General features: G+C 32.5%; 2 protein-coding genes and 1 long non-coding RNA gene across 3 annotated transcripts in view; 1 reads left to right on the forward strand and 2 right to left on the reverse strand.

Annotated features, from left to right (window-relative positions):
- Positions 1-16769: 16769 nt before the first annotated feature.
- Positions 16770-18374, forward strand: LOC133182403 (octopamine receptor Oamb-like). The gene has a single exon (XM_061317231.1). The coding sequence runs from the start codon at positions 17076-17078 to the stop codon at positions 18222-18224; it is 1149 nt and encodes a 382-aa protein (XP_061173215.1). The 5' UTR covers positions 16770-17075; the 3' UTR covers positions 18225-18374.
- A 4096-nt stretch (positions 18375-22470) lies between these two features.
- On the reverse strand, positions 22471-35674 carry LOC133182749 (uncharacterized). Its single transcript, XM_061317596.1, has 17 exons — positions 35569-35674; positions 34896-34930; positions 34358-34492; positions 33816-33996; positions 33119-33206; positions 32465-32529; positions 30080-30202; positions 29292-29326; positions 29022-29156; positions 27893-28050; positions 26865-26930; positions 26399-26466; positions 25905-25939; positions 24439-24573; positions 23293-23473; positions 22872-22959; positions 22471-22574 (listed from the first exon to the last, which is right to left on the reverse strand). The coding sequence occupies exons 1-17, from the start codon at positions 35633-35635 to the stop codon at positions 22487-22489; spliced, it is 1683 nt and encodes a 560-aa protein (XP_061173580.1). The 5' UTR covers positions 35636-35674; the 3' UTR covers positions 22471-22486.
- A 24223-nt stretch (positions 35675-59897) lies between these two features.
- Positions 59898-72089, reverse strand: part of LOC133183745 (uncharacterized) — a 14720-nt gene continuing 2528 nt past the window's right edge. Inside the window, exons 2-4 of the long non-coding RNA XR_009720720.1 lie at positions 70780-70884; positions 70469-70566; positions 59898-61293 (exon numbers count right to left, since the gene is read on the reverse strand). This is a non-coding gene — a long non-coding RNA (uncharacterized LOC133183745). The remainder of the gene's footprint in view (positions 61294-70468; positions 70567-70779; positions 70885-72089) is intronic.

Genomic DNA, 72089 nt, shown 5'->3' on the forward strand with positions numbered 1-72089 from the left:
ATAAGGAATCACTGTCTAGTTAGTAGAGTATGCCAGGGACATCAACGATAGTTGGAAACATGGGATAATTTATGCATAACGGGCTTCGTCGATATCATTTCTTCGTCTTCGTCGTAAATTACTTTGGTGTGGTGCCCCCCCCCCCCCCAGGGATATTGCTTCCTTCGGGCCTGACACCACAGAATCTGCTACATCTTTTTTCATAAATGGATGTTTTATAGACGATAATAACCAGCGTACAACTAAACTGTATGACAAACGGGCTGACTTAACTTTTTCCATTGTCATCTTCCCTTATTTACATAATAATATTCCAATGTAATTCTGTCTCCAAACTGATTCGATACGTAGGAGCATGGTCTGAGTATGATCAATTTTTACACTGAGGCAGGCTACTGACAAATATGTAGATGCTACAGGGATTTCAACGACCTTGTTTAAGCATTTTGCAAATCCTGTTTCTGTTTTGTTATATTGTAAATCACTTTTTATTCACGAGAACTTTATTTTCGCGTAATTACATGAGTCTGCCTCCTCGCGAAAATTTTATTCTCATCTAAAAAAAAAGTAGAACTTTTTTAACTTTTAATTATTGAAAGTACATTAATGCACAAAGTTATGTACTCACTGCATGATAAACACGACGATCCACAGAAATATTTGCCAGAAAGATGATCTATCATTCATCACATTAGGAACAATTCTTGGTTGAATCTTCGTCTGGCTCCCTGGAAATGCTCATCGAATCAATTTCTGATTAAGTTCCTTTTGTCTGAAGCTTTTTTTTTTTAAATTCTTGTATAATTTTATTATCATCGTTAAATGGTTAAAGATCAAGTAACAGTCAAAGAATAAAATCACTATTATTGTACCTCTGATGAAATATGACTCATCTTGCTATCAATAATCTCAATATCATTCTTCCAAAGAATATCCCTTAATGTAAAGAATAGAATTATGGTTTTCTCATGGATCATAACAAGATCTTATCAAGAAATGACAAAATCTGAAGTTTTATTGATTACTAATTTTTGCATTTTTGGTGGAAATACAGAAGAAGCTTGTCCTTTTTTTGCTTCAACGGAGTATTTATCGTCTTTGGAAATCTACAAAGAAGCAAAAGGTTAGAATATTAAGTAAATAAACTGGACAACATATTCTCTGCGTGTGTGTAGGTTACATATGATATGAATTCAAGTAAAGAAACAAAATCAGTAACTTATATACCTTAATTATTTAATGTGCAGTTGCACTACCGCCTTTTGAATCTTGTGTATTGGTCATCGCTGCAAAAGAACACAGGGAATAAACTGAGCATGAATTTCTCCAATCTCCAATCCAGTTCTTTCATCATTAATATAAACCAGTTTGTCTGTGTGTTCTATGAAAAAAAAATTCTCACGTTCACACGCAGGACTTTTCTTTGTAGAACTTTGGTTGATTTCTTTTGAAATCTCCTCATTTGCCCATAAATGGAGCAAATCCTTTTTGGCACTATAGTCTGTGATGTTCACAACATTACAATCCTGGCTTTTGACATTTTTTTCTGTGATGTACACAACCATAACAATACAATCCAGTCTTTTTACTCTGTTATCTGTGGTATCCACAACATTACACTTCAGCCTAGGGTCCGTTTTACAAAAGAACTTACGTTTAAGGCCAAAATTTAATTCTGCTTTTAACTTTTTTATTTACATTATATTGAAAATAGTTTTAATCTTTTTAAAAGGAATGTAGTAAGATATTTTTACAATCTTCCTAAGTTTTTGTTCTTAGTAGTAAGTTCTTTTGTAAAACGGACCCAGCTGGTTATTTGACAAAGTTTTCGGCGGTGTCAACAATGTTACAATCCTGACTTTTAAAACTGTTGTCTGTAATGACCACAAAATTCCAATCCTTGCTTTTGGCATTAATTGTTGTTTGTTATACCCCTAAATAACAGTTTCTACCTAACTCTCTACGAAAAATAAGTCAAGCATTTTGACTGTTCCGGCGATTATTGGACTGGAACTGTTGAAAAAAGACTTTTGACCGATGACGTCATATGGCGCTAAAACGGGTTATCATTTACGCCATTTACGGTGAGCTTGAGATACAAGATACCACAGAGTCTGACATATCTGTTTCATATTTGGATATTTTACTTAATAAAGACGTTAATGGTAATCTAACAACCAAGCTTTATGATAAATGTGATGACTCTTACTTTTCAATCGTCAACTTCCCTTACTTATGCAGAAACATACCTTCATTACCTGCATACGGGGTTTATATCTCTCAGAAAGAGCATGCTCTACGTATGTAGAATTTCTAAAACGAGGTAAATTATTGACAAGTTGATGAAACAAGAATATCAGCAGTCTCGTTTAAAGTCATCATTTCGTAAGTTTTATGGACGATACAATGACCTTGTCAGCAAATACAATTTATCACTGAGTCAAATGCTGACTCATGTTTTTCATACTAATTGTTTGGCCATTATTTACACACTGAATTGTCGACAAATTTTTCCGTTGTTTCCCGATCATGACAAGGAGCACACGGCGGATGTGACCGGTCGGCAGGGGATGCTCACTCCTCCATGGCACCTGATCCTACCTCTGATGTTTTGGAGGTCCATGTTTGCTCTGCTCCTATTTTGTAATGTTTAATGGACTTTTGAGTTTGAATACTGTTCGTTATCTCCATATATTTCATTGGTATTAAAAACAAATATATGTAGATGATGTACGCCTCGCAGCTGCATAGGTAGGGGCCACAATATAAGAAAGCAGAAACAACAGAAACGTTACAAATGTGAAAACGGAATAAAAACATTCTCGGTAATTGTTTACTGACCTGTGAAAACATATCCATTTCTTTCTGCGAAAAAAAATCATGCGGCAAGTTGATTAAAATGCGCCGAAAATTCTACTGTGCAGTTCGAGAAAGATATAGGGCCTTTGTAGAAATATATACGTTTAAAAATGAACGGTTTAATAACAGTTCTAATACGATTTTCCTTCGTATAATGGGAAACAAAAACGACTGTCGTGGATCTGATGCTTTTTTGAACTCCAACTATAATCTAAATGATGAAATTTGTCATAATATGGGAAACACCAAATTTGATCATTTTTTAAATTTGCTGTTTGTATATGGATTAATATAGGTGACGTTCTTCTAGGGGATGTTATCTGTGTCTGGGGAGAATGGTCTGGGATTGTTGATGATATCATTAATACATCTGGATCGCTCATGTCGAACACTTTGGAAGCTCTTACAGAGCTCTTGACTTCGATTTGGTTGGAGATGAATGCTTCAACCTGTAAAAAAAGTGAAGGTGATTTACATACTTATTTTCTTAAAATCGAACAGAAAAATACTCACATTGCAAAGAAGTAAAAGGTTTTATGTTTGTGAAAAAAAATATGAAAGCCCTGTCTCTTCTGAAGCAAAGTTAAAATTTTAGACAAGTAGGTAAAACTTCTAGGTCAAGGGCATGATGTTAAAAATGATAGTTCTTTCTGAGTGAAAAAAGGTGAAGATAACGAACAGTGATCGATCTAAAAAAAAAAATTAAACCAATACTAATTTGTGAACAAGGCATAAAACAGGGACTTGATCTGGAAATTCCAAAGGTGGGATCAGGTGCCTAGGAGGAGTAAGCATCCCCTGTCGCACCCGCCTAGAGCCCTATATATTGATCAGGCAGACGGATATTCTGTAGACAAATTTAGTACACAAATAAGGACCAAACAATTGGTATGAACACGTCAGCTAAATTACGACCCAATGATAGGTTATATTAACTAACAAGATCATTTTAACAACAATAGAATTTACTAAATGCTGATTTTCAACTTATCTGTCAGTAGTCTGCCTTGGTTTAAAAATTGATCGTAATCAGAGCATGCTCTTAAGTATCGAATGGATTGGAGAACATAAACACCATATGCAGGTGATAGAGGAATATTACTATATAAACAAAAAAAAGTTGACGATGGAAAAGCTAAAGTCCTCTCGTTTGTCATACAATTTAGTTGTTAGTTGGCCCTTATCGTCTATAGTCAGTAAAACATCCGAATATGAAAAAGATGTCGCAGACTCTGTGTTATCTTTTATTTCGAGTTCACTGGGATATATCGAGTCGACATATGAATGGAAGTAACTATTGTTAATTGACAACGTTTTCCTCTTCTCACAGAAATTTTTGAATAAATTATGCTTCATAGGAATATAAAAATAGGTCGGCTTATAAAGGAACATAATTAGTTCCCATAGAAATCCCAACAGTTTGTTGGAAGATCTGGTCTCCGAAGACTAAATAGATGATGTCAATTAAGAACTCCAGCATCCTTTTAATATCAACTTCGGAGTACTTGTGTGTAGAATCAGAGTGATTTTTAACAAAGTACTTTTGTTGATGACCAATCACAAGGTATGAAAATTTCCGAGTTCATTTTTTTTATTGAAGAAGCAGTTGTCTATGATATCAAAAAAGCCAAGCTTTTAATTCATCGTGAGGAATGGTTGTATAAAGTGTAGAAAAGTCGTACGTTTTGATTTTACTCAATACTGATTTTTGAATAATATTGTGGTTTTAAATTTGCGAAAAATTCTTTGGAGTTGTTGAGAATCCACATCTGATTAACATCACTTCTAGAATACTGTAGATTCCTAAATGTACGTGAGGAATTACGCGAGAAGCACCACTCGCGAAATAAAATTACTCGCTTTTATTTTTTGTGGTGCTGAAATCAATGTAAAATCCCTTGATCAACCGTCCACTCGCGAGTTATTGTTCTCGCGATTTGACATTTATGAGCCATTTAGCGATAATAAGTACTCGCGAAAAATAAGGAATCTACAGTATGTCTCAGCACAGTATTTCTTAAGTTTTGTTCTTTATAACACTTACAGTTAATATATTTGTGAGGAGTAAAGACATAGGCTTGGTAGAACATTTGCTGTATCTTTTTTTTAAGGATTTATATGAAGTTAAAGAATCCAGCATTGGTAGGATAGATCGAACTCACCTTCGTTGCTTGGAATGTTAAAAATATTAAAGACTGAAATGATTTGGAAGAATTTTATCCTTAGAAAGTGAACTACAAGTATATGTTGGATTTGAAGACGTAGAATTAAAATTAGTTCTTTTAAAATACAGTTATGATAATCAGCCTTACAAACATATTGTTTATGTAGTCTTTCTAATTCTTTTATCATCTCCGATTTAGTGAAAACGAAAGAATGGTATTTTTGTCCACAACTGATCTCGCAGATGGTTTAGTCAATCTAAATAAAACTAAATGGAAATTGTAATAACCAAGTGGCAACTGTAGTTGTGCTTTCCACATTTTAAATTTTCCAAATGGCCACAGTTACTTTGGAAACAGACGCTATATGTAAAATTTTCAAGTTCATGATTCTCAGTAGCTGCTTAGCCTATCTTTCTAAAACTTTGAAGGATTTTCTTACATCATTTTAAAGTGGTTTCTGCCAAAAAATTGCTATTATTTTGACAAAGTTTGTTGCTGTTGCCATCATTTTAACAAAAGGAAATTAGGAAATTAGCAAAGTAAATTAATATTTACAATTTAACAAAATACTCAAATAAAGTTTGTTTGTTTGTTTGTATGTTGTTTAACGTCCCTCTCGAGAATTTTTCACTCATATGGAGACGCCACCACTTGCCAGTGGAGAGCTGCAAATTTTGTCCTATACTCGGCACTTACGGCCATTGAGCAGTGAGGGATCTTTTTCGTGCCAGCACCTACTGCGACACGGGACCTCGGTTTATACGGTCTCATCCGAAGGACCGGTCTCCACGTCCCACAGTGGGATTCGAACCCGCGACGTAAGGATATACTCCTTACGCCGCGACTCTAGAGCAGACGCTCTAACCACTGCGCCACGCGAGCGACCCTCAAATAAAGTATTTGAATGAATACTTAATCCAAGCTGGAGTGAATGTATTAAAGAAATGACATCGATATTAAATTTCATAAATTCATTATTACCATTACTTGATTGTAAATGTATACTGACTTTCATGGTAACTGTACACAACTGTACACTTGAATCAAGAATATTCACAGAAACTTGAAGACACAAAGTCGAATCAGATGCACATATTTCCTTGCACTATTTTTTTTTTTTTTTTTTTTTTTTGGAATGGGTTAAACATCCATTCTTCTACCTTGAACTATTCCACTAACAAATTCAACTGATCTTTGGATAAAGTTTTTTTATGTGATTTATTCGTCTACTCCCGCATTGTACTAAGTCATCAGCTGTTGTAGCTCTTTGGGAGGGGTTGGAGTAAAAAAAAATACGGTTTTGTTCAGTCAAAGTATTAAAACAATTTTTCAATTTCAGAATGGAAACATTCAGAGATAACACGTGATATCTTACTTCTCCCAGTTGTTGTTTTTCTCGAGTCAGTGTGTAATGATCTTGATTTTTAATGTACACTGTATACATCTATAATGATTAAGATTTGTACCTTTAAATTAAAGAACATCCGATGTCTCTGAGCCATGACACAGAAAAACTTGATTCTTTTTAAAATGGATGTCCGTGATTCAAACTGTAGAAATTAACCACTAATGATATAAATACACTAATTCTTAGCAGCGTAGACATATTTGCATCCCTTATCAGATACCCGATAATCATATCATAAATAAAGCGCCATGATACATGTACCATATCCATTAATGATACAGGCAAATGTCAATTTGTGGGTGGAGATGTCCACTAATTAACAATCATAGACTCGCCCTGTAATGATATAAATTAAATTGAATGTCATTTGTAAATCCACTTGCATTCATTACATAATGAGAAGGTTTTATTTCTTTACTGCGCACTAATCCGCACACATTTCATAACTTAAGGTGCTGTTAAGTTTTAACGAGAACTCCTTTTCTCTCAAATATCATCAGAGTGACTTTGCAATTCAACAATATTTGTTCTTGCTCGATTGCTGTAAAATGAACTTGATTCAAGTTCTTATCTTCAAGGTTAGAATAATTACAGCCGCTGAGCTTAAACTTTTCACTTTTGATTCAGAATACTTATCTTGCTTTTGTTGTGTGATATAATCTCAATTGAAAGTCTGATATTAATAGCCAGAACATTGTAGTCCTTTACCCAATTTTGTTCGGCTCATATATCTCAAGACATGAAAGGGAATGACACAAAAATTCTTAATGTCGTTCTTGCAGTGAGATATTTGTTTAATCCGTTATCTAAAAGCAACTTTAACTGATTCTTTGACGGACAGTCAGGCTCAAAATTATGATAAATGACTGGTTATTTTCTGACATTTATTTGATGAAAACATTTCCATTTGAAAAAGAATAATAGTTTTGATATTCCTGTACGTCCGTTACAATTGGGAGTACCCATGTCTTATCCGCAGTCCCTCCTATACCAATATCACCGAATAAAATTTAATGATACTTCCACAGAATCTTTATTACATAGTGCAATTAAGCACCTTCTATTTTACGTTTCGATCGGAGAGATATTTGGGGATTCCATTGGCAAAACAGAGATACGGTCATTTTTTTCTATAATATTGAGGGTACCCATCTCTTATCCACAACTCCTCCTCTAACACAGAATAAAAGTTAATAAGACTTTCTCAGAATTCATCACGTAGTGCTACCATGCGCCTCCTATTTTACATTTCGATCGGATAGATTTTTTGGGGTTTCCAATTTTAAAACATTCTTTCTATAATATTGGAGGTACCCATCTCTTATCCACAACTCCTCCTATCTCACAAAATTAAATTTATAAGACTTTCTCAGGATTCATTTCGTAGTGCTACCGTGCGCCTCCTATTCTACATTTCGATCGGATAGATTTTTTAGAAAACAGACTTTGTTATTATACCCATATGGGAGCGGGGGTATCATTTTGTGAGTTCAGTGCTCACAGTACCTCTAGCTGTACCTATCTTTAAATAGCTGGACCTATCTCCGAATAAATTGAAGACAGGTATAACCAAATTAAAGAAGAAAAAGATGAAATGGATAAAGATAACGAACAGTGATCGACAAAAACAAACAATACAAATTTGTGAATAGGGCATAAAGTAAGGACCCCTTGAAATACCAGAGGTGGGATAAGATACCTAGGAGGAGTAAGCATTTCCTGTCCACAGGTCACTCCCGCCGTGAGTCCTATGTATTGATCAGGTATAAAAGCAAAGGCCTAACAATTGGAATGAAATATGTCATTCAAAATACGACCCATTAATAAATTATATTTTTCAACAAGGTCATTATAACGACCATAGAATTTACGAAATGCTGACTTCAAACGAGGTCGTTGAAATCCTTGTAACATCAACTTATCTCTCAGTAGCTTGGCTTGGTTTAAAAATTAATCGCACCCAGAGTATGACTTTGAGTATCGAATAATTTGGGAGACATAAATAGCATATGTAGATGTTAGTGGAATATTACTACATAAATAAGGAAAGTTGACGATAAAAAAGCTTAATTTGGATGAAAGTCCTCTCGTCATCATCTTGTCATACAGATTACTTGTTAATTGGACCTTATCGTCTATAGTCAGTAAAACATCCAAATATGAAACAGATGTGACAGACTCTATGGTGTCTTTTATTTCGAGTTCACTAAGATATATCGAGTTGACATTTGAATGGAAGTAACCATTCCTAATTGATAAAAAGTCGTCGATATATCTGAATGTGAAGGCCGTAGCATGTGTTTTCTTCTAATCATGTAGAAGTTTTTGAATAAATTCTGCTTCATAGGAATATAAAAACATGTTTGTTTTATAAATAAAGGAGCACAATTAGAGCGTGGTCTCTGAAGACTACATAGATGTTGTCAATGAGGAACTCCAGCATCCTTTTAACATCAATTTGAGTACTTGTGTGTGGAATAAGATTGATTTTTAATAATTTTGTTGATGACCAAACAAAAGATAGGAAAATTTCCGAGTTCCATTTTTATTGAAGAAGCAGTTGCCTACGATATCAAAAAAGAAACTTTAAAAAAAAAATATCGTAATGAATGCTTGTATAAAGTGTAGAAAAGTCGTATCTTTCATGTTACTTTTGAAAATGCTTGCGATTAATTTAAATTTTCTAAAAGTTCTTTGGAGTTTTTGAGAATCCACATTTGATTAATATGCTGTAGACAGTACCTCTGAAGCTTCTCCTTTAAAGCAGTTAATATTTTTGTGAGGAATAAAGATAGGGGCTTGGTAGAACACTTGCTGGACCCCGAAATGTAACTTTGTTAGGATTTTTGTGAAGTTTAGGAATCCAGCATAGGTAGGATAGATCGAACTCAGCTTCTTTGATTGGAATGTTAAAAGTATTAAAGACTGAAATGTTATTTTCAAGAATTTCATCCTTAGAAAATGATCTGTGGGTATAAATAGGATTTCCAGACATAGAATTAAAACCAAGTTCTTCTAAAATGCAGTAATAATAATGAGCTAATTAAAACCAAGTTCTTCTAAAATACAGTTATGATAAACAAAGACGATATTCTTCTGGAACTATAACATATTGTTCATGTAGTCTTTCTAATTCTTTTATCACATCTGATTTAGTGAAAACGGAAGGATAGATGGTTCGCATATTACCTTTTAACTTTCTAACACTACAAAATTAAAGATAAGGTCTAAATAATTTCCTTTTTTTAAATGATTTAACCTAGGTTCAAATGAACCACAGCAATTAATCTATAATTGATGCACACCATTCTTTAATTCAATTACTGAAAGGTTCGATTTAATTTTACCTTTCTTTAAATCATTCGAAAATAGGTACTTAATAGGTTATTGAATTAATCTATCGTTAATTCAATTACTGATCGGTTTGATTGATTGTACTTATCTTTAAATCATTTGAAAACAATTGATTTAATATGGGTACAATATTCAATTTAAGTTAGGTACAATTATTTGATTGATAACTTACAGTTGATGGTATTCTGTTTAAATACTGGTCATTCCATTTGCTTCTGACTTCTGGTACAGGTATGAGGCCCTTATCTTAACTCTATTGCTTCGCTGCTATCTGGTTACTGCTGGGTGGTAAGTCCGCCATTGATATCATCAGATGGAATTCATCTGTCGTTGGATGTTTTGACCCTTTAAAATCATAACATACTATAGCTGGTGGGTCCATAGTGGTGATCTCACTTCGTGTCATGCGGCTTTCACTCCGTGGTGTCTTTTAGGTGGAAAATCCAGCACAAAGCTTTCTCCGCCTCATCACCTAAATTTTCTAAATTCCCCACTGATTCAAAAGCCTTTAATAAAATATGGAGACAACGAACAGCACCACTTGGGTTGTTTAGGAAAATGATCACATGATCAATTTTTGACGTAATCTCATAAATATTCATGACGTGCGTCACTTGTGTTTTGACGTAATGAAGAAAGTCCATTTAAACAATACAAATCGAGTGCAGAGCAAACACGGACCTCCAAAAACATCATAGGTTGGATCAGGATCCATGGAGGAGCAAGCATCCCCCGCCTACCGGCCACACCCGCCGCGCGCCCCCTGTCACGATCGGGAAAAACGGAAAAATCCTTAGACAATTCAGTGTGTAAATAATGGCCGAACAATTAGCATGAAAAACGTCAGTAAGCACTTGACCCAACGACAGGCCGCATCCGCCACAAAACCCGCGAAATGACGACCCCAAACGAGACCGACGACATCACCGCCTCATCAACCTGCCTGGCAACAGACTGACTCGCTTTAGAAACCGTCCAAACGCAGAGCACGCTCTCGCGCATCGAATCAACCGGGAGACAAAAACCCCACATGCATGCAGGCAATAAGGGCACCCTCACCCCCCCCCCCCCCCCCCCCCTCACCCCAAGCAAAACATCCAAACATGAAACATGTGTCAGACCCTGTGGTATCTTTTATTTCAAGTTCACTGGGATATATCCAGTCGACACATGAACGGAAGCAACCATTGTCAATTGATCATTGTTCATACTGAGTGCAAAAAATCGAAGACATCCAACTTCTTTGGGAATAGCAGTATCTTCCATCCTATCTGGTCATCTCCACAAAGGATTTGAAGATAGGTACAATCAATTATACTTAGATACACAATTAAAAGATAGTTATTATTGAATGAAACATATCTTAAGTGCATATGAAGACAGGTACAATCGATTTGAAGATACATACAACTATTTGAAGATAGGTGCAAATACCGGTATTTGAATATATGTTACTTTTGTGTTACATAAAAATTAACATTTAATTGAACTCAGATCGAAATGCACTTTCGTAACGCAAATGATAAGACAATTAAACAAATGAGAAGTTTGCCTTTTATTGTTTTCTGAGAAAAAAGTTAAAATTAGAGTAATTCCATGTTCAAGTTTTGAAGAAATGATAAAAATGCACTACATAATGATACGAAAAAGAAAAAAAAAGATCGCGTGATGCTAGCCTCGAACGTCCAATTGTTGAAATAATTATTACACTTAACCAAACAAACCTTTTGCAAATAAATGCCTACTTGAAATAAGAATATGAAAGCAGAATTTTTTTTTAGATAAACAAGATTACTCTAGAATTGTGTAACTATTTAATTTTGTTTCCAGGAAGAGACTTAATAAACTACTTCAAAGTCACCGAAATCGAGAATTTACGCTCCCCATGCCATTTTCATTTGTAAATTATTACTTGGTAGTGGCCAATTTGAAATTTATATATAATTTTACTTGTGATTTTTTTTTTTACAAAGAGAAACAATTGATACAAGTTTGATAGCTATTTTGCTGTCTTCGAAACTGCATCAGTCATAAAGGGGAAAAAAGATTATATAATTGTAGCATGTTCTTTTGTGTAGCAGTATGTACAACAGGTCAAGAGCATTCTTATCAAGATTCGATTATTGAAAAAAAAAATGAATATGTTTGATTTGTTTTATTTCTAAAGTGTTTTATGGCAACAACGACTTCAGATACTTTCATTTAGCTAATAAATAGAAATAAATAGGAACCATAGTCGTTTGAAATGGTGAATGATGCTGGTTTAGACTAGTAATGAGACACATTTGTACTAACATTTCATGTCTTAAAAGAAAATCACATCAAGGATTAACTTTTAACTCTTATTGTAAAGAATAAAATTACACTTAAACTAAAGGAAAAAATAAAATCTAATTTTATAGTTATCGATTTTATCTATTATTCAAAATTGAACCTCAAAGTGCAAGTTAATGATGTAAAAAATTACGAGATACAGGTGAAACAGGAAAAAACCAGAAAAAAATCATAGAATAATGATAATGTGTTATAATTAGGATAAATAACATTCTTGCTTGTTCAAAGATACTAAGAAAATATAGGATCCGATTTAAGCCGTTGATTTTCATTACTTATTCTTATTTGAAAAATTCCTCCTTTATATGTAGGAAGATTATTTTTATTCATAATTTATAATTTTAGCTAACCTGTGCCGAAGGCTCAATGAAATATGAAGATAACGAACAGTATTCAATCTCAAAAGTCCAATGAAACGATACAAATTTGGAGCAGAGCAAACACGGACCTCAAGAATTAGAGGTGGGATCAGGTGCCATGGAGGAGTAAGCATCCCCTGCCGACCGGTCACACCCGCCGTGTGCTCCTTGTCATGATCGGAAAACAAAAACCGGAAAAATCCGTAGACAGTTCAGTGTATAAATAATGGCCTGACAATTAGTATAAAAAACGTCAGTCAGCAATTTTTTGAAAAACTTGCAAAAAGATGACTTCAAACGAGACTGTTGATATCTTTGTTTCGTCAACTTGTTTGTCAATAGCTTGCCTCGTTTTAGAAATTATTCATATGTAGAGCATGCTCTTGCATATCGAATCAACTGAGAGATATAAACCCCATATGCAGGTGATAAGGGTATATTGCTACATAAGTAAGGGAAGTTGACGATTGGAAAGCTGAGGTCATCACGTTTATCATAAAGCTTTGTTGTTAGGTTACCATTAACGTCTTTTTCTAGTAAAATATCTAAATATGAAACAGATGTGTCAGAATCTGTGGTATCTTTTATTTCAAGCTCACTTGGATATATCGAGTCGACATATGAATTAAAGTAACTATTGTTAATTGATAATACGTCGTCGATATATCAAAATGTCGAGTTGAAGGTCACAGCAAGTGTTTTCTTCTTCTCATGTAGAAGTTTTCGAATAAATTCTGCTTCATATGAATACAAAAATAGGTCTGCTAATAAGGGGGCGCAATTGGTACCCATGGAAATTCCAACAGATTGTTGGAAGATCTGATCTCCAAAAACTACATAGATATTGTCAATCAGAAACTCAAGCATTTTTTAATATCAACGTCAGAGTACTTGTGGGTACAATCAGAGTGCTTTTTAACAAAATAATTTGTAAATGGTCAATGCAAGGTAAGTATATTTACGAGTTCCATTTTTATTTAAAAAGCAGCTGTCTATGATGTCAAAAAGCCTGGACTTCAATTTATCGTTGGAAATGGTTGTATAAATGTTGAAAAATCGTACGTTTGGATGCTATTGATTTTAGTAAAATTTTGTGATTTCAAATTTTCCAAAAGTTCTTTGGAATTTTTAAGTATCCACATCTGATTTACACCACTTCTCGAATATACTGTTGAACAGTACTCCTGAAGTTTCTCCTTCGTTACAGTAAATATTTTAGTGAGGAATAAAGATAGAGGCTTGGTTGAACATTTACTGGAACCCGCTATCTATCTTTGTTTGTAAGGATTTTTATGAAGTTTAGGAATCCAGTAAAGGTATGGTCATTCAAATTCATTTTGATTGTTGGGAATATTAAAATTATCTAAAACGGACATATGATTTTGAAAAATTTCCTCCTCAGAAAGGGAGGTATGGGTGTTAGTTGGATTTCCAATCCTAGCTCCTCTGAAATACAATTCAAATAATGAGCCTTACAAACAAAGACTATATTGTTACCAGCTTTGTCAGCTGGGACCAGTACATACTGATCGTGTCATCTATCTTATTCCTTTTTCACTTCTAAATTATTAAAGACAGAAGGATAAATAGTTTTCATACAGCCCCTCAATCGCTTAATGCGTGATTTCAACATCCATTTGATGCTCTTAATCCATTCTGACAAAGTGTCAAGGTCTTCTTTTTCGTGTTTGGCCCATCGCCTGGCGTAATCCTCTACAGAATTCATGATATTTATAAAATTATGACGCCAGTTGAAAGAACGGGGTTCCCTAAATTTTGGCCCTTTTAAAATAAGGGATTTAAGGTCCTCATTATTAACTATATTTACATCACCAGTAATGACGTGTCCAGCAGGACTGTAGTTGTAGGGTGAAGAACATGAACACGTAGGAGGATTATGTATCAGATGTTCGATATGTAGGCATTGTAGAGTTTTTTTGCAATTAAAAAGTTTGGAAGCAATAGTCGATGTATATTTATAAGAAATACAAGGTGTGGACTTCAACTTGAAATATGGTGGAATACAAGACTGGACCCTTTTGTGATTAAGAATATTACTAATACAGGTATTAACTGCTTCGATTCCTTTCTTTGCAAATTGAAGTTTAAGGAACAAACGGGTTGTTTGTGCAGTGTTATCTTCCGTAAAACGTAGCGATTTAAAAAGCCTATAATTTGCAATATCCATAATCACAGATCCAAGCCTGTATTCTGGTGACGAAGAATCCAAATATGGACTTTCCCTGACCTTTTCAAATAAACCATATAGAACTTTCAAAGGGACAGGGCAAAGTTTGGTGCGAATGTGATGGAGACCTAACTGTTTATTTACATAAGGTAGTAGTGATTCAAAAGAAATATCGTGTATAATAGGTTTATTGTATGAACGATGTCCATGACTCAAGTGAGCTTTTCTGATCGAAGGGTGTCCGGCGTCTGTCTGTCGTGTGTCGTCTGTAAACTTTTCACATTTTCGACTTCTTCTCAAGAACCACTAGGCCAGTTTCAACCAACTTGCCACAAAGCATCCTTTGGTGAAAGGAATTCAAGTTTGTTCAATTGAAGGGATAAGCCTTCTTTTTAAGGGAAGATAATACAGAATTAGTGAACATTTGATGGCATCTTTTAAAAATCTTCTTAAGAACCACTGTGCCAGAAAAGATGAAACTTATGTGAAAGCTTCATTACATAGCATAAATTCACGTTTGTTCAAATCATGACCCCGGGGGAGGGGGGAGGGGGGATAAAGCAGGTGATAAAAGTTATACATACGAGTATATAGGAAATATCTTTAAAAATTTTCCTCTCAAGAACAGCAAATCCATGATTAGTCATATTATTACAGAATCATCCTCAGGTAGTCTAGATTCATGTTTGTTCAAAATGTGACCTCGGAGTCAGGGCGGGCCACAACAGGAGATCAAAGTTATACCTAGGAATGTCTTTAAAAATCTTCTTCGCAAGAACAGCAAAGCCATGATTAGTCATATTATTACATAAGCCTCCTCAGATATTCAAGTTCGTTCAAATCATGACCTACGGGGGCGGGGGTAGGTAAGGACCACTTATATATTGAAACTTTTCAATAATGAACTGATATCTGCTTTTCTCGAGCCAAAGTGCCAAGGTAGGTTTATGGAAGTTATTTTTCCATCGTCAAAAATTTCGAATTAACTTAATTTCTTGACGTAAGAACCCTTATATATTTGGACAGTATTATTTTTTTTTCATTTGTAAAGAGAAAAGATAGTTTTCCGTTTATGGCAGATTATATATACAAAAACGACAAGTTTGTTAGCAATTACCCATTTTATGTTGACTTACCAATATACTTAATTCATTAAGCTGGTAACCCACATAATAATAGAAAATTAAAAACTAGTCATCATTTCCCAGACCAATCATTCTTTGTTTATTTCAGAATAAACGAAAGTCCACCAACATTCAAAACCCATCCAAATTATGCAATACTAGAGAATAAAATGAGGACTTCTATCATTTTAGTGACGTCATTAAGAAAATAATCACTAGTGGACTCGTATACTGAATATTTTTATAACTACATGTATGTATAAAATCTGACCGGTCTTATAACAACCACACTTGATCTTTAGAGATATTATATCTGCAATCTAGTAATCAGAGAAGTCTTGTTTATAAATAAAAAAAAAGTTTCTGAAGAACTACATGCTCAAACGATTAGGGAGAATTTAGATTTTGGAAACGAAATACACAGGCTTTCAACAAAATACTTTGTAAAATTTTCTAGATAAGACACAGTAATTAGTTTACAAAGAGTGAAAAATAATTGTTTCTTGAATAAAATAGCATTTTCCTCCTAGGCATCTTATCATTGAATTGAAAATATAATTATATTTAATGAATTATTAACCTAACCGATTGAATTTAAAAAAATCTAATGTTTTGAACATTGTCATAATTACATCCATATTCATATCACCAAAATAACTAACACCAATGATTTCTTTTATTTCCCTCTATCTATTTGTTTCAGATGACAACTATAGGGGCTTCTGATGAGTATCAATAAACCCTACTGAGTTGCATACATGTTTGAGAAATGTTAAACGGTGACACGGCTTTCTGTTGATTTGCTTCATGCATTGATCAATTTCACAGGGAGCTTTAAATACTTGCAAATGTGCAGATGCATGCACACTGAAAGATAAATGCCAGAGTGCGGATGCCAGTGAAAGATAAGGTATTTACCTCTTGAAAGAAATTAATTACTTTGGAAATTTAAGAAAACAGGTGATGAATTCGTTAATACACATCAAATCGATGTTTGCGCAAGGGAAGCACAAGAATCTTTCCAATTTGTAGTGTAAATTGGATAATTTTCAAAGGATTTGTTCCGCAGGGGTTTCTTTTTTATGATAATACACGACAATTTATAATACAAAAGTTTCTGTCTAGGATTTTTTCTTTCCTTTGTGCATCAGATATCGTGATATTATTATATCGAAGATTACCAAGATTTAAAGTACTGAACATATTGAACTTTAATAATTGGCAAAAAAACATCAATTTTTTAATTTTAATGCCAGGAGGTTAACAGATTCTCGACGCGAAACCATGTCGTCTAGTGACTACTTGGACTTGCGAGAGAAGACAATTTTCTATCTAGGAGTTCTATCGACAGCCATTATTCCATTCATTTTGACGGGGAATCTACTCGTTTTAATATCCCTGGTCAAATTTAAATTTCGATTTCGAAATGTTACAAACCTTTTCATCGGTTCCTTGTCTGTTGCAGACTGTCTCCTAGCAGTTTTGACGTTGCCAGTCTACGTGGCCTTTTACTTTGATGGGGACAGATTGGCAACAATCAAGTACCTTTGCATATGCAAATATTCTTCTGTCGTCTGTTCAATGAGCGCCTCACTCACAAGTCTTGTCGCCATTGCAGTGGACAGGTACATTGCAATAATTCATCCTTTGAAGTATCCATCCGTAATGACTAGAAAGAAAGCTTTCATTGTCATTTTTTCTCTGTGGATCTACAATTTGACATTATTTGTATTCCCCTTCTTCGTCAACAATTACACCAAGGAAACAAAAGAATGCGATTTTTTCAAGGTATTGCCAAAGGCATATTCTATGAGCAGTACATTTGGAGCCATATTTCTGTGTCTGGCATCGACTTTGTTCATGTACATCAGGATTTTCATTGTAGCTCAGAAACATAGAAAAAGATTAGATAAATACAGAAAGACCATAAAGTCCAACTTAGATCGGAAGTTTGAAAAAGATGCAAAATCAGCCAAAACAATGGCCTTGATTTTGTTCCTCTTTTTTCTTTTTTGGATACCGTTTATGGTTGCCGGACCGCTTAAATATCTCAATCTTGAAAAGAATCTTATTGAATCTATTAAAAGCATGGCTGTTTTTATAGCAATGTGCAATTCTGGGGTCAATCCAGTTGTTTATTGTTGGATGAGGAAAGATTTCCGCGCATCATTTACCGCCATAATTAAGTGCTATAATCGCACACAGAGTGAGGAAATTCTTAGGGAAGCTTCAACAAATTCTACAGAAGATAGACAGAAGAACGAAAATAGGAATAACTATAAAGAAGCACCAGAACGTGCAGAAGTTCAGAAAAAGCTTGATTTAAAGACTATTTGTTATACACAGCGTGTGTCCGACAGCTGCCTCGATTCCAGTTTAAGCCCTGACGGTAAATATACCAAGATAGACGAAGCAAGTGTGACAACAGTTTGAACTACCGTTATTTTTTTTAATGTTTTTCATTGGTTGACAGGTATGTTTTTCGTCGAATGCTTTATCATAAATTACCTTAAATGTCTTAAATATATTTGTTCATTTCAAATGATTTTTTTTTAATTTTATGCATTATTGCATTATTTTGTAAGCTAGTTTATCTTAATTTGTTCTGTTAAGTGTAGCCATTTGTTAAATATTTTCAAGGAATAAAAATTAAACGTCAAAGCTAAATCCTTTAGAAGTTTTAGTCTTATGATTGGTTCGTAACTGATATTTTGATGGAGAAAAATACCTGTCGGTGTAAAATTCCATCTTTACCACGGTTGTCGCGATTCTGAAAAATGTAAAATCTGATGGTGAAAATAGGAAAAATAAATCAACAGTATGGGGACCTACCTAATAATGTCTAGCCATATATGGAAGCAAAATAAATTTGTAAGCATGAGGACAAGATCGTTTACAGAAATTCATTTAAGAAGGAAACAGATACCACACGTGCTTTTCCAGCAAGTACCACCTAAATGCATTAGACCAAATGGTGTCACTTGGGGTCTCTTTCGATAAAACCTTTTTTTATGTATAATGCTCCTCTGATGCTAGTACATGAAGTTGGATGCATCGAAATCAATGTTTATTTTTTTGAGAAAATAGTTTTTTAAGAACCAGAGTCATTTCTTTTACTTACAAAACATCAAATACATGTAAAAAAAATTTTTAAAAGACAATATCACTATAAAAATATACATATACAAGATAACTTAACATAATATATTTGTGATAATTATAGTAATAAGAAAATAGAAATGTAGATGGTATGCTTTTATTATTCTGAAAAACTGATTTTCACACACACACACACACACACTCACCCTCTCTCTCTCTCTCTCTCTCACACACACACACACACACACACAAACAAACAAGAAAACAAAACAAAGTATAAAATTAAAATAAAGTTAGGAAAAAAACCTTTTTCTCTGGAAGGTATACCCGTCATGATTTAAAAATTAAAGCAAAATGAATTGAACAATTGACATTAACTTTACAGGAGATATTATTCACAATTTACACGTATTTTTCTTTCTGCTTCAGTGAACGACCTTGCATTTTACCCTTTTCATATTAAACTTTAATTGATTCCTTCGAAATGTAAAATCAGTGATGTTGAGATCTGCATATTCGTATGGAACGTCAAATTAACATAAATTCAAATAAATCAATATATCTTTAAGTGTTTGAAGATATAATTAATTCCATTAAATTCCATTATTGTGCACAGTAACTGAATTAATACGCATATTAAATCAAATGAATATTTGCTCTCTTCAATAAAATTGAAACGCCTATCAAATAGATAATTGAGAGCAATAATTGATTTGATGCGCACAATAATTTAATTGACGAGAGCAATTATATATTTTTTAATGCAGGCATTAATTCAATCATGAATATATCATTAATTGTGAAGGTATATTTGTTTATTGAATTGTTCCGTGCACCAAATCATTTGATTATACTTCAAATAATTAAAGATATTAGTTATTTAATTAATATTAATTTGGCGATCCATATACATGTATTACTTACTTGTAATACTTAAGGCAATAAGCAGATCAAAACTTCAATTTAATTAAAAAAAAAGAATTCACATTAATTGCTAAATAGTATCGAATTAAAAAAGGGAATGGTTCTAAAATTGATTTATCTAATATAAAGGCGGAGAGATTTTTCTAGAACCTTAAAATAGACAGTCGTTTAAATATTGTGCTCTGGGTACATGAAAGCAGACCAAAATTATAAACTTGAATGAAATATGTGGAGATAACGAACAGTATTCGAGCTCAAAGGTCCATTCAACATTACAAAATAGGAGCAGAACAGATACGGACTTCTAAGACATCAGAGGTAGGATCAGGTGCCATGGAGGAGTGAGCATCCCCTGCCGACCGGTCACACCCGCCGTGTCCTCCTTGTCATGATCGGGAAATAACGGAAAAATCCGTCGACAATTCAGTGTATAAATAATGGCCTAACAATTAGTATGAAAAAAAGTCAGTCAGCATTTGACTTAATGATAGTTTGTATTTGCTGACAAGGTCATTGTATCGACCATAGAACTTACGAAATGATGACTTTAAACGAGACTGCTGATATTCTTGTTTCATCAACTTGTTTGTCAATAATTTACCTTGTTTTAGAAATTGTTCATACGTAGAGCATGCTCTGGCGTATCGAATCAACCGAGAGATATAAACCCCGTATGCAGGTGATAAGGGTATATTGCTGCATAAGTAGGGGAAGTTGACGATTGAGAAGTTAAAGTCATTGAATGTTATAGAATAAGTTTTATGCCTCTTTGACTAAAGAAATACGGTGAATAATATTATTTTATTATTTTGTGCAAAATATCCTTTTCTATAATTATGTCAATTTTGTACAATGCAGGAAGTGACCATCTGTAGCGGAATTACATGGATACCTGGACCTGTACTTATATATATATATATATATATATATATATATATATATATATATATATATATATATATATATATATATATATATATGTACAATAAAGAATTTTGATACGATAATATTGAAAATTATATGTGATGTTTACAGTTTCTTTGTATTTTGCTTTTAAAATAGTCCCCTGGAAACACTCTCAACTCCATCAGTTATGAAATATCTATTGTTAAGCTAATGGAAGTGTAATAAGTTTTACAATGATTTCGCCTATGAAGTCAATAATTGTCACTTTAAGAGATTGCCTTGATGAAATGATCTCTCAACAGTCAAGGTAACACTTTTGTTGATCAAATCAACCAGCCTCAGATTCATTTTTCAATGTCAATAGGTTTGTCGGAAATACCTTTCAATTTATATGCCAAATGCAAACATCCGGGAGATAAAAGTAAAGCTATTTTGATGAAGCTGTTTTCAAAATTCTAAATGAATTCAATTTTCCAACGAAACTTAAGGGATTTCTGGACAGTAGTTTTCTTCATAAATTTTTACAACATTAACAACATATTTTATTTCAATTTATTATTTTTTTTTGTTTTAGCTTTGCTTACCAAATGCATGAACGGGGGGGAGAGAATTTCCCATTGCATTGCTTGACATTTACTATAATCTGTATTTAAAACACATACACTTAATACCCTAAAGAAATAATTGACAAGGCGCCCCAGTCAACTTTCTGGATAATGCACTCAAATGATTTCAATTTATTGGCATCTTCAAGGTAATTAAAATAACACAAAGTTCATGAATGAATGCAAATTGTGGAATAACTAATCTCGGTTCGTAGATAACAAATGAAATAAATAATCTCCCAGGGTTTGTGGTTGGATATGTTTTTTTATCCAACAAATTGTGTGTTTTTGTCCCCGAGCATTGGCGAGGGGATAAAAAATCATATCCAAACACAAACTATGGGGGATTCTTTTTATCATGTTTACACATAGCTATTTCATGTTTTATACTGTTTTATAGATAAATCCACAATTTTTGACTTGATCAAATCCACGCAAAAACCATTGTGACGTCACAGCCGTGGATATGAAAACGATATCCTATGAGCTATATCCACTGTATAAAGGAATTAACGTCCAAATTTAAAAACTTCAGATAGTTTGATATTAATGAAAACTAATATCATAATCTTCGAAGATTCCAAAAGAGATTCAATTTTTTCCAATAACTGAACAGCATATTTTCTAAATCAACATCTACTTTCATATGAAAAAAGTGGAACCTTGATTTCATAATGCATGCATGGTGTATATATGTTTACTTAGAAATTTGATTCATATGTTTGAGCATAACGACGTTTTTTCCGGAAATCAACATGTATGAAACAAGTTTCCCAAGAAACATATGCAGGACCCAGCAAGTTTCATCTATTCAAAAAGTTGCACATGCAGATATTAAACGTCTTGCGATAATTTAAAATATATGTGAAATCTTTGTTTCCCAATATATTATCACAATTCACGCATCTCGAAATTAGTGATAAATTTCAAGAGTAAGTAATTAGAAAGCACCTAAACAATATTTTGTCAAAAATATACTAAATTACGGACTGCAAATATATATATCTTTTGAATGTAACATAAAAGGAAATGGAACAGACAATAAAAAATAAGTTTTATTTCTTTTTAATGAGATGCACTGTGTATTTGTGTGGCTAAACTTCTTTAGTTGATGACGAAATGAGGAGTTATATAATTTCCTAACTTCTGTTGTTGTTAATTTTAGTATCCAGGTGGTGGGGGTGTGGTACACTCTCTTGGTGGTAGGAAGAGTTGTGGATCTGATATTCCGATTTTGATGTCATAGTATCTACAAAAAAAAAAACGAATGAAAATGAAGAATGTATATATAAATTATTCCATGTTTACATCAAACTAAGACATCATATCATGTCAGCACATCATATCATGTCAGCTTCTGATATAATGAAATGGACAAACTTGTCAAAGATATCTAATTATATATGTATAAATATTACTTAACATTTATTTCAGATTACATATTTAAAGTCCAAAATTAAAATAAACAAACTACATGTAAACATAAGCGTCCTTTGCATAAAAATATACCAGATAAAATAACATATTTTGAATTGTTAATTCATACGTTGATTGCTCAAATCCATATTTCTGGGAGAAATGTATGTTCTGGATGGGGAAACAGTCTGGTGATGAGACTAACCCAGTGTAGGCCTCTGTAAAACAAAAAAAAAGTCAGATATAGAAACATGACCCAGGAGAACAAAAAAATGACAACGGTCACTGACTACATCAGGACGACAAATAGTTATATATACTTATGCCTTAGTGTCTTAATTTGGTATTACTTCTTTAATTAAACAGAGCTGATTATTTGCACGAATTACAAAATAATTACATTGTGCATGTTATCAAACAATTATCAAACGTTTCAAACCTCTTTTTATGGGCCTTAATTTTTTTTTTCAAAGATTAATACAGAATTGATGTTTATCATGCAACATAATATGCTGAGCAATAAATAAATAAAAAAATAAATGAAAAAGTACCTCCAGTAAAGTTTCCAGAAAATGCTAGAACGGTGACAGATTCGTTGGGGATGGCGGCTGCCCCTATGACGACCTCCCCCTCAAATTTTGACCCAGGAATGACACCCCTTGGACGGAAAGGACGGTTGATGGTGGTAATATTACATTTCTTCGTTAAAAAGTCAACAGCGTACATCTTATTCTGTATGTAAAAAAAATTACATATATTTCGACTTCGATAAGGAATATTTCTGAAAATATGCTAATTTTTGCCTCAAATAAGGTTTATTATGTCGTAGAAACCTCTCTGCTAATTCTTACAATAATTATACTATAAAAGTAGAGAAATCTGTTATTTTTCTGTGGAAAAATCAAGACTTAGAATAACAAATTGTAAATCCTTGAATATGACCTTCATTTGAACGCACATCCCCTGTGCCGAGAAAGGATGACAATAGTAGTTGGTCATCAACATCAAGAAAGTTAAGAAAAATATCGTGAAATAAGCCTTCTTTTTTTTTTTTACAATAAGGGCTTCTAGCAAATTTGAAAAAAAAATCTGACTTTATGAACTTAACTTAGTCCCCTTAAAACAATTTTGGTCAGAGAATGGGCATTTTTTAACACGGGTTTCAAGCTATTTCACACGCCGCCTGAAACATGTTATAAGGTTTAAATCTCAACATTTTCAATTTCTTCTCTAAAGTTAAGCGGATATATATTACTCATAAGCATCCTCTGTCGACTGGTCATGTGCCTCTAGTCATATTGGGTAAAGACAATGGCTAATTCTATGAAAGACATGTCAACATTCAACATAACGACAATTCTTTATTTGCAAAAAAAGGTCATTAAATCGACCATAGAATTTTCGATACCCTTTTGTCATCAACTTATTTTATTAACACATGCTCTGGCGTATCGAATTAACTGGGAGATTTAGTAATGGTATATTGCAACATAAATAAGGGAAGTTGACGATAGCAAGTTGAAGTCATCATGTTTATCATAAAATTAAGTTGTTAGTTTGTTGTTCATGTCTTTTTCTAGTTAAACATACGAATATGCAACGGATGTGTCAGACAGTAAGATGCCTTATTTCAAGTTCAATGGGATGTATGGATAAAAATGAAGACATAGTGCGACTGCATATTTGGTATTACTTACCTCACGGTGTAAGATAAGGATATCGTAAAGTTTCTTCTCTGACCCAATTTCTATTTCTGTCATGATCCTTTCCCTCTGCTGTGTTTCATCGTAGGCCAAAAATCGTTTCTCTTCGTACTTCTGTGAGGGGTCAACCTATTTAGACTACAGTGGTTAATGGTACATAAAAATACAGTGATTTTGAGTTTTTGAAACTGTTGTTTTTCTAGATGGATTGAGAAATATAAATGCAATTTAATTTAATTAATAAAACAAAATTATGCATATTAAAATTACTTGATATCCCCCCCTTCCTCCTCCAGAAACAAACAAGCAAACAAGCAAAAAAACAAAAACAAAAACAAACAAACAAACAAACAAAACAAAAACAAAACAAAACAAAACAAAACAAAACGGAAAAAAAAAAACAAAAGCAAAAACAAAAAAACAAAAAAACCCAGTGATACAGAAGATATACAACTGGATATGAATTAGTCTCAAAAGCCACATTTTGCCACTATAATCAGAGTATCAGACCATTTCCATTATAATAACCATTTCAAAACTTCGGTCATTCCTACATTCCTGTTGTTATGTCTTCTACAGCCCTGTAGTAATGTCATTTACAGTCCTGTAGTATTGTCATCTACAGTACTGTAGTGATGTCATCTACAGTCCTCTAGTTATGTCTTCTACAGACCCATAGTGATGTCTTCTACGGTCCTGTGGTAATGTCGTCTACAGTCCTGTAGTAATGTCCTTTACAGCCCTGTACTCATGTCTTCTACAGTCCTGTAGTGATGTCTTCTACAGTTCTGTAGTGATGACTCCTGCAGTCCTGTAGTGATGTCTTCAACAGCACTGTAGTGATGGCTCCTACAGTCCTGTAGTAGTATCTTTTACAGTCCTGTAGTAATATCTTCTACAGTATTGTAATAATATCTTCTACAATATTGTAGTGATGTCTTCTACAGTCCTGTAGTGATGTCTTCTACAGTCCTGTAGTAATGTCTTCTACAGTTCTGTAGTGATGTCTTCTACAGTCCTGTAGTAATATCTTCTACAGCCCTGTAGTAATGTCTTCTACATTTCTATAGTAATATCTTCTACAGTCCTAGTAAGCCTCTTCTTTTATGTCTTCTATGTGATGTCTTCTACAGTCTTGTAGTGATGTCTTCTATAGCCCTGTATTGATGGCTCCTACAGTCCTGTAGTATTGTCTTCTACAGTCCTGTAGTAATGTCTTCTACACTCTAATAGTAATGTCTTCTACACTCTAATAGTAATGTCTTCTACAGTCCTGCAGTAATGTTTTCTACAGCCCTGTAGTGATGTCTTCTACAGTCCTGTAGTTATGTCTTCTACAGTTCTGTAGTTATGTCTTCTACAGTCCTGTAGTAATATCTTCTACAGCCCTGTAGTAATGTCTTCTACAGTCCTGAAGTAATGTCTACATTACACAAAGGTAAGCCTGATAAGAAACTCACCCTTATCTCCCGGCCTTCCCATTGTGGTGGTGAACCTGTCAAAAGTAAAATTTTATTCCTTGATTTTTCACAAATCTAGAAAATCTTAATTGCATGTACTATTGTTAATCATGTAAGATATATAGAATGAGAAAATTATTTTAAGTTTTAGTCGGTGGTTATAAATGAAAGATTAGTGATTGACCGACATAAATGAAACATCTACATGTAATGCAAATGGTAATATTTCTAATGATGAAACACTGCAATTGATAAATATTTGATTTAGCATCAGCTGAAAAATGTAAATGTTAAACATATTTTTGAAATTTGTATCCCATTCTTATTAGAACCTCTGTAATATAACTTTTTAAATTGTCATATAATTTTAGCTTATACAATGTACATGTATATATACATGTATTTACTAATTAAAAGTTATTTTCTAGTCATTTTATTCCTCTGTATAAGCGCTTTCCATATTAAATAAATAAAAAATTGTACGAAGTACTTACTGCAAGGGACAGGGGCTTGTGCAGAAACTGCACCTACCAACAGACAGATTGCGACGAGAAACATTCTTCTGGTAAGATGTTAGCGAACTGAGATAAAACATGCGACAGTTCGTTCTTTTGTTCTAGATAGTTTGGTGCCGGAGAGATAAGATCTAGAACTACCATATTACTAGACCTATTTCAGAACTTGTATACGTGTTAGAGGTTCTTATCCTGTCATTTGATGTCAAGTGATACAATACATTGTCTTAGTAAATCAGAGACCGAAATTTTATAATGACTTCAATACTGTGCTACAGTTCTACTCAACCAAAAATCAAACTACACTTTGCAATAACAGATACTAGTGTATTATATGTTTTTAGTTTCTTTTTCAATATTGTGATGAGAAATGAAAAATCTTTTGTCATAGTTTTTATTAAGCACAAAAATGACATGATATTCAAGAAAGATGTTATGGTGTTACTGAAGACATTCTTTTGGTGGAGTCCATACTCTAGGGTCCGATATACCAATATTGAGATCATAGTAACTAGAATTAAATAAATATGTGCTTGTTAATAAATTGTATATAAGTAAAAAGAGCACTCAATTTATCATAAAATGTTATTACCTACTATTAAGTCCCATGGAATATTGAACCAAATAGTGGCATTAATTTTTAATGAATTTTCTTTTTTGCACACAAACTACCAGTATATGAATTTTAACTTGTTTATATTTCTTTTTTTCTGTGCTCAAATGAATTTTGTGATGGAAAAGATTTTCATGACAAGAAAATATATTATAGCAACATTAAATATTTTCTTCAGGCCAGAACTTTTAATGAAGGAATTGTAGAAATGTATTCTTAGCAGTCTTTGCATTCTTAACAAAAGAAAAAAAAATAAATAAAAAGCACACTCAAAGATGCATAAGTCTTGAAATTTTTTGTAACTGTCAATCAAGGTCGATTAAATAAGAAAATAAAAACTAACATTAATCCATACAAAACAAACAAACAAAAACAAAAGAAAAATAAAAAAAATAATAAGGTGTAATAAGTGAAAACGTAATCAATAAAAAAGTACTTTACATGCTTCCAATACGACAGAGATAAAGGATACCAGATTAAGATGTATATTGATAAAAGGAACAAAGAATGAAACTTGAGAGAACTTAATTTTGACAGCAAGTAAAAATTTCAGTGATACAGTTGTTCGCTTTGCGTAGATTAGAATACATAATTGTATAATTACGTTGAGATTTCTAATCCGCGTGTGGAACTGAAAATGGTTGTGCGAATAGGTACACAGTCTGGAGAAGTCACAATTGTGTGCTTCATATCTGAAACTTAAAATCCATATAAAACACGGTAAATTTGCAATCTGGAGTTACTCAAAAGATTTTTTTCTCTATAGAATAACTGTTACCATGATTAACATTTATCTGGTATAGTCTGTACAAAATATGCGTCGTTTTGACTTCTCACCCTTAGTTTTGTTTGAAACAAACTGTAAAACTGTGAGTCTTTCCTTTGGATATCCAGGTGTTCCAACATAATCTTGGCTAAAAAATTTTTCTCCCGGGTGTGTACCACGTGGTATCCAACCTCGATGTGGAACTGTAACGTTGCATATCCGGGTTTTCAAATCTAGCCTGTACATTTTATTCTAAAAACACAAGTTGAAATGTTGATGACTGTAATATGGTGGCATATTTCTGCCCCCTACATGCACGATAAATTATGTTTATAAAATATTTTGTATATATATCATGTATAACTTAACATTTTCACTTCAACTGTAAATAATTCGTTCGACAATCATTATAAGTATTGTATATATTACAGGGAAAGGTTTTCCTTAGTTGTTAGAACTTGTAGCCAATCCCTTTGTGTTAATTAAACAATAAAATATTTTCAAAACAATTATGTTAACATACAATTAATTATGTAGACATGCGACTTATTTATGTCAACATGCAAAATAATTATGTTGACATGCAAATTACCAGTCTCTTTAGAGAATCTAATTTTAAATGTTGGTGAATATACTTACAAACGCCATTATATGACATCATACAAGCAAGATGCAACAGAATTATGTTGACATGCGACTTACTTATGTTAACAAGCGAGATTTCTATGTAGACATGCTACTTATTTATGTCAACATGCAAGATAATTATGATAGAATGCGAGTTAATTATGTCAACATGCGAGATACGTATGTTGACATGCAAATTATTATCTTGCATATTGACATAAATAAGTTGCACGTTGACATAAATAAGTCGCATGTTGACATAAGTTGCATGTTAACATAATTACCTTGCATGTTGACATAAATAAGTCGCATGTCAACATAATTCTGTTGCACCTTGATTGTATGATGTCGTATACCGGCGTTTGTAGGTATATTTACCAACATTAAAATTAGATTCTCTAAAAAGATTGAAAACTTGCATGTTAACATAATTTTTATGCATATAAACATAATTATCTTGCATGCTGACAAACTTTTCTTGCATGTTAACATAATTTATCTTTCATGAAGAGGGCAGAAATATGCCACCATGCTGTAAAGATGAAAAAAAAAGAATAACAATAAAAACTGCGGATTTCATGTCAGTTTTGAATTACCTCATTCCACAGAATCAGTTCATCGTAGGAAGTTATATTGCTAGCTTTATCAATAGTCTCTACTCTTCGTTCTCGTTTGTTTCTGGAATCGTACGACAAGCGCCGTTTTTTGGTGACGTTAGCAGACGGATCAACCTTTGAAAAACAAATCATTTTCATTTAACAACAAAGGAAAAAACTTCACGTCTAAATGGATTTCATAACAACAACAACAATATAAATAATAAAACCAAAAAATAAAATCAAAGCACATTAAGATTTGGTACGTACTTTGATTTCATTGCACTCCCAAATAGACGGGGAAGCTGAAAATTAAAAAAAAAAAGAAGCAATAAATAAAAACGAGATTTTATTAATGAAAATTAAAAAAAAAAGAAAAAACAAATCTAAGCAACTTATTGTATTATGCTTTTTAACTGACAACTTATAAGAAAAATAATTGCAAATTAACGATGTACTTACTACAAGGCTTAGGTTGCTGGGAAATAATTTGGCCGACCAGTAAACAGAAAAGTATTTGGAGAAACATTTGGACAGATAAAGTTTATCAGACTAAGGTATAAGCTTACAGTTCTAGAATTATATAACGCATTTAAGTCATCTGGTTATGTTTTAGCATTTACGTTTAGTATTGTGATCTTTTGGAGTAAAAGTGCAAAACAAATAAGAGAACAAAACAAACGAAAAGGAACTTTGAAAACCAAAAAAAAAAAAAAAAAAAAAAAAGAGAGAGAATTTTTTTCCTGAAAATCCTTTGTGGCAATTAGACAATTAATAATAAACTCTTTGAAATTTTTTTTTTTTCAATAATTATCTTGAGAAAAATCAACTTTTTTCAAGACAATTTTTTAAAAGAAATCTCAAAGAGTTTACCATTAGAAATCGACGCCAATCATATTTGATAATAAAGAGAGCTTAAAAAGTTTAGTCATTAAACGGCCCAACGGACTTACTGACAGACTATATAATACAAATTCTTTGGGATTTTATTTGAACACTAGTCTTCATAGTAAAAAAAAAAATTCCAATGATTTGCAGTTTTGACCTCCAGGCATTACCTAACCTAGTAGAAGTGGGCTGATCTACATTACAGACAATTTCTAGAATTACAAGTACGTCTGCACTAAGGCATTTGGCTCTAAGATGGAATCGGTCTAAAAACAATCTGAAAACTTCTTCCTCTATGAAAAATAAAGAAGTGCATTTTTAAAAATACAAATTCCATGAGATTAATCCTCCCACACTACCATGAAAATTTTTAATAACAATTAAAGGGGCCTGGACACCGTTGTAATACCATTATATATATATATATATATATATATATATATATATATATATATATATATATATATATATATATATATATATATATATATATATATATATATATATATATAAAATCTTAAATTTCTTTTTTTTTTAATTTAAAACTAACTTTAATTTAATGACTTAAACCTATACGTAAATTCTTAAATTTCATTGACAACGACATTCTACTCACTTCTGATGAGTTGGTTTTGCTTTCTCACATTTCTACTCTGAATTTTCTGGATTATAATTTTAATATTTTTAATTAATACACAACAAATTTTCCACTTTTTTTTAATATTAAGAAAAAAGATTACCTCGTGAAAATGAAAAGGATGTGTATCAATGAAACGCTTTCCGAAATTCGTAGTTTTGATAATTTCCAGATAAAAGTTACTGAACACGCCCTTATAGTATTTCGGTGTGAAATACTGTACCAATATTAAGTATTCATATTATACTTAAGAGTTTAGAAAATATAATCTTCAAGTCTTCAAAACCAAGACCCTTTAAGTATATTATATGAATTATACATCTCTAAAACATTGTTTAATTTCATATGCGTTCGCGAGAAATTTATATTTCATGGGGGTCAATATGTTCGAGGGTAACCAAAATTTAACTGGTTACCCGAGGACATAATTTCGTGGGAAATTCATGAATACGGAAGATTCAATGACCTGATATGTTGACAATGTTATCAGTATTTCATAGGTAAGAGTGACCCTCAAAATCCACGAACGTTGGTCCCCCACTAAAATTGATAATTTCGTAGTATTTTGTGTATTTTTGAGCTGTGTAATTGATTAAAACTAGTAATTCGTTTTGATCAAATTCATGCAATCATTAATATACGTCTTTCGGTTTTTAATCATTGGACTTTCGAGATTGAATACTGTTCGTTATCTTCATATTTCATCCAACAATGTATTTGCCGGATGACTCCCTTACCTGTAGTTTTTTTTTTTTAATAAGGTCGTAATTTCATTGCATTAAATAGGTTCAATGGAACAATTAACTACCCATTGGTCCCATTGCCAGTAAATAGTTAAACACGCATTATGAATCTTCGTTATGGGCCAGTCTTGAATTACAGTATATGTACTCCCCGTCGCACGATAGAAGACACTGTGAAATGGTGTGACAGCTGTTATACACCTCGTTCATGGGTGTAGCATGGTGTATGTTAATTTGAAATCCAGTAGTGGACACACCGTGTTGCACCGCGTCTAGAAAAATTCCAGGTAATGCCAACACCTCCAACCCACCCCCATCCCCGTGTTGGACCCTGTACAGTCGATTTTTAAAAAAAGAGAACATTCTCATTCAGATCAATATTTCTAAGAGGAACTCCTATTCTGAGCTTGAAATGTTATTTTTTTTTCAAGTTTTTTAAAGATTTATTTATTTATTTATTATCATTTTTAATTATGCTTGTTTTCAGTGATGTTCATTTTTCTTACAAATATGATCGATGTTTTAATTGATATTTATTTCAAGAGTAATCAATCAAGAAAAAAATCCTAATAAAATATACTATAGACGGCAAAGATTTGGTACACCCCTGTTTTTTTAATAGGTATTGTGACTTATTCCCATTCGTGTGGGTAAAAGCAACTGATTTGTGATGCCTTCCAAAGACGGGAATGCTAATTTTGTCTTTCCAGTGTTATTAATTCTGATAATAGTCATATTTTTACTGCTATCAAAACCGACAAAATCCTTTGTTGTTGCCTTGTTGTTATATCAAATATCCGTGACTTGGTTTGTTAGGTATTTGTGTATTTAGATGCTTGCTTGGTGCAACAGAATATGTCACTACAATAAAAATTGTGGGTATTCCTCAGATCCACTCATCCATATGATCGAAATTATCAAAAGTAAGTTTGCTTTGATTTCTGATTTAAAATAAAGTATCAAAGTATGTCTTTTTTCAAAATTTATAATCGTGAAATTGTCATAAAATTGTTGGACAAAGTAAAATGAATTGCCAGATGAAGATAAAATATCAATAATTCAATCCAATCTTCCTTTTCATGCAATTTTTTAAAGATGAAATAAAAATAATTCTGTTATTCATTATTTTTTTATTTTAAATTTTGTACAAAAATATAAAACAGGACACATTTAGCCTTCACATTCCCTGGGTGGAATAAAAGCCATAGGATCACTAATTCCAACACTTAAGTCGTAATAACTGAAAAGGGAAATAATAAAAAAGATGTAACACAAACACATAAGTCGTAATAACTGAAAAGGAAAACAAAAAAAATGTAACACAATAATATGTACATTATATATATATATATATATAGAGAGAGAGAGAGAGAGAGAGAGATGTAATATTCATACAGTAATTACGAAAGATACTAATTTGAGCTTTTTTTTTTCTCTTAAAAATAAAATAAAGACTTCTATTGTTTTTCATCGCAAAGAAATGAACTATTTTCTGAAGAAATATGCTTCAATTACATGATTTTCAAGTTGAGGATGATTGGTTTGATTGATATCTAGGGGGGTCACATGATTTAGACGTTGTAGAAAGAAACGCTTAGTTGAACATAACTTCTAAATATCCAATAGATAAAAAAAGAGAAGTTTGATCTTATCTTTTCATTTGAACATGCAATAAACTGAACTATTATTTTTTTTTTATAAATACTTCCAATTGGTGCAAAAGGCAAAATAATAACATAAAAATGACTCATCAAGCTATGCGATACCCTCTCACCAAACCTCCACTGCCTGTATGAATTAAAGCTTAGATGTTACAATATCATTCTTACTTGGATTGTTCATATCCATATTTGGTTGTGATATGAACGTTTTGAATTGGAATGCAGTCTGGAGATGATACCAAAGAAAATCGAGCGTCTGAAATATTAAAGGTTTTGAAAAAGTTAGATTCCCTTACTTGAATTGTTCATATCCATATTTTGTTGTGATAAGAATATTCTAAATTGGAATACAGTCTGGGGATGATACAAGTGTAAATCTGGCATCCGTAATTAATGCATGGTGAAATGAAACTTTGTGGTATATTATCAAATTCATTTATATTTATGTACAATGGTACCGCAACCAGAAATATGAGAACTTATGATTGCTTCCTGACTGGAAAATGCTTTTCAATTTTTTTCTAATGATGCATCCTAATGTTGATTCAACAATGTCAGTTTATTATCACTCTTAAATTCATATTTGATACTGAACACGTTTAGTAACTTGTCTTTGCTACAAATATCGGGTTGGTTTTGATAGTTATTTTAACTGATGCTATGAATGTCAAATACAGAGATATGTAATCTTTTTTTCACTTTTGATAGTTACAATTTCTACAAAAAATGGCATGAATGTCATAAAACTTTCTTAGTATGTCTGAAAGAATTTTTTTTTACATCAAACGTTAAAAGCGAGTGGTGAAATAACACTCTCACAGTTGAAGTAATGCATATCCAACTTGAATCCGGAATTACAACCTACCTCCTGTGGTATTCATAGAAAACTGCTGAATTGTGACTTGTTCATTTGGGAGACCAGCGCCGCCAATCACACCCTCATAATCAAACTTCTCTCCAGGGAAAGTTCCACGTTGGAAAAATGGTCGATATGGAACGGTAACGTTACATTTTCTGGTCTTCAGATCTACTTGGTACATTTTGTTCTTGAAAAAAAAAATCGTTTATATATACTCAGATAAGTACAGTTTTAATTACACATTTACGGTGTAAAATTATACAAATTTAATTACTACAGTAAAAGAATCATTTCTTGTTCCTTTTTAATATTTCCAAATGCACTCAACGACTCTATTTCAGCCTGAATAGGCATTTAAAAATAACCGATCTATTTAGATGAAGGGACAAAAGCAAAGATCTAAAGAGGATAATTATGCATAAGATCAGCATTCTTTATGTAAAAGGAACAATGATAAATAATACAGGGTTAACTCATTTTTAAGGTATTATTGTCTTTTTCATTTATTAGATTTAGGTAGTAATTATAAAAAGAGGCCAAAGATATACTTCATTCCATAAAGTGAGCTGATCATAAAAGCTTCTGTCGCTTCCAATTTCGATCTCCTCGAATCGTCTTTCACGTCTGTTTGTTGCGTCATAGATGAGGCGGCGACGCTCCATAAACTTCTGGGAGGGATCAACCTGACATATAGAACAAAATTCTTATATATGGAATCAGGTCATAACCTCTGGGTCTAGGATGTGGTTACAAAGAACAGTAAAAGTATATGGGTCTTCTCGAAATGATCTTTAGATGTAAGTTGTAAAATCATGTGTGTGCAAAACTTGATATATTGGTTGAAGGTGGGGCTACAATAAAAATTAATTTGCAGTCTGTTGAAATACTCCTGTAGTGTAGTCCCCGCTTTTTTGTAGCATATTTTTTGAGATCCAGTTGGAACCACAATATGACTTCATTGTTGTACATTAAAATACACAAAGTTTGTGTCATCCATTCATAGAAATATTACTGGGTTGGAATCGTCCCCTGGATCTTTGATTTACTACAATTATGAACTTGTGAATATTCTGTCTCTACACTTACTCTTATCTCTCTGCTTTCCCATTGAGGTGGAGAATCTGAAATAGAAAGAAACAGTCCTAGTATGGTAGTATGAGAAACAGAGAGATCTTTCAAATTATTTTATCAAGGATGATACACTTGCGAATAATATATTCAACCTAATTTTCGTTGCAAATTAAATTTTGCTCTTTTGTGTCCTTTCTACACTGTTTTGAAAACAACAAATACTAGTATGAGTAAAATTTGAAAATTCAAAAATAGAGCGAAGGCGGACTTTGCTTATGAAACGCTAAAATAGATCCAAGTGAAATCAAAATATGAGTAATGTCTACTTAAAACAGAAAAAAAAACCCTGCATTTGCAGAATATTTTAAATATGGAGAACATCAGTCTATATATTTTTTAGGCTCTTTATTAACAAAGGAGAAGGTTGCATTGATACCCCATATCTGAAGCACTTGAGTTCTTTGAAAGGTAAAACTATATAGATGCTAAAATCTTTACATCAAAGATTTAAAACCCAGATTTAAAACCCTATTGTTGATTTTCTTCTCTTTTGTCTGAACTTTGCTGCAGAAAATTTAAGAATCATATGCAATCTTGTGAAATTCCTTCCAATTTATTTATTCCTATTAAGATTATTTAAATAAAACGCTTAGTGGTAAAGTGGCATTTTCATAAGAAATAAACTTACTGCAGGGTCGAGGAACTTGTGCATAAACAGCACCTACCACGACCAGGAGAGCTAGAATAGAGTACATCCTCACTATCGTTACCGGCGGCCTACCTCTGACAGTAGGGGCTGAGATGTCCTTAAATATCAGTACTGGAAACAAAGATAACCTACTTTCAGAAGTTTGGAGAGCATTTTTTGGTCGTCATGAAGGTATAAAGTAAACCATGATAACAACAGACAATACTACATCTTCCGAATGCGTGTCCAATTTTGAAATTTTTCATAATATGTTTCATAATATAGGGTTTCAATGTAGATGGAATATTACTGTATGAGCTAGTTATGAATAAGGAAAAAGTTTTGATTTTCAATAAAAATATTTGGTGGGGGGTCAGTTATACACAAAAAAAACAAACCTGTTATTGTTCTTGTTGTTTATCCTACACTAGAAGTAGGAAAATTAACCAGATACAAAACAATTCCAATATGTTAAATAACGTAGGGGATAGGGTTTGAACTTCTTCAAAGTTAAAAGTTTAAAATTGAAATGTACAATTTTCTAAGTCTTTGTTTTATAATGCACTTTAATTTATTAAATTATTTTTTTTTCTAGTCAAAGATTCCCTTTGCTATTGATTTTGCAGAAGCCATTGTACTTTAGACACACAATGGACATGCATAGGGAAAAAGGCTCAGTTCAGCTCTCAAGTCAGATAAGCTAACAAGTGTTTATGATGTAATCAGAAGTTGCATAATTTATCTCTCGTTCAGAAAAATCCTAAAGATAACTGAACAATCCAATAAAAAAGTTTAAATTCATTTATATCAATTTTATTTAAAGCAATATGAGCTGCAATTCTCTTGTCGGAAACTCTTGTTGAAAAATAATAACTAACCATTTCAATGACAGAAAAAATGAAGGTTTATAAACGTTTGCTATTCATATGCAGTAGGAAAAACTAGTTAGAAGCTCTGATTGAAACAAAATTACATTATTGTCGTCCTGTACAAAAATGATTTCTTATATAATAAAATACATTCCATTCTTCAGAAATCTTTCACCAGAGAAAATGTTTAGTTTAAATCTTATCTTTATTGAACCTATAGGTTTAGTAACGTGCAGAATCAATGTAAGGCACATTTTTACTGCTAAAAACATCGTAAAGTGTAGTCAAAAGTGTATATTGCGTTTCAAAATCTTGTTTCGCCAATTATCGAATATACTTGAGACCTTGGCAGACCTCTATATGTAACTAAGACGTGAATCAAATGCCTGGGTCGTCCTGAACTTCACATTGACTCTTTCATTATCAGACAGGTCACATAAGAGCAGAGGTACTAAGATTGCCTTGTCCTGAGGTATATTTCAAAATTTTATATGTAGGCCTACCACATGCAGGAACAAGGAATGAGGAATAACATTGATCACTTCAAACCAAAAAAAGTTAAATACTGCATATGCAGCAATGTGAAGTTTATAAAACGATGTTTTATTTTGAGTCACTTGGGTGATTTTTTTTCGGCACTCTGGACGGCTTTGAGTTTAGAGACATAATATCCCTGACCTTACACGGAAATATTCAATGTTCAGGAACAAGTATCAGGGGAGAGGGCGCTGCCCCCCCCCCCTTTTTGAAAATCTTCAGCATAAGGCTGGTTGCCCCCTCCACCTTTTTCTGTTGCAGTACAGTGTTGCAGTATAATGGCAAATGTAGTGATGTATTAATAATATTTGGTTGTGGAAGAAGTTGGAACCTCAACGACACCCCCCCCCCCCCCCAAACATACACACAAACACGAAATAGGACTTTCGACTTTGTACATTTTTTCTTTTCTTTCTTCCTTTTTCTTTTCTATTTTTTTTTCAAGTTTTTTTTTTACTTGAGAACATTTTTTTTTCTGGCTGCACCCCCCTACTTTCAAAAAACGATAAGACGTGTCTGATGTTAACAAACAATGCGTTAAAACTAAATGGATACTTAATTCAAGTAGAAATTCAAATGTGAATGACGTTTGTGTATTAAGGATCTTACCATCCCACCTTATTTAACAATTGGATAAAATTGAAGAAAAACAGATATAAATGACTGTACAACATCGATGTCTTAGGGAAAAGTAATAAGAGAATTAAATTTGTGTGTTGTTTTTATTTGGAAATAGGAGTTTATCATAAAGTGGTAATAGAGGGGAAAATAAGTAATTTTTCTTAGACGTAAAAATAAAACAGTGCACTAAAAGTAAGTTTGCTTTTATATAAGATCGCAGCCATTGGTCATTCCTTCTCCTTATCCCTAGTTCTTTGGGCTCGGCTCGAGAAACCTCTACAATTATTTTAGAGAACTGTTCAATAAAGAAAAAAAACTTTTAAACCAAAAGATTTCATTTCTGATACTTCAAGACTGTCTGAAAATTTCTTTAAATCATATTTTTTAAAGACTTAACAGAAAAATCATTGAAATGAGTCTAAAAACAAAAATTCTGTTTCCCATAAAATTCAATGAGGCAGATGGATGGAGGTTATTCACAAACTTATAAAACTTTTGTTCTCTAAGGCTTTGGGTTCTGGAAGGCGTCCCCTAGCCAGAATTTCAGACGTTATTGCTCAAGTTCTACCTCTAATAAGACATGGAAGAAAACCCCAAATTCAGATGACCAGCATACAACATACAATATTCCAGACTTTCACATTCAAGGAGGATACTAATTGATTTCTATTTAATTTCTTAAATGAAATTTATTATTATTGATGTAACATTAATTCACTGAGTAAAACCACTTAATATTTTTTCCCTATAAATCTTTACTGCCTGACAACTGTTACGCCATGCATTTCTTAACCATCTTCAATAAAAATGCCCTTTGTAAAGAATGTCTTGTGTGGCCATATTTGCCCATTGAGAGAGAGAGATTTTGTAAAAAATATCAAAATATAAATTTGATCTGACAGATAATAAATATACGTTTGAATTGTGAAGATTGCATAGTTTCCTTCAAAAAATAAATAGACAGGATTAAAGTAATACTTTTGCTTCGCTTTTCTAGCATTCATATTTTAGACTGCCATATATTTTTGAGTAAAATTTTTATTTTTAAATGAAACTACAAAGATAATTTCAGTTTCGAAAAGAAAAGGATTTTTTCAAACGTCAGTGTGATAAATTTAAAAAACCAACTTTTTTTGCTCAAATATTTCAAAAATATAGATCCAGAGTGATTAATTCTCGAATCCAAGACTTTATGACCTTTTCGAAGGAAAATACCACTGTATCCTATTTAGATGCTTAAAGGGCATTCGATGGTACATAATGGTTATAATTATTTAATGTAGTTCGACTTCTCCCTAAAGAAATCAATCTTTTATGCTTTAAAAAGCCATTTGATAGAGAAAAGTAGGAAAATTTATCAAACTGTATTTGTGTCACTAAAAATAGAAATTGTTAAATTACTTCCTACTATTTAAACCGGTTTTCGGTCGTTTACTAATATCTTATTTACTCATTACATGTATTATTCTTTGAATATACATGTATTGTGAAAACCAGTAGCTGATGTTTTATGATAAATCTGTACGACATTTTTAATATATAGTCAATATATACAGTTTTATTAATAGATATTTATTTATATATTTATATGGACCCTGAAAGTGTTAAAAACATACTTCACCTTCATGAAATTTTGAAAATTACAAATTTTATGACTTATTAAATATACGCATATTGTCTCAATTTTAGTATTTATTATTTTATAATTGAAGGTATACATGTATATCGTATCCATTTTAGGACTTATTTCAAAAGTTAAGTTTTACTTCATTTTATAAAATTATGAAAATTATGGAATATTGTGATTAAAAGTATACCGTTTCAATTTAAGCTATAAAAGTATATCGTATAGATTTTTGAAATCAAGAAAAAAGTGACATTATGAAAAAAATAACAAATATTCTAGGTAAAGAATTCTATAAACAACATCCAAAATAAATGAGTCTAGTTCATAATATCAAATTTGGAAACAGGTGGGGTTTGGAATCCGAAAACATTCAAATCGCATAATTTGTGAGAAATGTTAATAGTAAACTTTCTTAGTCATCGTATCTTTAAGAGAGATAAATCTGCCACATACAGTGTTTGTTACCTGAGTTAAGTCGCTTAAAATTATTTGATTAAGATGCCAAACAAACCATGGAAAATTACAGAATTTTTTGTTCAATATACTTGTATAAACATACCAATTTACAGTTTAAGAATTTTATGTCTAAGAATTTCGTATTGTTAAGCAATACTTACACTAGTTCAGTAGATACTTGTATCTTTTTGTTCAGCAGAGACAATAAGATTTCGCAATGCTGAAAAAGTTGGATGAAAAAAAATTACACAAAATTATGTCTTTGTGGACAAAGTTTGCTATAATATTTTTTTTTTTAATATAATTGTATAAAAATATACATTTTAAGTTAAAAATGATTCAGCGGAGATAATAAATGAAATTTGAATAACTTGAAAAGGCTTGATGAAGAGAAATTTTTTGTCCTTTTCATTTTCAGAGAAGATGAATAAATTAAATTACATTTCACCATCAGGTTTATTTTATGTTAATGGATGTTGGTATATTGAAAACAAATCTGAACAAATCTTTTTTTTAAATAAAACATTTCAAACGTTTATCTTTTGTTAGGTACTAGAATTGATCGTAAAAAAGGTTCGAGAACGCATAAAATATGACTCCCATGAAATGAGGAGAGGTGGAATGGATGGGGGTTATTCCAAATCTTTACAAACTCTCATTCGAGAAAAGACAAGATAGATATGCATTGAGGCCAGAATTTCATACAATTTGATTGGTCATTTTCCGCCTCTCCTAAGACATGAGACATTCTAAAGATTTGGAGGACGATTAAGCATGCATCAACATACAACGTTTCAGACTTTATCATTCTAAGAGGATTCTTTCGATATTTAAAAAAAAAGAAGAACTAGTATGATTTATTTATATTAATGTGAATAGAATTGAAATGACTTTTACCATTTTACAATTTCTCTCCATAAACCTCTTCTTGCCAACAACAGCATTTCTTATCCTCCTTCAGTGATCAAAACACAGTATGGTTTGTGTTTCTTTCTTTGCTTATTTCTAAAAATGATCTCGAAAACTGAAAAATGATTGTGATATTTGTTTAAATGCATGAATATTAAGTTAAACTGGCAGATTACCAGGTATGTTTATATGACGAAAGAACTTATTAGTGATATACTTTAGTCATGACTATTGGTGTGTGTATATTTCGTAGTTACCTGTAGAAATCATACAGATTGCAGAGTTATCAGAGTAGTATTTATTCTTTATTTTTTATACCGTTCATATTTAGGACGTCAGGTACTTTCAGATAACAGTTATTGTTATTTGAAACTTCAAAGAATAATTTATGTTTCTAACAGATTTTTCACATGTCCATGTAAAGTTTTTACAAAACTACTTTTTTCTGAACAGATACTTCCAACATATAGTGATGAATCCCCGAATCCAGGACTTCATGATTTCTTCAAAGGAAAATACTGCTGTGTCCATGTATAAACTCTTATAGAGTATTCAGTGATATATACATCAATTAGAGTAGTTCGATTTAGCCATAAAAGCATTTATGATAATAAAGAAATTGTATAACCTTTTCATAGTGAATTTATTAATTACTACTTGAATGTCTGTGATATTTTGTCAGTGAATACTTATTTGAGGATGTCGCTTGGTTTGTCGGACCTGTAAAGCATTAAATTTAATCTACCTCACCTAGATAAGATGTTTTTTTCTCTTATTTTAAAATTCTACACAATGTCCATTTACAATGACCAGTTAATCGAGGTATTGAGGATAGCCAGCAACATACAATCAATAAAATAAAACATAACATTTTTAAAACTTTGCACGACGCTTAACTTTTTCTTTGAAAAAAAAAAGATCTGTCTCAGAAGAGGGGGGGAGGGTGAACTTGCAAACTGGTAAGATATTGAAAGTCAAAGCTACTTTGTCATCGTTACCTTGATTCAAAAGGGGTAATTCTGGTTTAAACAATGCCTGTTTCCTGGGTCGCTTAAAATTCTTTTACTTTAGATACAAAACATAAAACGTTAAAATTACATTACTGCCATCCTGTACAAAAAGTCATGCTATACATTCCAAGAAATCTTTCTTCAGCTTAATCAAATGCTTAATTGAAGTCTACTGAACACAAAGGGTTAAGTTAAATGCAGGATTAACATTATAATTTAACACATAAAAATAAAATTCCTAAACATGAAGTTCATATTTCTTTAAGTGAATTTCAAAATGCTTTTCTTTCTCACTATAATGTATCGAATATACTCCAGACCTTGACAAACCTCTATATATAACGAAAACGTGAATCAAATGCCTGGGTCGTCCTGAACTTCACAATGACTTTTTTATTATCAGACATGTAGTGTCATTTCCTCATGAAAATTAGAACATGCCTAAATCAACTTGTTCTATTTTCTTTATTTAACCCAACTAGCTAAAGTGAAATTCCACATTACTTGCAAACGTTTCGATGGCGTAAAAAGCCTTTTCAACCAAAAGATGTCATTTGTGATACTTCAAGGCTGTCTAAATATTTATTTAAATCTTAAAAGACTTCGCAGAAAAATCATTTAAATGAATCTATAAACACAAGAATTACCATAAAAATCAAGGAAGCAGATGAATGGAGGTATTTCATAAACTTATAATAACTTTTGTTTTCTACTTCTCTAAAGCTGTAGGTTCTAGATGGCGTTCCCTAGCCAGAATTTCAGACGTTATTGGTAAAGCTTTACCTACAGACGTTATTGGTAAAGCTTTACCTAAAATTACCAAGATATGAAAGAAAACCTCAAATTTAGATGACCAAATTACATTTCAGACTTTAACATTCAAAGAGGATACTTACTGATTTCAATTGAATTTCTTAAATGAAATAATATTTATTTAAATTGATGTAATATTAATTCAATGACTAAAACCATTTTACATTTTCCCCTATAAATCTTTCTTAACTGACAACTGTAACACCATTTCTTATCCATCTTCAATAATCAAAATCAAAATGCCTGTTGTAAATTATGTGTCTTGTGCGACAATATTTCTCCATTTCTAAAAAGAGATAGAGAGATAGAAAGATCTTGAAAGTATTAAAATATAAATTTAAGCTGACAGATTATATATACTAGTACTAGTATATTTTGTCACGACGATTGAATTGTGAACATTTCAAAATTAAAAATAAAAGACAGGATAAGAGTAATGATTTTGCTTCGCTTTTCATAGCAGTCATATTATAGGCTGCTACACTTTTGAGTAATATTGTTATTTTTAAATGAAACTTCCAAGATAACTTCAGTTTCTAAAAGGAAAGGGTTTTTTTCAAACGTCAATGTTGTAAAGTTTGTTTTTTTTTTCTCAGTAAGTATTTTCCATGCAGAGTGATTTATTCCCGAATCTAGAACTTAATGACTTTTTCGAAGGAAAATATCGCTGTGTCCTATATTTTAGTAAATGCTTACAGGGCATTCAATAGTACGTGTATATGTTTTAATTATTTAATATAGCTCGACATTTCCCTCAACATATCAATCTTTTAAAATAATCCTTTAAAACGTCATGTGATAGAGAAAAGTAGAATAATTTACCAAACCGTATTTATGTCACAAAAAAGAAGAAATTGAAAAATTGCTACCAGTATTTAAATGGTTTTAGGTCGTTTACTTATATTTTAATTATTTATTTATTTATTCTTTGACTATATAGTGAAAACCAATAGCTGATTTTTTTTATTATAATGAATTTTGTACAACATTTTTATATAGTCAATCTATTAATACTGCTTTAATATGTCTAACGTTTTATTAATAAGTATTTGTTGGATGTTGGATGGACTCAGGAAGTGTTGGATGTTGGAAGGACTCAAGAAGTGTTAAAAACTTATTTCACCTTCGTAAGATTTTAAAAATTACAGATCGTATGACCTTTTACGTACTTGTAAATTACAGTCTATTGTGTCCATTTTATTATAGAAGTACATTGTATATTGTATCCATTTTAGGACTCATTACAAAAGCTAAATTTTACTTTATAAAATCTTGAAAATTAAGGAGAACATGTGATTTAAAAAAGTATATTGTTTCAATTCTAGTTATAAAAGTATAGCGTATTGCTTTTTGGCAATTACGAGGGGCAATAGAAAAGTTCTGAGAACTGTTTGATAAAATATTAACCGTTTCTCGGAAGTTAAAGAGATTGATATCATTGAAAAGAGCCGGAAATTTTACACTTATTTCTATGTCACCGAAAATGATGTCAGAATCCCGCGCGTTTAGTATACTGAAATGTTGTGTTTTTTCACATGAGAACATTGGAAAAGGGCTGTCAAAGGCTTGTTTGAAAAGATTTTTCAAAGAAAATTTGCAGTGAGCTAGAGTTAGACTGTAATAATGGTAATGTAAATAAGCGATTCCATATTTCCATAGACTTTCGGTCTATGATATAGCTTTCCACTGTATTAAACAAAATATATTCTGTATAAAACTAATGTGTAACAATGCAGTTTTCCACAAATGTATCTTGAGTAACAGGACTCTTAACATTAATGGAAAAAACGTACAAAAGTCTTCCTTCTGACTTGTTTCTGTTCATATTTTTTCATGTTATTTCAACTTCGCCGATCCAAAACTCATTATTGTTTTTGACTTTGGACTCAAAAAAATCTTCGTTTCATTGCCATGTACAATCTTATTTACTTTCCATGAGATAAAATTTGCGAACATAGCGAGTTACGGTGGGGTTACATCTACATGTATACAGGCGCCATTTTGGTTTTTATGAGAAAAAATGAGACACCCTTAGCTAAATCTCTCCTGAGCTTTAATCGTTCCCACAAACTGGTTCAAACATCTGACGAATTAATGCCAGCAATTTCTGCAATCTTTTTTACTCCATATTTAGCACAAGATTTGATAAAAACATGCTATGTTTGACACACTTTTTAACCACCTCAGAATTATAGGAGCTCATTAATGTATAACTCTATATGACAGACTATAGTCTATGTAAATATTGTCCCAACTAGAAATTGTGTCCATTAGCGTGCATCCAAGTAACGAACAAAAGTTGACTTACAAATTTCACTTTGCTGAAATTGTCTCTAGTTACGTCATTTTTATGGTCAGTATACTAAACAAACGGAATTCTGACGTCATTTTCGGAGTTATTAGTAAAAATAACAAAGTGACATCACAATATTTGTATATTTTTCTGATCTTTTCAGTGATATTAAACTCAATAATTTCCATTAATCGGTTAATATTTTATCAAACAGTTCTCAGAACTTTTCAAATGCCCCTCGTATGTAAATAGTGTCATCATGAAAAAAATGACAAATTGAATCTCAGTAAAGGATTCTACAAAACACCTTCAAAATGTATTAGTGTTGTTCATAATGTCAAATCTGGAAAGGTCGGGGATGTTTGGAATCATATTTAAAGCATTCAAAATGCATAATTCCAAACAACCAAAATGGATTTGAATTACCATATTTATATTGGATTCCGAAACTTCATAAAAATCCTTACAAAGATACATAGCGGGTTCCAGTAAATGTTCAACCAAGCCTCTTTCTTTACTCCTCACTAAGATATTAACAGTAGTGAAGGAGAAACTTCAAGAGAACTGTGCAACAATATATTCGAGAAGTGGTGTAAATCAGATGTGGATACTTAAAAATTCCAAGGAACTTTTGCAAAATTTGAAATCATAAGATTTTACCAAAATCAACAGCTTAAAAACTTACGACTTTTCAACTTTATACACAACCATTCCCCACGATAAATTAAAGTCCAGGCTTTTTGATATCATTGACAGCTGTTTTTTCAAAAATAATGGAACTCGTAAATTTACTTACCTTGTCATTGGTCATTTGCAAAATTATTTTGTTAAAAAACATTCTGATTGTACACACAAGTACCCTGAAGTTGACATTAAAAAGATGCTTGAGTTTCTGATTGACAATATCTATGTGGTTTTTGGAGACCAGGTCTTCCAACAATCTATTGGAATTCCCATGGGTACCAATTGCGCCCCGTTATTAGCAGACCTTTTTTGTATTCATATGAAGCAGAATTTGTCCAAAATCTTGTACGTGAAAAGAAGAAAACACTTGTTGTGGCCTTCAACTCGACATTTAGATATATCGACGACGTATTGTCAATTAACAATGGCTATTTCCATTCTTATGTCGATACGATATATCCTGGTGAGCTTGAGATAAAAGATACCACAGAGTCTGACACATCTGTTTCATATTTGGATATTTTACTTGAAAAAGACGTTAATGGTAATCTAACAACCAAGCTTTATGATAAACGTGATGACTTTAACTTTTCAATCGTCAACTTCCCTTACTTATGCAGCAATATACCTTCATCACCTGCAAACGGAGTATATATCTCTCAGTTGATTCGATACGCAAGAGCATGCGTACAATTTCTAAAACGAGGTAAATTATTGACAAACAAGATGATGAAACAAGAATATCAGCAGTCTCATTTAAAGTCATCATTTCTTAAGTTCTATGGTCGATACAATGACCTTGTCAGCAAATACAATTCATCATTGAGTCAAATGCTGACTGACGTTTTTCATACTAATTGTTAGGCCATTATTTACACACTGAATTGTAGACGGATTTTTCCGTTATTTCCCGATCATGACAAGGAGCACACGGCGGGTGTGACCTGTCTGCAGGGGATGCTCACTCCTCCATGGCACCTGATCCCACCTCTGATGTTTGGAGGTCCGTGTGTGCTCTGCTCCTATTTTGTATTGCTTGATGGACTTTTTAGCCGGAATACTGCTCATTATCTCCATATATTTCATTGTAAGAAATATTGAAAGTAAACTTCCATAGTCATCGTATTTTCAAGAGGGATAATTCTGCCATAAACAGTGTTTGTAACCTGGATAAAGTCCTTAAAATTCTTTGATATGAGAAACAAAACAAACCATGGAAAATAATATTAAAGATTTTTTGTTCAATATACTTGTATAAACATAAACACTTACAGTTAAAAAAAACATTAAGTCTAAGAATCTTTATTATACATGTAGTTAAAAAATACATTACACTAGTTCAGTAGATACATGTGTCTCTTTGTTCAACAGAGACAATATGGTTTTGCATATATATATATATATATATATATATATATATATATATATATATATATATATATATATATATATATATATATATATATATATATACACACACACACCCCCTCACACACACACACACACATATATATATATATATATATATATATATATATATATATATATATATATATATATATATATATATATATAAGTTGAAAAAGCTGGATGAAAAAAAATCACATAAAATAATGTTTTGTGAAAGCCAGATTAATTAACATTTTTTTCAATATACTTGTATAAACATACAAATTCATAGTTAAAAATGAATCAGCGGAGTCAATTGTTTTCCTTATTCTTGATATATTTGTTTCTCAAAAACTTCAATTTAGCTCACCTGCCCCGGATGGTTAAGGCCATTACTTGGCGTCCGTCGTTTTCATCGTCGTATTCCACTGTCGTCGTATTTTTTTTTTTTAAATCTGATTTAATTAAAAAAAAAATACTGAGCAGATTTTTCTTACTTTAAACTTCAAGGTACTATTCAAATGATCCACTTTTCAGTTTGATCCAATGAAAAACAAAATACGTTACTTCTATTATAGAAAACGGGGGAGAGCAATATGCATTTATTTAACTAATAAATAAAAACAAACAGGCAAAATGTTCTGAGTGAAAATAATCAAGATGGCTAGATGTAGCTATCTAGCAAATTTTCATTGGAATATGTGCAGCCCAGTTGGAGACATGACACCAGAAATGTCAAATTATTATGATTTTTGTAGTTTATTATCTTGAAAACTATCTGAAACATATAAATGTACTTACAAAATCAAATTTTGAGATCGATCACTGTTAGTTAGATTCACCTATTTCATATAATAATAAAATCTATTTGAAAACTAAAGAAGATGAGCGTATTTGGCGTGTGATCTGCAGGAATCATGTGTATGAAACAATGCAAATGCAATTTTAAATATTGAAGTTTCATTAGGTTGGAAGATTTGCTTTCCTCTCGGTGCAACTGAAACAAATTGTTATCTACATGTATTTTAAAATTTTAATAACTAAATAGTAAATTCAAGTGACAAACGACTTGATTGCTTTTATTAAAATAGGTAAATAAATAAATGCACCATGAGGGGATCGAACCAAAAATTGTTGATTCCTGAGTGCTCTAGACTTGAAACGCAGAACTGAGTTGTCATCGCTACACAAACAATACAGATTTTAAAACAACAATGAACACAATGGTACTTGGGGGGGGGGGGGGGGATAATTTTTGTATGGCCTCTGGGTCTTCTCTCCATTTTTTAAAACAAATGTTTGCTCGTTTCTTTGAATTAAAATGTACACAAATAACGTTTTAAAATCGTAGAGCGTTGACCCAGAGATAGCAATTTTTTAAAGTGTCTATTTTGTTTGTTTGCTTGTTTAACGTCCCTTCGAGAATTTTTCACTCATATTGAGACGCCACCACTGCCGGTGAAGGGTTGTAAATTTGTATCTGTACTCGGCACTTATGGCCTTTGAGCAGTGAGAGACCTTTTTCGTCCCTGCACCTATTGCGACACGGGACCTCGGTTTATACGGTCTCACTGAAAGGATAAAAAATGTATTTAATTTCTTTTCTTTTACATTTTTAAAAATGAAATATTTTGTACCAAATGACTCTTTTAGCCATATTTATGTTATGTTTTAGCAAATCAAAACACAATATCGGGAAAACATTTCCCTTTCCTGCAAGCATTGCACAGGAACCCGATACATCGTAAGAATGCTAAAATTCTATGTGACAGAACAATGAAATCTGCACTTTTCAAGTGCTCCCAGATTCCTGTCGAATACAAATCAAATGCACCCTCGTTCTCTCAAAAAATGTTTGATCCCCAGTGTTTAAGTTATATCTCCTGAAACAGATATTTTGTTTTTACATAAGTGGTATATTAATGCAATATTTCTTTGAAAATATTCTTCTCTTCTCCTGGGTAGTAAGCAAACGAACTACATGCATAGTTATGATGAGCAAGGGTGCCTCTTCCAAAATTGAGAATTTCATGGCCTCTTGGTCAGGGGTTCTGGTTTAGGGAAGGGCTCTAATGATTATATACAGTAGTGAAAATGCATTAATTCTATGAAAATCTCCTCTGCGCCTGGTTACTGAGTCGATGAACAAAGTACATGGTGAGTAAGGGCGAAACGATTACACGTGTAAACGGCGACGTTTCGATTAAATGCTCTAAACGTTTACGAATTGAGAAAACGTTTACACAAAGGTCATTATCAATGTCTATCAGAAGTAAAGATAAATACAAACAAGTTGTTTAATTTCATATTTACCAAAGAAAACAACTGTTTTCTGTTTAAATCGATACCAGAAACATGTTATTAAACTAAACTATCTAAAACCCAATTGCGTCTAACATATTTAATTCCGATTTCCGAGTAGCGAATACTTACGATTTATTATGATTTTATTTTATTTTTCCAAGTATAAAACTTGATTTACGTTGATTAAATAAATATAATACGTTTTCACTAGTCTTTGAAAAGTGTTTCAATACAGTCAGCAAATCGCGGTATACTTAATTCAGGATTAAAAGAGCCATCTTTGCAAGTTTAATTTGACAATGCTTTTTTTACGTCCGGTATGTAGCCAAACAAACTATTAATGCAGTGTAAAAAGTGAATGAGTTTTATGCGTTTCATATTCTTTCGTCATAAAAACAAACAAATAAATAGTTATAACAACTCATACTTACATTATAGTGAAAGAATAGAGTATTAAATTAGTGTTTAATGAGTAAGTAGCTGCAGAACTGTAGCTCTCTGCTTGAGAAAATTCGGACAGACAAAGCAGAGAGCTTTGTCTGTCCGAATTTTCTCAAGCAGAGAGCTACAGTTCTGCAGCTAATGAGTAAGTAACCATAAAAATTCAACACAAAATATTCTCTCGTTTATACGGTAACGTTTTGTTTACTGCTGTTCGTTTAAGTTTACAAAATTCAGTAAATGTTTCACCCTTAATTATTGATGAGCAAGGGTGCCTCTTCCAAAACTGTGAATTTCATGGCCCCTGGGTCAGGGGTTCTGGTGTTAGGGCTGGGCTCAAATGATTTTATAGCAGAAATGCATTAATTCTTTGAAAATCTTCTCCTCTGCTCCTGAGTATTAAGCAAACCATCTAAATGCAATAATATAAATGTAAATGTATAAATTCAAATAAAAATAAATATGCTTTTTCTCTGCTCCTGGGTATCTAGGAGGCAGAGTACAAAATTGTAATAAGTGAAGCAAATGAGAAATCCTGTATATATACATGAAATATGGAGATAACGAACGGTATTCAAGCTCAAAGTCAATTAAAAAAATACATCAGAGGTGGGATCAGGTGTAATCATTAATGTAGGAGTCATACCCGCCGTGTGCTCCTTGTCATGATCGGGAAAAAACGGGAAAATCCGTAGACATCTTAGTGTGAAAATAATGACCTAACATTTAGTATGAAAAATGTCAGTCAGGTTTTGACTTAATGATAGGTTGTATTTGCTGACAAGGTCATTGTATCAACCATAAAATTTGTAAAAAGATGATAGCTTACCTTGTTTTAGAAACTGTTCATACGTAGAGCATGCTCTTGCATATCGAAATCAACTGGGAGACAAAAACCCCATATGCAGGTGATAAGGGTATATTGCTACATAAGTAAGGAAAGTTGACGATTGAAAAAATGAAGACATCACATTTATCATAAAGCTTTGTTGTTATGTTACCATTAATGTCTTTTTCTACTAACAAATCCAAATATGCAACAGATGTGTCAGACCCTGTGGCATCTTTTATTTCAAGCTAACTGGGATATATCGAGTCGATATATGAATGGAAGTAACTATTGTTAATTGATAATACATCGTCGATTTATCGAAATGTCGAGTTCAAGTCCACAACAAGTGTTTTCTTCTTCTCATGTAGAAGTTTTTGAATAAGTTCTGCTTCATATGAATACAAAAAGGTCTGCTGATAAAGGAGCGCAATTGGTACCCATGGGAATTCCAACAGATTGTTGGAAGACCTGATCTCAAAAAACTACATAGATATTGTCAAGCAGAAACTCAAGCATCTTTTTTTTAATATCAGCTTCATAGTATATGTGTGTACAGTCAGAATGTTTTTAGACAAAATAATTTTGCAAATGACCAATGAATGACAAGGTAAGGATATTTACGAGTTCCATTTTTATTAAAAAAGCAGCTGTCTATGATTTAAAAAAAAAAATATTGGATTTTAATTTACAGGTTATTTGATTGAATGAGAATACAACAAAGAATGTTATATATATATATATATATATATATATATATATATATATATATATATATATATATATATATATATATATATATATATATAAAAAGAAAAAATTATATATTATTAGGGATGGCAATCGAATACAGAATTGCCAATCAGTTAACCGTAAGACGTTCCGACCGATTAACCGGTTAATCGTAACAAAATGCTCTTTTCCGGACATTTTTTTAAAAATAATTCTATTCATATCCCCTCCCAATAAATTAATATATAAATTAAAAAAAAAAGAAAAACGGCATTAGTAATATTCTGTTTATGCTTGATCTGTATATTTTACGTATTTTAATTCAATTTCTAAATGAAAACCATAAAACATCCATGAGATACATCCATCAAGGACATTGATAACTTTCTGACAACCCCCCAAACATTACATACGGTCATAAACAGAAACAAAGTAGCAATTAACACTTCACAAATTGACCAATTACCCCAACACCTCCGTCCGAAGAGTCCTAATAAATTATATCTAAATACATGTACGTAAAAAACGTTATAACTTATCAACATTCATAATTTTTTTTTTAATTGCAAATTGAATTTTAAGGATATTTACACACATTTTCATTTTTTCCGACTAACCGATTAGAGATTTCCTAACCGATTACCATCGTTGCGACCGATAAATCGGTTAACCGGTTACAAATTGCCATCCCTATATATTATATATTTACTTATTGATAAATCACAGTTTTAGATAAATTATGAATATAAATATATAAACAATAAAAGACTGCAAGAAAACGAAATAGACAAAACAAGTTCACTGATGGAAGTTTCATGGATATGAATTAAAAAAACCCAACTAGAACTGTCCTCCGGGATTAATATCACTTGGGGGAGGGGGAGAGATGCTTTAAAATACATCTAAAAAAGAACTCTATCATCACGCTAAACATTCCCATTGCCTGAATCTTGTTGAGGTGTAATTTGTTGAAGGTAGTAATTATAGTCATAATCAATGCTGAAGGCATGCAAGTATGATTTAAAATTATTTCATTATAAATTTAATTTTGGACAAGAAGCAACCTTTGTGCCTTCTATAATCTCTAAATGTATTTCTCTACTTCAAAGTTATTGCAGATTCAAAAATTTTATTTTCATAAAATCAGTAAGTATGAGTCCATGATCTAGCTTGTCCAAACTACTCAAGAAAAATACCTTGAGTCACAAACACGTATTAGTTTCAAATAAAAACAGACATTGTGATCCCAGTATAACCCCCCCCCCCCCCCCCCAGTCACCCATCCCCTCAACTTCCATTGTGATTGTATCAATTTTGAAAACTCAGATAAAAGACTGCTAATGGAGGGAACATTTGAAGAAAATTTTATTTAAATAAATCTTTCAAGAATATAAATATTGAAGCACTTTTTATTTCAATTATATTATAGAAATAAACTTTACTCATGGGAGGAAAGAATTTAGATAATGGATTTCTATGTGACATTGACGCTGATTTAAAAAAAAACTAAAAAATGTTCAGCAGCTATTACCAAGTACTGTAGTTGGGATATATCAGATCCCTTTGTTATAATTTAAACAGGAGGCCCATGGTCCACAACACTCATCTGAGTAACTATGGTCCTTCTGTTCATTCTTTTTCCTATATATTCTTATGTAAAACTTCAATCTACACTACCTGAATATGATTCCAAATAAATTTGACTTATCAGGGTTTTGCTGTTCTTGCTAAGAAGATTTATTTAAAGACTTTTTTCTATTGTATTAATTTGATCCCCTTTAGTGGCCCCTTGAAAGAGGGCATGGCACTTTCTGTGAACAAACTTAACGAAGTTGGATCCTGATATTTAAAGTCTTAAACTTTTTTTGTCAAGTATATTTTTAGTTTCTACACACATAGCTTAATTAAAAATCAAAACAAAAAACGGGGGTCAATATGCTTCTTTTGGCGCTACAGTACATTTAATACGACCTTTTTGCACTGAAATTTGTGTCTTAATCAAAAATTCCCTCCAATGTTTTTATCCAAATAAAGCATGGGACTAAATAAACTATTAGTTTATTTAAAAAAAGACATATTGAAATTATGAAAAGTTGCAAATTGCTTTGCAGAATCAATTATTTGACCTTTCTGCACTTACAAAATGTGATTTTTCTGGCATTAAAAATTTAACAAGCAAAAAAAATTATTTTAAAGTCTTAAACTTTTGCTGAATTTAAGCAGATTGATCAAAGTTATCTTATATATTCAGAAAAGAAAAACAAAAGTGGGGGTCTATGCTGTAAATTTTTAGATATTACTAAAAAAGTGTTAATTTTATGTTAAAATTAGCTCAATTTTTCCTGGACTTTCAGAGTATATTTACTATATTTGTCACAATATAATGAAAGAATTCATGAGAAATAACATAATAGATATTTCAGAACCAGAATAAAACATTTCACTGCAAAAAACAGCTCTGTGTGCAACTAGCATTAAAAAATAGGAATTTAAACTTAACAGTACTATATATACTTCAAAAGGGAAAAATTGATCATTTTCTTCTAAAAAAAACCTTCCGCCACAAAATATAGTTCCTAGCTTAATCCTATTTGAATGGAATTTAATCGCGTTTTTTTCATTGGATATAGTTTAATTTGCATTGTAGAATCCAGATTTAATGTTAGAACTTAAAAATGATGCAGAATTTTAGAAATAAAGGTCCAGACCAAAATCTGCTCAAAGGCTCAGGATCGAACCTCCTTAAATACCCTTTACCCAAGGATGCATTGTGGCAAGTTTGGTTGAAATTGGCCCAGTAGTTCTGGAGATGAAATTGTAAAATGTTTACAAAGACAACAACAAGGACAATGCCGGAGAAATTTTGATCAGAAAAGCAAACTAGAGCCTTTGACTCGGTTTAGCTAAAATCTAGATAATTTGATTAGTGCATTATAGACTATCTTTGTGTTATTTTTTTTTTCAAATTCTCATTACCTCTAGGTGATGGCACTGTTAACAAAGATCCCTCTGTAAAGTCAAATGAATGCTTATGGACAATTATTTGTATGAAAATAATTACAATACATGTACATGTATTAGTAAATCAATTACAATTGCTTTCCCAAAAATTTAACTTGTATGATTTATCAACTCCATCTACCTGGCCTAATTGAAAAAGAGACCCAAAAGCCACAATGTTCAATTGAATCACCTTGGCCCTACTGTCCACCAATAGATTGTTTTCAAAAGACATCTTTCCTATGTATTCGCATGAAAAAATTGAACCCATATATGGCCCCACCTTAGCTCAAAGGGGGACAAGACTTTACTTCAACAAACTGGAATCCACACTATAATTCTGAATATCAATATGTTTACCATCTTTTCCCTATATTCTCATGAAAAACTTTGAAAAGCTCACTCCCTACATAGAAATATATAATATATATTTGAGCATTTTGATTTACACTTACCTCTAAGTAAGGAAGATGATTCAGTCCCAGTTTCTGATGCCTGAGAGTCTTTATAAATAATTGTTAATAAAGTAAATACACATGCATAATGGTATAAACATCGAATATACGTATTAAGATATCAAAATGTTTAAAATTTTGAATAGTTTAAACCTCAAAGTACAGTGGAATCATGCAAGTACTAGCCTAAAGAGACAACTGATCCATCATTGAATTCACTGTGAAATGAATTCCCCCGTTCTTCAGCTGTAACTGCAACAAATATAGCTCATGTGAACATTTAGTTTTTCACTGGGAGAAAAAAAGTACACAAGTCAAGTGTGCTTGTGTTTATACAATCAATCGTCATAGTTATCTTATGATCTGATTGAATATAATGATAGAAAAACATAGTCATAATCATACCCTCAGTGACAATCAGGGAAGGGACTGCCTCCACACACCTTCGCTCCTGTGGAATGGATGACCCTTGTGACACCCTTGATCTACTGGTGTCAACACCATCATCAATGCCAGATATTGAAGACTGGGGAATTAACTGGAAGATCTGAAGTTTAATATTGACAGATTTAGAAGAATTTTTAGAAAATATTCTTACGTCAATTTACATTACAGGTGCAATTTGATAATTTTCATAGCATTTACACATAAAAACAAAATACTGGATCAATTTGTTGAAAGAAAATTAAATAAAGATTCTTTGACTTGATATTAATTCATTTTTTAACATTAAAGTAACAGTTGAAATTACACTTTGATTCATAATCTATTATCAATAGAAAGACTGGAACTGAACACATGAACAATGATACAGAAGATATAAAACATTAACATGCAACCACTTATTACTTCATACTAGGAGACCTAACCTAAAACACTACTTGATAACACATTGTGCAGTAGTGATGGGATTCGAACCCATTATCTCCCTAGACAGTTAAAGACACACAGGGTATAGTCACTTAAAAACACACAGGGAACTGCCAGAAAAAAAAACCCACACAAGATATTAACAGATAAAAACACACAGGGTACAGCCACTTAAAAACAAACAGGGAGTTGACAGTTAAAACACACAAGGTATTGACATTTAAAACACACAGGGTATGAACAGGGAAGAACTCAGTCATTTCCACATTAGGTGCACTTGTTATTTCATACTTACCATATACCATGATTACCTAGTTCACACAGTTAGTCACATACACACCAAAGACATCACTTTACACAGAAAAGGTGAAACACATGGGGAGTTTTCATGCATTTACCTTATTATTTACAAAGTTTATATTCTAAAACACTACCGTTTTGTCTATATATATATACAAAGGCATCAGCTGCAATAAAATACCCATTCATGTCCACAGTATTTTCCTTTTTCAAAGGGCTTTCATAAATATGAACAACTTTAACCTGTCTATATTCCGGATGTTGAATATGCTGTCTGTGGATTCGAATACGGGTACGGAGAGTAGTTCCAGTCTCACCGATGTAAAATGTAACAAGAGGCCCATGGGCCACATCGCTCACCTGAGCACATTGGCTAGGAAAAAGAACAAATCAGTTCAGTATTGAAAAGTTAAAATGGGTGGGTTGAATTTTAAACTACCTGAGGATGCTTCCATATCAATATAATAAATGGCTTTGCTGTTCTTGAGCAGCAGATTTTTTCCTATATATTTCCTTGTTCAAAATTTGATCCCCAATTGTGGCCCTCCAATCCCACCTCCGGGGGGGGGGGGGGGGGGGGGGGGGTCATTTGAACAAACTTGAATCTACTCTACCTTAGGATGCTTCCAATATGACTAAACATGGCTTTTCTGTTCTTGAAAAGATATTTTTCAATATATTCCTATGTAAAACTTTGATCCCCCATTGTGGCCCCAACCTAACCCTGGGGGTCATGGTTCGAACAGAGTTGAATCTACACTATCTGAGAATGATTCCATATCAATATGACTTAACAAAGCTTTGCTGTTCTTGAGAAGAAGATTTTTCAAGTTTTTTTTTCCTATATATTCCTATGTAAAGCTTTGATCCCACATTGTGACCCCACCCTACCCTCTGGGGTCATCATTTGAACAAACTTGAATCTACACTACCTGAGGATGCTTCCATATCAATATGACCAATCATGGCTTTGCAATTCTTGAGAAGAAGATTTTTAAAGATTTTTTCCTATATATTCCTATGTAAAACTTTGATCACGCATTGTGACCCCCCCCCCCCCACCCCTGGGGGTCATGATTTGAACAAACTTGAATCTACACTACCTGAGGATGATTCCACATGAGTTTCATCTTTCCTGGCCCAGTGGTTCTTGAGAAGATTTTTAAAAGATGCTATTAATTTTTCACTAATTTGTAATTATCTCCTTTTGGAAGAGGGCATGGCCCTTCATATGAACAAAATTGAATCCCCTTTACCCAAGGATACTTTGTGGCAAGTTTGGTTGAATTGGCCCATTGGTTCTTGAGAAGTCAAAAATGTGAAAAGTTTACAGACAGACGGACAGCTAGACAGACAGACGGACGCCGGACAAAATGTGATCAGAAAAGCTCACTTGAGCCTTCGGCTCAGATGAGCTAAAAAGTGGTGGAAAGAAGAGAAAAACATTTCATTAAATCTTTAAAACCAACTTTGAACAGTTTAGTGTAATTTATTTCATATTTGTATAATTCAATCATGCTTTTGCTTTTTTACCGAATTTTCATTGTGACGTCATTGTGTTGGTAATGTCATTACAATAACATTTTAACGTCAAATGTTTGAAGTAAAACGTCTGAAGAATTTGAAATGAAAGCGCTAACGTTTTACAACTTGTGTTGTCATTTTTTCTTTTTTTTAAATATTTATTGCCGAACACTGTGATAATTATATAATTTATTATACATTTTGGATATATATGTATATATATATATATATATATATATATATATATATATATATATATATATATATATATATAACTCTGATTTAAGGACTAGGGAGACCAGACCATTATATATGGCTTAAGGAGACAATATACAGATTTTTTAAATTTGCTTTTTTCTGAAAAGAAATACCAGATCAAAGATCTATAGAACACCATTTAGTCGACTCTTGCTTTATTTTTTCATAATAAATGCCTCCTAAAAATATATGAAAAAAATGGTCTCCTTAATATTTTATGTTTCTCTCATATGACTTAAGGAGACCAGTGTATATTTTTATAAATATAACTTGTGGTTTAAGTAGACCATTTTTCTTTCATAGTAATTTCACTTATTATGCATTAATTAACATATTGTTTCCAACCAGAATAGTTGCGGATGGTCATTAGTCAAGGTCAGCAGAAAGATATTTGTGCTAATGTGACTCAACATGATCAGTACAAAACTTTGAATTAAACTAAAGTCATTGCACAAGTGACTTAAATAGAGAGTAGTTGCCCCAGTGGCACAGTGGTTAGAGCGTCTGCTCTAGAGTAGCGAAGTAAGGAGTTGATCCTTACGTCACAGGTTCAAATCCCACTGTGGGATGGGGAGACCGGTCCTTCAGATAAGACCGTATAAATCGAGGTCCTGTGTCGCAGTAGGTGCTGGCACGAAAAAAAACCCTCGATGCTCAATGGCCGTAAGTGCCGAGTATAGGACAAAATTTGCAGATCTCCACCGGCATGTGGTGGTGTCTCCATATGAGTGAAAAAATCTTGAGAGGAATGTTAAACAACATACAATCAATCAATATATAGAGAGTATAAGCCCAGAGTAGCTTGTTCTGATATCCACATTTAACTCTCAATGCTGTCGCCCACGTGGTGCAGTGGAAAGAGCCTATGCTCTAGAGTCGTGGAGTTAGTTGATCCTTTTGTCACTTGTTTGAATCCCACTGTGGGACGTAGAGACCGGTCCTTCATACAAACAGAGGTCCAGTGTCGCAGTAGATGCTGGTATGAAAAAGATCCCTCACTGCCCATTGGCCCTGAGTGCCGAGCATAGGTCATTTGCAGCTCTCCATCGGCATGTGTTGGCATCTCCACATGAGTGAAAAATTCTCCAGAGGGACGTTAAACAACAAACAAACTCTCAACGCCCAAAACAGTTTAACCTAAAAGTGAATGCAGACACAGATTATTCTTTAGACCAAGTATAGTATACTCCATATTGTTTTGTTGAGGACAGAAAGTTCACAGTGGACATCAAGTAGTTTTTCCTGCTATTTATACCCAGCTTCTTTTAAACCATATAGTCACTGAGTGCATTCGCTTTTCCAAATAATTGATGAAGTTCTGACCTATGCCTATATTTGTTTAAATTCTTTCTGATTTAAGAATACATTTGACCAGTTGAAACCAAGAGTACATGTACTACATAAAATTTCAAGGTTGTGATTAAGATTCAGTAAAAGTCATGCCCCATCCAGTATAGCAATATGTGGATGCCATGTTCAATATACATATTTGCTATCATTAAACTTGCAGAGACCATAAATCAAAATAATTCAAATGCTTAAAAATCATTTTATTTTTACTGCTAGTCAAAATACAGTCACTCAAGCATATCCTTTGTTAATTTGAAAAAAAAATGATAGTTTAACATTTATTATTAATACCATACCAAAGCACACGATAGTGCACTTCTTACATAATCCAATGATTCATGCTGTGATTTTACCTATTTAGATGCTTCTTATTTACAGTTCAGTATACATGATATACCAGTACAATGTGACACTAACCTAGTATCAGTTAAATGGATCATTACTATTCTGTTTTTAAGAAGTTTGCAGGGTAAAAAGTATAATAAAATAAAAATGTTGATACATTTATTGATTGCATATGCTAAAAACTTTTATAAAATATCAAACATTGTATCATAACAGCTTTTTTAATTCAATACATTCAAAGGTACAAAAATCAAATTATTTTCATCCACAGTTTTATCATATTCAGTTGAACAACAGCTACATCTATTATATAAAATGTATGGTAGTTGGCACTGATGGTATATATATCCTGAGCAAAGAAAAAACATACCTAATCAAAGAATACAAAGCTCACTTCTATACATGTTATCTACTAGTAAGGCAATGTCTCACTCAACAAACAGTTTGGTAATGTATATCACCTGGATCCAAAATCTATGCAAGTTGGTCTGGGTTAGACTTAACTGCTCAATATACATCATCTATGTTTACTGATCACCAAAGAGTATATTGTTACTTTGAATGAACCTTCTCTAAAAAACTGGTCATTAATCCAGAAAATCTAAGTCAAATCAAGGATTGGTACCCTGAAACATTTACATGTACATACATCATCTTTGCAGGTTTGTTCAACATAGAGTTTATAATTACATGAGAATAGGACTGCTCAAAACACTTAATCTTGTGGAGTCTCCCATGTGGCGCAAAGGATAGAGTTTGTAATCTAGAGTCGCAAGTAAGGATTTAATCCTTAAGTCTCAGGTTCAAATCCACTGGGGATGTGGGGACCAGTCCTTCAGATTAGACCATATAAACCGAGGTCCCGCCTAGCAGTTGATGTGGGCACAAAAAAGATCCCTTACTGCTCAAGGCCCTGAGTGCAAAGTATAGGTCAAATTTTGCAGTTCTCCACCAGCAAGTAGTGGCATCTCCATATGGATGAAAAATTCTTGAGAGGGATGTTAAACAACAAACAAACAAAAACAAAAAAACACATGAGGAAAATGTAGATCAGGTCAAGCATCTGAAGTAAATCTGTTAATGTGCTTTAATCCATGCAAGTTTGTCCAGGTAGACCTTAGGAATGAACCTTGCTCCTTAAATTTTAACTGGGATGACAATGCTAGGTATATGTATATAGTAAGAACTCATCTAGACTGTCCAGAAAATCTAAAAAATATTTAGCAATTTCTTACTTGCATGATTTAAAAAAATCTGCAATCTAACATTATTTCAAAAAAAATTTCAACACATTTTCTAATTTTCAACAAATTCAATGCACTATGAGACGATTTAACATTTCTTAACCACAAACACTGTACTTAAAGTGCAATATACATGCATTATACTGTATGTTAAATCTTTACAGTTTTCTTCAAGTACTCTAATAGTATATGAAATATGAAGATTACCAACAGTGATCAAGCTTTAAAGTCCATTGAAACAATACATAATTAGAGCAGAGCAAACACAGACCTCTAAAAACACCAGGTGCAATGGAGGAGAAAGCATTTCCTGCCATGTGCTCCTTGACATGATTGGGCAAATGGAAAAATCCACAAACAATTCAGTGTAAACAATTTTGATGAAAAACATTAGTCAACATTCAACTTAATGATCGATTGAATTTGCTATAACACTTAATTTACACGTAAGTGTACACACATGTATGCATACTAGATGAATTATTTCACAATATCCAAAATTGGACAATAATAGTTTCTAATCTAGCTAGACAACAGGAAATTTTCATTATTACTTAAATTTCATGAAACTATTGAAGTCTATGAGATACAAATTATATCTAAAAATTATACACATTTTAACAAGTGTTTACAGTTTAGTGTATTTATTACACACAAATGATGACTTACTAGTAAAGTCCACAGATTGACTTCCAGATTTCAGCTCAAAGGCTTGAAGATTTTTAGTGGCTCATTCATCATTTTTTTTTCACTGAATATTTTCATTTTTATTTTCAAGACGCTGTTTTTGTTGAGGTCTTTTAGCAGTTTGATGCAATCCAAGAACTCCAAGGGCAATTTAAGAACTCCTGAATTTCTTTCTTACCTGGAAAAAATAAAAATTTAAAAGTTTAAAATATATTCAACTTACATGAATAAAACTAGTGATAATGTAATAGACCTTTCAGATGTTCCAAAGCAGCTACATGTATCTAATTAAAAAATATAAAGTTTGAAGTATTTAGAGTCACCTGTATTCTGAACAAGGGATATGTGTACTTGACAGACAGATGAATGAATAGACTGATCACTATAGAGCACCTTAGTCTTTTTTCAATAATCTTTATATTAGTGAAAATCAAATAGGAACTACAGTGTTTCAAGGAATGTATATGTCACCTGCTAGGTATCGTCATTAAAGAGGTAAATAAATCTAAGAGTGGTCAGCTATTAATTTAATATTAGCATGGACGTTCAAGCATTTGCCTGCAAGGAAAAAAAAGATCCAAAAGTATTTAAAAGACTGGGATAGAATCTGGCAATCAAAGAAAATATGGTTCCCCAGTCCTCAAATGAATAATTTAATTGAAATTATGAGGAATAACTATTTATCATTTTATTAATACACATGTAGGTGCTTCCAACAATCCTCGGAGGAAAGGAATTTCAGACTGTCTTTACTTTAATTGTCACTTTGTCAGTCAACATGATTCATTGTGGAATACAGATCCCAATGTATTTTCATAGTATTTAAATATAATTTTGTGTGGTAACTGAATTTCATACAGTTTTAAAGTATAGTATCATGAGCTCAAAAACATATATAAATGCTAATTATCAAAACCCTGCCTCTCAAAATTATGGAGATATAAGGTGTGACAGACGGACAGACAGACACCAGGTAAAGTGATCTCTAAGTGTCGTTCTGCTCTGCAGTTGACACAAAAATGAAAGTCAATTTTTGACCATGTATATCACTTCAGTGATGAAAGGAATGCTGAAGTGGTAAGTCTATCCTAATTATTTGAAAATACGGCAACCCCATTGGTCAGAATATAATACATATGCTGTCCAGCCTTAATTTCATTGGCATAAAGCAGCACAAAATACGATTTTATTGGATGGTGCTTGTTTTTCTAGGGGGCGCTGTTGCAACCCTGGAAAAGAAAACAGGACTGGGGCTTGCCCCTAGGGGGCACTTACTGACCGGAAGTAAACAAACAACAGAAATAGCAATACACTAGAAATATGTCCATAGGACATGTATGCCCGCCGAGTTTATAGTAATGCAACATGAAATTTTGTGTTAGTGTATGAAGTTTGATGAGAATATCTTGAAAAGTTTCTTTGAAATTGAAATCTAAGAAAAATGGATATAGATGATAAATTCTCACCAAATTATGTATAGATGCATAGCCTTAGATATCAATATTTTAAATGGTTTTAAAACCATGCAAAATGCAAATTGAAGGAAAGTGAGGTCAAGGTCACAGGAAAGGTCAAAAGTTTTTGAAATAGTTGAATAGGTCTTACTAATTATATATGTATCAGCATATTAAGTTTGATAAAAAATATCTTGAATGATTTCTTTAAAACTGAGCTAGTCACAAGCGTGGCGCCATGGTTAGAGCGTTTGCTCTAGAGTCGTGAAGTAAGGAGTTGATCCTTATGTCGCAGGTTTGAATCCCACTGTGGGACATGGAGACCAGTCCTTCGGATGAGACCTTATAAACAAAGGTCCCATGTCAAAGTAGGTGCTGGCATGAAAAAGACCCCTCACTGCTCAATGGCCATGAGTGCAGAGTATAGGACAGAATTTGCAGCTTTCCACTGGCAAGTGGTGGCGTCTCCATGAGTGTAAAATTCTCGAAAGGGACTGCAGATTACCTGTAATGATTGACCAAAATCCCTACTAGGCTTTAAACTCTTCATTCTTGACCTGTATTTCGTCAAATAAGATTTTTCCAGTTAATTAAGGTAAAATTACTTATTGTTAAAACTGTAAATTTTTTTTTTTTTTTTTTTTTTTACCTGAGCCAGATTTTTACTTTTCTTAAAAGTGTCTGTATTTGACTGTTGGTTCAACCTATCTCAAGGAAATAATCTGTAATAGTAAATGTTAGAAATCATGTTCTCTATCTACTATAATCACGAGAAAAGGTGTTGAAAATTAACAGATGGAGATAAAATCAGCATTCATATTAAAGGCTTTTTTTCAATAATCAATTTATTAGTGAAAATCATAAAAGTATTAGGCAAAAAGGAAAAACAAATGTTGTCATTAATTAACCTTGCATATCTCTACAATTTTCTGATAAGAAAATTATACCCGATAGATGCAATATAATCACCCTTTGCCTGCCCCTAAATTAAATTATGAAATTTTGATAGATTTTGATCTAGTAAGCAATTATTTAAAACAAGGTTTTTTCAGAGGTGCCTAGGGTCGAAATTCATAGAAAAAAACCTACAAAAAAGTGAAAACCTATTTCTATCATACTGGTTTATATTTATTACAAATGTCCTCATAGTCAGCATAGCCCAGAATGATAGACCGCAGACTCTCACCATGAACATTTTTAGTGTCCTGGTTCGAAACCATTTTTTGGCACATTTTTATTTTTTCAAACTTTTTACCTGTATAAACACTAAAGAACGAGTGCACTTATGGGCCCCGGTAAAATGTGAAAAAATGAAGAATTAAATTAAGCATAATTTTCCATCTCAGATCATTAATTGATATCTAAACCATAAGATTCAACAAATTTTATCGCTGAAATTCATGAATATACAAAGAGCAAAGCCATACAATGTGGTAGGGGTCAGCCGACATTCGTGATTTTCTATAGTAAATCGAGGACGGTCAATCATTTCAAAGCTTTTGTTTATTGTCAGCCTAACATTGTACAAACTTGTGTGATTGACAAAAAATGCATTATACATTTATAAAACTTGTGTGAAAGTAGGAAATTTGTACATGATTAGGCTTGAACTTAAAATATTAAAAATGTATGAAAAGTTCAATGTTTTTCCTATAACAAGCAAGAGCTATTTACCTGTATGACCTATGTTGAACCCACTCGTGGAATAAATTATTTAAAATACTGGTAGTCACGTGAGTTCTACCCAGGTAAACATTCCTCAAAGATGCTCACTGTAAAACATAACCACGTTTTGTATCATTATATCGAAGTCAAGCCGCATAGAGAAGTTTGTATGTATTTGGTTTTAGGAACACGGGATGGTTAGGAGAGTTTAGTGTCGTTAAAATGTCATCATAAATAAAAGTGTCAAACATTTTTAACATTCATGCAAGACAATGGTACTGGTATTGAAAGCCACCTAAATACACTTTTTTCATTTTGAAATTTAAAGGAACTAATGTTAATACTTATTGTATTATTTCAAATGCAAGCATGCAAATTTCTTAGTTTGTTCACTATGGATACAGGTATCTATACAACTTCATTCTATTTTTTTCTCGGGTAAAATAGTACAAGAAGTATCATTCGGCAAACGCGCCTGTCAATGATCCACCATCAGATTGTTCAAGTGTCTGATTTAAATGTCTCCTCCCCTTGATTTAAATAAATGAAACTCAAAATAGGTTCGGTACGACTTTTCCGGATTTGGGGTATCTATAGGCATTTAAAAAACTTCATTTGTTTCAAATCCATGCTGATTTAGGTGATGTTTTAATGTGAATTTAATTAGAAATGTAAACTTGTATTTAACTATTACCAAAAGAGAACAATTTGGTAATACATTCTAAAGTAATATGGCACTGAAAAAGGGCCCATTAAGCATTGCTTAAGTGCACTTGTCCTTTGATTTTTTAATACAGGCTTTTGCATTTTACTTAATATATTTTCTTCCTTAAATGCATGTTTGGTGTTGATATAAAAGACATCTATGGAAATGCAGATCATAAATTCTCTTTAACTAAACGCAATCAACCGGAACTAAACCTCATTGTAAGCACACTTTGTTCGAGGACATGAATCATTCGCTTTGTGTTACTCGATAATGCAGGTGTCACGAAAAAAAAATCATGTCGAGCAATAATTGCTGTGTTTGCCTTTCAAGAACATAATGACGTGTAATAGTACTGTTGTGCCAGTGGGAGAGATACTGTTCTATGCAGAGTAGATGCAGTTCATTCCTCGTGAAAAATGTGTGCATTGGCGATATGTTATGCTAAAAATGCATGAGGGTTTTCAGATTAGAAAAGAATGTGGTAAGGTCAGTTAAGGTTTTATGTCCCATTGCCATTACTCAGTCAGACATCAAGAATGACCCTCAAACAAAGGATGTATCATTCTGTAAGGTAGGATCACATGAACACACAGTTGAGTAGAATGAAATATATCGAGATAACAATCAGTATTCAAGCTCAAAAGCCCATCAAAAAATACAAAATAGGAGCAGAGCGGACCTCCAAAACATCAGAGGTGGGATCAGGTGCCATGGAGGAGTGAGCATCCCCTGCAGACCAGTCACACCCGCTGTGTGCTCCTTGTCACGACTGGGAAACAATAGAAAAATCCATACACAATACAGTGTGTAAATAATGGCCTAACAATAAGCATGAAAAACGTCAGTCAGCATTTTACTTAATGATAAATTGTATTTGCTGACAAGGTCATTGTATCGACCATAGAACTTACAAAATGATGACTTTAAACAAGACTGCTGATATTCTTGTTTCAGCAATTTGTTTGTCAATAACTTACCTCCTTTTAAAAATTGTTCATACATAGAGGATGCTCTTGCGTATCGAATCAACTGAGAGATATAAACCCCGTATGCAGGTGATGAAGGTATATTGCTGAATAAGTAAGGGAAGTTGACGATTGAAAAGTTATCACGTTTATCATAAAGCTTGGTTGTTAGATTACCATTAATGTAGAACTTATCTAAAGCAATACATGAGAAACAAGAAACTACACACATGTGACCTAAAGTCAGTGACCGGAACATATATCGGTAAGCTTTTTCTAAAGACTGAAACCAATATTGGTCCTAAAGGTCATCTCATATTTTTAACTAGAAGTGTTCCTTTGATATACTATATTTTACTTAATTTCTATAGACTTACTATACCCTGAAAAAAGAAGGAAAACAGGAACTACCTGTTTAAATGACCCCGACCACCGAGGTTAATCTAAAGTTTGTCCCTGCCTACCTGAAAAACAGACTGCCTCGGACAGTCAGTAATTTCCAACTCTGGTTTTTAGATGCTAAATGTTTAATATTTACAATTAAATGCTTATATTTACATTTTTAAATTCATGATAGATTGAGAAAGTCGATAAAATCATTTCTATATTAAGTCTGTATACTGTATAGGGGGAAAATAACTCGCGGTGTTAATATTCGCTATTTTCACGGTGTGAATAAATCCGTGAATTCAAGAAACAGTGAATAAGTTTTCAATAACCTACATGTTATATTTGGAAATTTGAGAATAGACTACGATATGTAAATATACGTGCAGTGCATGGTCATTTCAGTAATTACGAATCGTACCTGTCATTCAATTATTTTAATTATCACGCTTGACATTAATTTAGATCACCCAGCAGATAATAACCTGTATTTGTAAAAAAAAAAAAAAAAAAAACTGTTTTAATAGCCAACGCTACATGTTTCATCAATCAAAACACTAGGGTCATGGGTTTTGAATACCCGTACGTAACTATGTTACGACGTGTATTTGTTACCTGCATTATCATGTTTTTATCGACATTTTGGTTTTAAAAAATCATTTAAATAACTATCGAACTTGCTGATGTATATATAAATCTACCCTGTTGTTCGTGAAGTGAATACATAACGCTGATTAATGCCTTCTAGCTATGCTATGTATTAAACAGATATAGACATTGAAGGGAGGTACATGTAACCTTAGTTATATACCGATTCCGCAAATTCAACAAACCGCGATCGTGTCAGAGGAGAGAAAAACATGAAAATTACAACCCCTGAAATTATCCCCTTTACAGTACTTCAACCGAGAAATTAGTTGAAACTGGTTCCAGAAAAGAAGCTGAAAATGTTCAATAGTTTACAGACAATACTTGACACATGATGACTGAACAAGAACAGATAGCAATAAGTAATTTAAATGACTCAGGTGAATTATAACCTGTTCAATCTTAGATCCATCTTTTTTCTAAAACGAGGGTTGATCCAAAAGTTCATGGAATTTAATTATTTCTAAAATTTTATTGTGATTTGATGAAAGCAAACAATAGGCATATTTATAATATAGAGTCATTATGCAACAATACTGGAAAATTTCACCACGTTCCAATTACCAATAAGGTCACATGAGCTTTCTGAACACTGATAGTTGTAAAATCCGGGGGAGACTTCGACGTAACGTCAAGTTAAGTATGTCATGTCATGTTATAGGAGCATCTCACCCTCATGTTCAATTCAACTAAGTAATTCTACAGAATATTCTGCCTTTTTCTCCTTTTTTCTCTCAAGAAAAGCCTGGGTATCCACCAATCGACTTATCTTTATATTACACTCATATTTTAAAAATACTCCCCATCTTTCCATATGATGTTCGAATTTCAGTAGCAAAGTCAAGCACAGTACGTCGGCGGTCATTTCATCCATCAACGCTTAATTTGTCTACGAGAAAAACAGACCCTCCAAAAGCAGCCACACCTTTAATCAACCTCCATGGAAGTTCTATTGTTCTTAAATTTTTCACGCCACTGGAAAATCAGTTGCTAAATGCATTTTTCTCCAGCCTGTATCAGTAGTATACCCCTTTAAGTCAGAGTGTTCCTAAGATTTTAACAAAACTTATAACTTGACTGAAATGTGACGTTCTCTAACAATTAAAAGATGAACAAGAAATCATCAACTAATAATCTAAATATCAAGTTAAATCAGTAAAACTCTCACATACAGGTATATTAGTGGTCAAGCAATCGTAATAATGACAAAATTCTCATTTTATTTGCCACTTGGCGCAGGTTTTTTCTGATATCATGCATTAAGAATTAAAATGATAATGAACAAGTAAATGTCTCCCCTGCATTTTAAAACATCCTTTGCTATGGCAACTGCCATAGAGTTACTATCATTAATATTTAAAATATTTTTTTATTAAAAAAAAATCATCAAGTGTCTATATTCTTATTTGTAATTTTCAACCACTTTCACTAATAAATAAATAAAATAAGAAGAAATTCCATGAACTTTCGGATCAATCCTCGTACATGTCAGTCATTAAATTTATATAATATACAGTATGCATAAGGGAGACCAAATGTATTATTACTGCATTAAGGAGACCAACCACTATCCATATGTAAATCAGTATTCAACCACTTTCACTAATGAAAAAATAAAATATGAAGAAATTCCATGAGCATTTGGATCAACCCTCATACATGTCAGTCATTAAATCTATATAATATACAGTATGCATAAGGGAGACCAAATGTATTATTACTGCAATAAGGAGACCAACTACTCTCCACATGTAAATCAGTATTCAACCGCTTTCACTAATAAATAAAAAAAAATATGAAGAAATTAGTGATGAGACATCAGTTAATTTTCATAATCGATCATCGGTTGGAATCGGTTACTGCTTCTGATGCGATTTCACCGATTATAATCGGATTTCTTCATAGTTTTGTATACAAAAAGCAGACTATTACAATAATTTCATTTATTTCTTTAACATGAATATATGAAATACATAATATATTATTTTCTTTGTTGTTTTGCTTCTTTTACACTTTCTAGACCTAAAAATATTTACAGTGGACACCCAACATGGCTGCCTAGCGGCAGAAAACGAACTTCAAGAAGTTGTGGGGGGAATTGATCACTCTATATTTAAGGTAAATGTTGACTAAGTTGCATATTTTATATCTCAAATAAAAGATACAATTAATATTTTTTGAATAAAAAGAATCAGCTGATTGATCAAACCAAAGAGCAAACACAGATTTGGCAGAAAAAAAAATTCACCCGGGGGTAAATTGAATGGGTCGGTCGGGTTATTACAGGAAACAAAAATAATTTTTTTTAGGCCCTATATACGCATCTTCGGTTCTTAATCACCTCTGCTTCGTGCTAGTTGGCTAGTATCAGATGCAGATGCCATTTTCTTTCATTAAGAAGAAATAAATTTTAAACCAGAAAAGGATAATTCCGGAATGTATTGTATTAGAAGTATGTTTCCGATGATCGATTATGAAAAACTATAATCGATCATCGGAATCGGTAGCATTTTTTTGTCGACAATCGATGTTTTCTGATTATCGGTACAACACTAGAAGAAATTCCATGAACTTTTGGATCAACCCTCATACATGTCGGTCATTAAATTTACATAATATACAGTATGCATAAGGGAGACCAAATGTATTATTACTGCATTAAGGAGACCAACTACTATCCACATGTAAATCAGTATTCAAAACTTGAGATTTTAATACCCTAATAATTTACATGTTTAGTTACATGAACTAAATCTATTTACCTTTGTTATAATGCAAGAACTGTTTTACATTCAGCCAACTTTAACATTACACATGCATACAGTGTATGCCATGCATTAGGAAGACCAGATGCATTATTTCAACATTAAAGAAACCAACTACAATGGAACAATTAGACAGTATTCCAAAATGTTCATTCCAATACCATAGTAATTTCCCTTAATTTGTTTGTATCTAGATGACTTAAATCAATTTATCTCAGCCAGAATTGGAACAAAAAAACTAATCATAAAAGTGGCCAAACACATGAACAGACAGACGGACATGATGATTCCTATGCTTATATACACCCAAAGTTGCCAAAGTAGAGCAGATGCAGTGGTTAGAGCGTCTACTCTAGAGTCGCGGAGAAAGAAGCTGATCCTTACATCGCGAGTTTGAATCCCACTGTGGGACATGGAGACCTGTTCTTCAAATGAGACAGAGGTATTAACCGAGGTCCAATGTCACAGTAGGTGCTGGCTCGAAAAAGATCCCTCAATGCTCAATGGTCGTAAGTGCTGAGTATAGGACAAAAATTTGCAGCTCTCCACCGACAAGTGGTGGCGTCTCCATATGAGTGAAAAATTCTCAAGAGGGACGTTAAACAACAAACACTATACACCCAAAACTTTGTTTGCAGAAGATTTTGTGATACATGCTTTACAAGTATACATATTGTTCATAAGGGAATAAAAATGCTATATCATTAAGGAAAGCAACTGAAATTAAATGTGCACTTCTAATTGAACTAAACAAAATTACCCTTTGTCAGAATGTAGATTTATAAACAGGAAGGCTGTTTTTCTTCATTTTTTCCATGTCAGATTCAGACTGTTCTTGAAAAAATTCTGGCATACACCCTGTAAAAGTAAACAGTGCAGATAATAAAGAGCTTCTAAATAAACTGCATAATATTTAAATGATCCACTTAAAAGGGATAACAAATGCATTTAACTCCATCAAGGAGACCAACTGATATCCATATATATATAAATCAGTACATGTATTTTAATTGTGATATTTTAATATCCTAGTAATTTACATGTTTAGTTTCATGAAATAAATCTATTTACCTTTGTCCAATGACCAATGAGCACAAGCACTGATTTTTCCTCTTTTTTCTTAACGGAATCACCAGAGCCAGTCTGCGGTCCATATGATTCTGGCATATGTACACTCTGTAAAATGCATATTTGTACCATGTACAGGCATATGAACAATATTTCTATACTACATACATGCATCATTAAACTTAATAATCTTTTTTTTCCAAAATTCTTTATTCATAGTGTTTTGCTGTTAGCAAAATTCAACAAAAACTATACCATATATATACTTGCCTATAAGGTGGTCCACCTATAAGTCAGTTGTATTTTTTGAGGTTATTTTGGAGGGATTTGCTATTGACCCGCTTATAAATCGGTACAAATTTTTGCCAGAATCAATTGACAATTTCAAATCAATGCTCTGATGTTTTAACCTGGTTTCAAAATACTAATCTTCTTATGACTCACCTATAAGCTGGACATAGAGTATATACAGTACCTGCATTATACATGCATTAGGAAGACCAAATGCATTATTGCAATATTAAAGAGACCATTGTGGCAAATGAAATCAATGTATGAACTGTATTCAAAACTACGGGTGTACTAATTTGTCTGAAGTATATCATGATATAATGTGATACACAAAGACTTTAACAGGATATGTACATACACCCACATGCCTAAATGTAACAACAGGAATTATCGTTCTACAATAATTTATTGAAATTGCCAATATGAATAAACAAAAGCAAACTTTGTTTCGATTGTATGAACTTTAAGTTTTCTTTTTACACCACGGTCAGATAATCTAACTATCCCCCCTGGTTGGCTACCGGGTCCTTCGTTAGACTGCCTTATCAGACATGATATTTACTGTAGATTTGATTTTTGGTACTGACTTTTATACTCAAAATAATGTCTTTAATTGTTTAATTTCTTGAGTTCAATATCACTTTGATGTGTTCAGTGTTTACTTTGATATGTAATGATGTGTATAAGCGTGTATTTTCGATAATTTAAATTTCTAGTACAGTAATCGTCCCCAAGCTGCTGTTTCATTATCGTGTCATAGTATCTCTGAGAGTGCATTTTATTAACACCTCCAAATCACCTGGCCTGCGTAATTAAATTTAACTACCAAAAACAACAGCTTGGGACTAATAAGGTGTGATTATCAGGAATGGTCCCATGAAGCCTGTGCTAGACCTAAGGGAAACGTTCAGCAGACCATAAAATTAGCATAATGGGATTATTGTGTACTAAGGTGTGAATTCAGCGGAGCGAGAATTTGTTGGACTTCGAGATAATGCATGTGTTTATAGCACTTGGGACCG

This window comes from Saccostrea echinata, unplaced genomic scaffold (assembly GCF_033153115.1).
Source record: "Saccostrea echinata isolate AGI-Se365-2 ecotype Australia unplaced genomic scaffold, CSIRO_AGI_Sech_v1 ptg000009l, whole genome shotgun sequence".
Lineage (NCBI taxonomy): Eukaryota > Metazoa > Mollusca > Bivalvia > Ostreida > Ostreidae > Saccostrea > Saccostrea echinata.

What these genes read in the sequence shown, in the direction of transcription:
- LOC133182403 (XM_061317231.1), top strand. Translation starts at nt 17,076, where the DNA reads ATGTCGTCTAGTGACTACTTGGACTTGCGAGAGAAGACAATTTTCTAT.
- LOC133182749 (XM_061317596.1), bottom strand. Translation starts at nt 35,635, where the DNA reads ATGTACTCTATTCTAGCTCTCCTGGTCGTGGTAGGTGCTGTTTATGCA. An exon ending in GGGAAAGCAGAGAGATAAGA is followed by an intron (nt 34,493 to 34,895) that starts GTAAGTGTAGAG and finishes TCTATATGTCAG; the next exon opens with GTTGATCCCTCCCAGAAGTT. An exon ending in CCACCAAAAGAATGTCTTCA is followed by an intron (nt 26,467 to 26,864) that starts GTAACACCATAA and finishes ACATCTTACCAG; the next exon opens with AAGAATGTTTCTCGTCGCAA.